The 72,089-nt window shown below is 37.3% G+C and overlaps 3 protein-coding genes across 3 annotated transcripts in view; all 3 read right to left on the bottom strand.

Moving 5' to 3' along the window:
• Nucleotides 1-6,822, bottom strand: part of LOC105443156 (monocarboxylate transporter 12-like) — an 8,864-nt gene extending 2,042 nt beyond the window's left edge. Inside the window, exons 1-2 of the mRNA XM_030992626.1 lie at nt 6,685-6,822; nt 4,335-5,318 (exon numbers count right to left, since the gene is read on the bottom strand). Of these exons, the coding sequence (XP_030848486.1) occupies nt 4,335-5,318; nt 6,685-6,817 (1,117 nt within the window). The 5' untranslated portion in view covers nt 6,818-6,822. The remainder of the gene's footprint in view (nt 1-4,334; nt 5,319-6,684) is intronic.
• A 41,529-nt stretch (nt 6,823-48,351) lies between these two features.
• On the bottom strand, nt 48,352-50,071 carry LOC105439036. The gene has a single exon (XM_030993597.1). The coding sequence runs from the start codon at nt 50,048-50,050 to the stop codon at nt 48,392-48,394; it is 1,659 nt and encodes a 552-aa protein (XP_030849457.1). The 5' UTR covers nt 50,051-50,071; the 3' UTR covers nt 48,352-48,391.
• An 11,407-nt stretch (nt 50,072-61,478) lies between these two features.
• Nucleotides 61,479-63,137, bottom strand: LOC105439053. The gene has a single exon (XM_011667565.1). The coding sequence runs from the start codon at nt 63,135-63,137 to the stop codon at nt 61,479-61,481; it is 1,659 nt and encodes a 552-aa protein (XP_011665867.1).
• Between the last annotated feature and the right edge of the window lie 8,952 nt (nt 63,138-72,089).

The raw sequence follows: 72,089 nt of genomic DNA, 5'->3' as shown, positions 1-72,089 counted from the left end.
TTTCTTATCTCATTTCACATCAAGTATTGTTTTAATAAGTGTTTTTTTTTTTTTACATCTGCTAAATAAAAGCTAAGAATAAGAACGAACTTTTAAGCTTAACGAAAGTTAAACTTAGAGTTTAGACCCTACTTTTGTTTTAGTTTTAGTTTTACTTGTACTTTTAGTATTAGTAGTTTAGCTAAATATACATTTTATTTAGAGTCTATGGGTGGTATTCCGGTAGCGCGTACTTAGTTAGTTCACACTTTTATGGAGTGCCTGTTGCAAACTAATTTACCCTGTACAGATTATTTTAATCCTTCAATGAAAAGTGTCCAAAAAAATTAATTTTGCAATGAAATAGGAAGAAAAAGATAATATGAGTATGAACTGAATTTCAACAAAGTCTTTGGTAGATTATCTTTGTCATGAATATTGAAGGAGGAAGATGAAACCTAGCATTCCATAGAAGTGTGAACTAAAATTCTTGTTTAGTCTGGACTTAGTCCCGGCTTAACTTATGAGAATACCACCCAAGGTGTTTTTAACGGCAGCACTTTAGTATCCTTGGTCACTTACCCTATACAATAATTTGTTTAAACAATTGTTCTTGATACCAGCAAATGTTGCCCAACTCCACTCCGTGTTTTAAGGAATTTTCCAAGCAAGCACTATACCAGATGGTGTACATGTCACAAAATTGCACAGTAGAATATACAGGAATAACCTACACTTCATGCAGTGGTAATGATTATGATGATGTTTTTGCTTTCACTTAGTTTCAGATGCAGTAGATACATTTTGCGCTTTTATGAAGGAAGCACTTGGACTGGTACATCTACTTTTCAACAATGTTGTAGGCCAGATACAAATCTAGGTGAGAATAGTTGTTATGGTCTGTGCAATAAAATCACACATTAGCAGCATATAGAGAGTTATGATTAATCATGACCGGTCTGTATAATGCCATCCATTGGTTTACGCTCATTACCGAACTTGCGATCGATAAAAATCAGTGAAATTCACTGCTATTATATATGATTGCTACTTAAGCAATTAAATATTAACAGGGAAATATAGATATGGAGTATGTAATGCACTTAGCAGACATAGTACAAAGCTGGACAGAAACGTGTTTCTAATTTTGGCGAAGGCTATATATGTACATGAACATGACCATTGGTATATAATATTTTCAGCTAAAGCCTAAGTCTTGATCATGTTGTATGACAAGTACCAAGCACACTCACTGCGTATGTGAATTGGGGGTGGTAGTTGTTTGGTAGGGGCAATTGAAAACGTCTGTTTGGGGTCAGTTATGCCTAGTAATTAATTTGATGTACAAAATATAATACTAGATTTATTTCTTTTCCTCTGCTTGCAAAAAAAGAAGGAACATAACTTGTACTGTCATTATTTATTTTATTCTACAAAATTGGTGACCTCAAAGTGGGTGCGGTATGGAATTGTTGAAGCAATTCACTAAATACAGTCAGAGCTGCAGATGTGACTTGGCATGGTGACATCAAAGTAGTTCATATGGCTTCGATGGCGTTTCTGATGATGAGCTACTGTCTATGCTTGGGAAGAAGTCAAAAGGTATCTTCTTCCCTTCTTGATCGTTTCCCAATAGTTGACATTTTAGATATTCCTAATTAATTGTTGTTAATGTTTAGGTCTCTTAGTTTAAAGTTAATACAAAGTTTTGGTATGGGGTCATGGATTTGGTTCTAATGCACATATTGGAAGCGTATGCTATCTTACAATATTCAGTGATCGTTGTCGCGGTTGAAATCGAGTCTAAAATTATGAAATTGTAAATAATAAACTCTTTATGTTGTATAGCTCCCTCTCAAGGTCAAGATATTAGTTAAGCTATAAAACAAAGTTTCTTGACTAAAATCGACCGATTAGCTATTCGCGTTTTGGAAATTATATATCACAACTACTTATTCTGAGATTTTCATGGTCGCAGCTACCATTGTACGGCTGTAGGCGCTATTTAAGGTTTATCAAAATTTACCGGGAGCACCGGTAAATCTTTATATTCAATTTTTCTCGAAAGCAGAAGTGTTTTAGGGCCTGAATTTTCTAGTGCTTATAATACATCAACAGGGGCATTCAAATATATAACAATTGTTAAGAATCACTATCCACCCAATTTTCAAAATTTTCCGAAGCTTTGTAATACCTTTAAGGGAATGAGTGGTCGTATCGAGATCACCATATAATTTTTTTTTTTAATCCTTAACAAAAATTGCTAATACTAAGATTATACCAATTAAAGTATCTAATTTAAGGCCCTCTCTAAAATTTGGTACCAAAACTACACAAAATAATTTCACCTTATCATAAATATAATGCACTGTAAAGTTTTCCCTTTCATAATTGACATTCTGATAATAATAAATTAAATTAATAATAAATTGATTTTGACTTTTTTATTATGATTTTCCAATCTCTTATTTTCTTGTGCTTTCAAGCAGTCTAGATCAAGAATCTTCACTGCTTCAACCATTATCGCTTGGATGACATACGTGTGAAGAAACTTGAAGAACTTTTGTTGAAGAGCATGCTTAAGAAACTAGAAGCAATCATATTGATCGTTGAGGCAATGCTCCAATGTTTCAATACCTAAATCTCTCTTTTATACTGTAAAAGAGTAAACATTTTGAATATCATAAATATAGAAAACTACACTCATAATTGTAATTGTGTGTAGAATTCAGTAATCGCAATGAAATGGATTGATTTAAAGTGAACTGGTAACTGTGTTCATGATTTCTGAAACAATGAACTGAATGGTCGAACCTGTGTCAGTTTTCTGTTACAGTATAGAGGGCGCTGTTATGCTGACGCCTACACTTATATTTTTACTCAGACTTTTTGATTTTTTTTTCACCTAGAATTTACTTTTTCGTCAAATGTGTTACGACTTTGCATAGCTATTTGGGCAGAAACCAACGTTAAGAAAACCCCATAAACATACCTTACCCATCTGGCTACGCATTTTCCAACCAAAACATTTAATTCTTTTGAATATAAAAAATGTATTTCTATTCATATATTGTATAAGTCTAATATATAATTTTATTGCAAATATGGTAATACAATTCGAATTTCTGTACATGTACCAAGCAATTTGCCAAGGTCGTTGAAGCACAATTATATATCATATGTACAAAAGAATTCCAATTTTACTACCATAATGCTACCATGCATAATGTTTTACGTGTAATTTTACTTTGTCACTGATATATACTTTGTAAAAGAAACTGCAATTCGGCTCTCGGGCCTCGAATGTTTTTTAATGAAATAAACCATTTTAAATTAAATAAAAAAAAAAAAAAATATTGTAATGAACTCCAGCAAACATAAATCTTTGATATTCAAATGTTTAGCTCAGAACAGCTATTTATCAGGTAGGCCTACCTCATTTTTAGAAATCATTAATGCATATTAGAGCTTTTAATTTCAGTTCTATCATTTCCATGAGTTCTCATATCGTATCTTTGTATTGAAGAATTTTTTATTTCTTTTAAATGTTTATATTTATATTTCCACAATTTGTTTTTTCTGTCAAAGCACAATGTTACTAGTTCACATTTAATGGTTTTATTTTTACTTCTCTAGTTATTCTCATCGTAATTGTATTTAGTACTTCAAACTATCATATAATCATAAAATATAATGTTGCCTTTTTAAATGTATCTGTATGGTGAGAAGTAAAATTATTTAGTCAAAATGATATTTCCATGTTTATCATGCATTGTTCAGCTGATAATTGTTTAGTCAAAGATTACGTGTTTGCCTGGGTGAAGATAACCTTTTAGCATTGGTAAACTTTTGCAGATGCTCCCAGGCCTTGTCCCACCCCCGCTTGATCGATCCGCTCCCTCCCCCGCTAAAGCCTCGCTCTGTCGCTCCATCGTTTTGCATAAATTTCACCCCATGCCATTTTGTGCCCCCCCCGTAAGAAATTCCTGGATCCGTCACTGATGCCCATACCCTTTGAGCTTTAGGGGGTCCGCCCCTTGACCCCGCCGGGGCTTTGCCCCTAGACCCCACTTTGAAAAACGTTCAGCGGGGTCTGCATGTAAGAGTGGGGATGATGCGGATTTTTTGTGTCAGCCCCAAAAGGTTTTTGCTCATTACGCCACTGGGCATACATACATGGAAGTTTGGTCAAATCTTTTCTCCTTTTTCTCGTCATAATTCGAATTTTCGGGTATTTAAAGAGCAATTGTTAGCGGACATTTTCTCCCATGCTATTCTTCTTCCAAACTGACTTAAATGTATTTAGAAAGAGTAAGCTCACACATTAACTTTCACCGAATTTTCAACCTTAATACCTGCTATGTATCCTGAAAGGACGTAGCCCAACCCTAGCATTAACTTATAGACGCTAGAGCCATCGGGGAAATTCTCAGGTCGAACTACCAAGGCCAGGAGGGGCTCCATGGTCATGTTCCCGGTAAAGAGCCCCACTCCGATCATAAACGAAGTCATCAACAGGTAAATGTAGGTTGCTTGGAAAGTTTGCAGGAAGCAAAACAGGCTGGCTGTGACGAGACCGGTGAGGTGGGCCTGCGGGCACCAGTCAGGGTGGTATCTGAGTACGATGGACACGAGGATTGAGGCTACAAGCCCACCGGTACCACCGGCGGTGGCGAGGAAAGTTGATTGAGCCAGGCTGAGGCCTTGGGATAGACCATATGAAACGTTAAAGACAGCCCATCCGCCCGTTGCAAGGAACAGTGTCAACTCGATTTGGAGGTATAGGAACGTAAACAAGGGTTCTTCCACTAAGATGTATACATGCAGACTTGTCAAAACTGACTGAAAGGTACTTAGTCCGCCATTGTTTGCTTGTTCGTCAATCAGTGCTAAGGTTTCTTGGTCACAGTCGGACTCTGGTAGATTCTGATCTTCTGGATCATGATCCGACATGGCACGGTTCTGCAGCAATGGAGGATCGCGCTCATACAACCTTTCAGAAGTGGCGTTTGGATCCTCCGTACTAGCAGTACCTTCATCCGAAGATGTAAGCGTTACGTTTTCAGAAAGGCTGTTCGATGCCATCTGATGACGGGTTCTGGGTTCCTTGAAGGTCAGACATACAGGAAATAGGTTGAGGACAAGCCCTCCTAAAACGAGCAAAGTGCCTGAGTATCCATACGCCTCTACCAGCTTCTCAGCGATCGGTGGCATTATCATGGATCCAAAGGGAATACCTAAAACAGTCACGCAACTGAAGAAGGCAAATTGGTCTGTACCTCCGTAGTACTGAAAGATGAGGATGGTGGCGTGAAGATTGATTAACGAGCAGGAAAATCCTGGAAAAAAGAATGGGATAGAATGAGGTATAGACTGTGTATAGGTAAACCTTGAGTACCTTAGTAAGAAAATGGGGGGGGGGGGGGCGGGGGGATTATCTCTTATTTTCGCAGCATTTTTATTCAAGTGCGACGAGCACGAGAATGTTCTCAATATAAATAATTTGAACACGATTTTCTATATTAAAAAAATGACATCAATATCCGAGTTTTTTTCTATGGATGGACTATGGCTCCCACGAGAAGATTTCGTACTTGGTACTAGGTTGGGTAAACCCTTTGGCAGCTCACTCAGGAAGCTATACTGGGATGACAGGTGGGCGAGTAACTGCAAGGAGTGTCATGAAATGCTGGAATGGTGTGTGGACATACATAGGCTTACATACAAAAAGGGGTTGTAGAAGTTGGAACTATTTTAATCCCGCGAGCGATTGGCCCTTGGTAACATTTGGCTTGGGTACTTAGTTGCCCATGCGTTCAGCTGCCCGCATAGTTATGAGGTTACAGTTGCCCGAATATTGTAATATCGAATTAACCGGGGCTGGGTTGCAGTTCCGCATGTCGTATCTTATACGCCTATATTCATAAGACACGAATTCTATAATAATATGTCTTTGTTATCAGGTCTGTTGATCACACCTGATAATCGTTTTAACATGGATATGATTTCGAACTCAATAACAGATAAATCAATGCAAGGCCGACACAAGAGGGGATATCAGAAGGTAGAGACACTCCTTTCCATTTGTGTCTCAAACGGTTTAAAGTATATGCATGCATAATCCCCACACTCCCCTTCCCTTTGTCGTTACAAAATGCTTAATTGATTTGAACATCAGTCAGAATGTTCATAATGCTAAATATGCATGTTGTACTATCACGACGTTGAATATAGAATTAAGGTTTCTTATTTTGAATTCAGCGTGATCCTCCTTGCATACGTCTTCTATATTTCATGCGCTCAATTTGTAATTTTTAAATTGTTTTGTCATTATTTAAATGGTCCTTTATGACTTTATGGTGCAAATTGTAAGGCACTCTATAACTTGCAAGGAAAAGGCGCTGCATCAAGTACTATTTGTGAACTAGTTGTACCGCACCCCTGAATTCCTTCTAACGATATCCCTTGACATTCTAGTAGACCGACAGCCCACGAGACCGGCAAAGTCTTGTGAACTTGTGAGACCGACACGTTGGTCCCACCCTGGGCCTTCGGTCATGCCGGTTTCGTGGTTCAAGAGATAACTTTTCAGACAGCTCTTGAAACCGAAATTGGCGGTCTTGTAGGTTGTCGGTCTTTTCAATTTGCGGGCTCATGGGGTCCTCAAATTATTGCTGACGCCCCTGTATCCACCCATACTCGTACCTGACAGGAAAAACAGAAAGGAGAGCGATATGACATTCCTTGAAAAGAAAGACAACACCAGTGCAAGGCCGGCACACAATCCACCGCAAGATGTCAGGAACCTCTGGTTTCCTCCAGACTTTAGAATCAGCATTGCAATGGGCGCTTGGGCAAAAGAAGAAAAAAATAACCACAAATAGTAATTTAACACCTTCCCCTAAATCCAATGGGGAAAAGTGAAAGGATGGGTAAGGGATTAAAGCGAAAAAACCTACGGGCCATCTGTTGCATTCATCGGCAAAGCTACGGGGTAACAGGGGTACTTGTAAGTTAACATGCCCTTGCTTAGGTCTACATCTTAGGCTGTACTCATCATACATGATGGGGCCTTTAGGGAGAGATCCAAGGTTCATGAGGTTTGGTTATAATTCCTCTGCACCCGGCCAAAGGCATGAATGGTAAAGCCGTACGATTGTCAATTACTGACGGATTTATCAGGTGGGGGCACACCAGCTCGTAAACCCCCAAATACGAAACGCGGTGGACCTTAGGTACATAACAAACGAAATTAACAAAAGACTTAACTCCGTTTCGTTGACAATCAGCCGTAGACGAAAGACTTCATTCATGGCGGATTGTCAACGAAACGGATTTAAATCTATTGTCAATTCTGCTTTTTGCTACGGCAGGCAGCCAGTGAAAACGAATTTGTTTGCTAAAATTATGAAAATGTAAGGGCTACTTTAAACAAACAGAACTTTGTCATTCCTTGCTCACTTTTCCTGATTGAAGTGTCATAATGAAAGGGCAGAAACCTAACTTTTTAGAAATGTGATTTTCTCTTTGAAATTCAGATGCCGCCCTCCAAACGACTTTTCAGTTTCCTCTCTTCAAATCGATTTTAATCACTCATGCGTGAAATATGCATCATAATGAGTTACATCAAATGAAAGAGGAGGATCTAAGCTTTCCAAATATGTGTCATTTATCAATTATAATTGTGATGAAGTTATGATAAAACATAGATAATTCTCGGTTTCGTTTTATCTAGGACTCACTGTATACCATGCTCTTTATCGTGGCCTGTTCCGTTATGTTATTCGTTGTTTTCCTTCTATCATTTTCTCTTTCTGTCTTTCCTTATGTTATTCTTTGTTTCTTCCTTCTATCACCTTCTCTTATGTTATTCTTTGTTTTAATCATTCTATCATTTTCTCTTTCTGTCTTTCCTTTTGTTATTCTTCGTTTTTTCCTTTTATCACCTTCTTTCATGTTATTCTTTGTTTTTATAATTCTATCACTTTCTCCTATGTTATTCTTTGTTTTAATCATACTATCATTTTCTCTTTCTGTCTTTCCTTTTGTTATTCTTTGTTTCTTCCTTCTATACTTATGTTATTCTTTTTTTCCTTCTATCACCTTTTCTTATTAAATTCTTTGTTTAAATCATTCTATCACTTTCTCTACCTGTCTTTCCTTATTTTATTCTTTGTTTCTTCCTTCTATCGACTTCTCTTATGTTATTCTTTGTTTTAATCATTCTTAAATTTTCTCTTTCTGTCTTTCATTATGTTATTCTTTGTTTCTTCCTTCTATTCTTATGTTATTCTTTGTTTTTTCCTTCCATAACCTTTTCTTATGTATTTTTTTGTTTAAATCATTCTATCATTTTCTCTGTCTGTCTTTCTTTATGTTATTCTTTGTTTATTCTTTCTATCACTTTCTCTTATGTTATTCTTTGTTTTGTTTTTTTCTATCACATTTTCTTATGTTATTATTTGTTTTTATCATTCTGTCACTTTCTCTTTCTATCTTTCCTTACGCTATTCTTTGATTCTTCCTTCTATCACCTTCTATTATGTTATTCTTTGTTTTTTCCTTCTATCACCTTCTCTCATGTTATTCTTTGTTTTTATAATTCTATCACTTTCTCCTATGTTATTCTTTGTTTTAATCATACTATCATTTTCTCTTTCTGTCTTTCCTTTTGTTATTCTTTGTTTCTTCCTTCTATACTTATGTTATTCTTTTTTTCCTTCTATCACCTTTTCTTGTTAAATTCTTTGTTTAAATCATTCTATTACTTTCTCTACCTGTCTTTCCTTATTTAATTCCCCCTTCTCTTTTAATGTTATTCTTTGTTTTAATCATTATATCGACTTTCTCTTTCTGTCTTTCCTTGTGTTATTCCTTGTTTCTTCCTCCTATTACTTTCTCTGTTGTTATTCATTGTTTTTATCATTCTATCACTTTCTCGTTCTGTCTTTCCTTCTGTTATTCTTTGTTTCTTCCTTCTATTCTTATGTTATTCTTTGTTTTTTCCTTCTATCACCTTTTCTTATGTTATTCTTTGTTTTAATCATTCTATCACTTTCTCTTTCTGACGTTCCTTCTGTTATTATTTGTTTCTTCCTTTTATCACCTTTTCTTATATTAGTCTTTGTTTTTATAATTCTATCAATTTCTCTTATGTCATTTTTGGTTTTAATCATTATATCACTTTCTCTTTCTACTTTTCCTTCGGATGTTATTCTTTGATTCGTCCTTCTATCACCTTCTATTAGGTTATTCTTTGTTGTAATCATTCTATCGCTTTCTCTTTCTGTCTTTCCTTATGTTGTTCCCTGATTCTTCCTTCTATCACCTTCTCTTATGTTATTCTATGCTTTCATCGTTATATCACTTTCTCTTATGTTATTCTTTGTTTTAATCATTCTATCACTTTCTCTTTCTATCTTTCCTTATGCTATTCTTTGATTCTTCCTTCTATTACCTTCTATTATGTTATTCTTTGTTTTAATCATTCTATCACTTTCTCTTTCCTTTTTTCCTTATGTTATTCTTTGTTTCTTCCTTCAATCACCTTCCATTATGTTATTCTTTGTTTTCATCTTTCTACCACGATCTCTTTCTGTCCTTCCTTATGTTATTCTTTGTTTCTTCCTTATATCACATTATCGTTTTGCCTTTCATTATGTTATTATTCTTTATTTTACCTTATATCCCCTTCTCTTTTCATGTTATTCTTTGTTTTAATCATTATATCGACTTTCTCTTTCTGTCTTTCCTTGTGTTATTCCTTGTTTCTTCCTCCTATTACTTTCTCTTTTATTATTCTTTGTTTTAATCATTCAATCACTTTCTCGTTCTGTCTTTCCTTCTGTTATTCTTTGTTTCTTCCTTCTATTCTTACGTTATTCTTTGTTTGTTCCTTTTATCACCTTTTCTTATGTTATTCTTTGTTTTAATCATTCTATCACTTTCTCTTTCTGACTCTCCTTTTATTATTATTTTTTTCTTCCTTTTATCACCTTTTCTTATGTGAGTCTTTGTTTTTATAATTCTATCAATTTCTCTTATGTAATTTTTTGTTTTAATCATTATATCACTTTCTCTTTCTACTTTTCCTTCGGATGTTATTCTTTGATTCGTCCTTCTATCACCTTCTATCATGATATTCTTTGTTTTCATCGTTATATCACTTTCTCTTATGTTATTCTTTGTTTTAATCATTATATCATTTTCTCTTTCTATCTTTCCTTATGCTATTCTTTGTTTATTCCTTCTATCACTTTTTCTTTTGTTATTCTTTGTTTTTTCCTCCTATCACTTTTTCTTATGTTATTCTTTGTTTTAATCATTCTATCATTTTCTCTTTCTGTCTTTCCTTATGTAATTCTTTGTTTATTCCTTCTATCACCTTCTGTTATGTTTTTCTTGATTTTAATCATTCTATCACTTTCTCTTTCCTTATGTTATTCTTTGTTCCTTCCTTGTATCACATTCACTTTCTTGTATGTTATTCTTTGTTTTAATCATTCTACCGACTTTCTCTTTCTGTCTTTCCTTATGTTATTCTTTGTTTCTTCCTTCTATCACCTTCTCATTCTTTTTTTTATTATTGCGATCTATCCTCAAAACAGCAATCGACAGTCGGCCGTAAACAATTCCAGAAAGCGCGCGCCGAAGTTGACCTATACTTCCTGGATCAAACTGCGCAGTGTGATGCTCAGTGGCTGGGCTCGAAATGAGCTAGAATCAGCGTTAACGGAAATCGCTTTAAGAACGCTTTCCCGCAGTGACCTTGTTTTTCAACGGCGTTTTGATTTGTGATTCATGTTTGTGATTCTAGCTTCGAAAAATCGCTTGAGGGCTCTCCCTCTGTCAGCCCATCAACCCCATTTTTGTGTTTATTCGTTTGGCGTGCTTAATTGTCAACAAATACATGTAGTTCGGAAACTGTACACCCTCTTTTACAGAATGCTAGATCCGCCTCTGTTATTAACAGCAGTAATTTACGTAAAGGTAGGCAGGAGAGACATAACCAATTTTTGTTTGTAGCATGCTTGTCAAACGTTTTGTTGGGTTCATCCCGTTTTACTACGACCTATAGGTTTCTCATTGCACCGTGACTGCCGTGTCAAATTTGTTGACAGTTTACAAATCTGCGTTGTCTCACTTTCATCCCGTTTCGTCGACGGTGGCCTGAAACGTGGTTGAATAGAAATTTAAATTGGGTGTTTGATGATTATTGCAGATATTTAGGTACAGACTTTTGTACGGATTCGCCCAAATTGGTAATTCACAATTGTAATGAACAATTTAAAGAAATCAAAAGTCAAATTACATCGTGGTTATAAAGCGGTATGGTATGTAATCCCGTATAATTTTTGTGCCAAAGTTGATTTTTTTGGCTGTTTTGGCTTTGCAATTTGCAATCTTTCTTGCCTAAAGAAAACTGCAAGATTTAAAATTATATATGGAAAACAATTATTTTCGGGAACTGGCAGGTAAAACAAAGAACCTTTTTAAAAAAGAAATGTCCATGGCCTATGGTACGCTCTTGTCCATGCATTAAAGGGATCCGGTAACTTTGTCTCAGATTCTGAAACAAAATCTGGGATTTAGCTCATGCTGCAATGATAATGATAAACCTTAAAGTCAGTCAGGAACTCCATGACTTTTACAAGCCGATCGCCTGTCTGATTATCAAGATATTTATGATTGAAATTACAAATTTTGAAAACCGTTCGCCGAACGGTTTTCATAACACTACAGTCTATTGTGGAAAACGAGTATGGTAAAACCGGTCACTCAAAAGATTTTTACTTTGTTGAGGCACTTCTTGATCATTTTGAAGCGCGATTTTTAGGGCTTCAATATTACACCATATCACAGACACTGATAATACGTAGGGCCGTGTATCTCAGATTTAACATTGTTAAACAATCCCTTTAAGATTACATTTGATTTATTTTTTTTCTGCATTTTTGTCCAAATATAACATAACTGAATAAAAAGAACATATAAATGTAAGATATAATACAACATAAACAAACAATAATTTCTTCAAGTCAATTTTTTTTACATAATATATGTACATATAATAACTAAACTTAATATTTACATAACATATCATTAATCTAAAGTATTATCCGAACTATTCTGTTGGAAAGGTGCAGGAGACCGCAATCATAAACAAAGCTTGGCAAGGATGGCGGCCTAAAAAAAACCCAAAAAAAACCTTAAGGTAAAACTTAAAATGAAAAGTGTTTAAACAATCTTTGTGTATGAGTTGGTGAGCGTGTTGTGCAAGTTTGTGTGTGTGTATATATATATATATATGTGTGTGTGTGTGTGTGTGTGTGTGTGTGCATGTGCACGCGAGCATGCGTGTTTGTATGTGTTTGTAACGAATAGTGGAAGTGCACGTAGCTCTGTGTGGTATAGTGGAGTGAAAACAAATAATAAAGGAAACCAAGAATACGAAAAAGAAAAGAAAAATTGTAAAACTGAGTTGCAATGTGACCAAAATTTGACAATTGCCTACTGCATGTTAAAATCAGTTATGTAGATATTTCGATATAAGAGGTTTTTTGAGAGAGATGCTTTAAAAAATAGAGAGATGAACAATGCCTTATCGAATTTGGTAAGGAGTTCTAAACATCTGGTCCATGATGTCTTACTGATTTTTGTGCTAAAAGTATTTTAGGATTTTCTAAGTGATAATTTGTTGAACAACGGGTGAGGTATGTGTGAATGTTTGAGTTTAAACTGTACATATTGTGAAATAGGGATGGTAGTTGATTACGAGAATATTTATACATGAAAATTGCATGTCTGAAAAATGAGAATATCTTGTATTTGTAATGTTTTAAACCCTGAAAGAAAGGTTCCGTGTGTAATTTCTTATATCATGTACGTTGGTCTGTTTAAAATAAATGAAATTTGTTTTATTAAGATTTAATGACAATTTATTAGATTTAAACCACCTAGAAATTTTCACTAACTCACAGTTTAACCGCGTTATGAGCTTATCAAAGTTTTTATGGGAATAAGAAATACTCGTATCATCAACAAAGATGATAAAGTTTAAAAGTGAAGAGGTTTCAATAATATCATTTATATAACTAATAAATAGCAATGGACCCAACATAGATCCTTGCGGTACTCCACATTTAATTGTTAATTTTGTTGATTCATGATTTTGGACAGATACGTATTGTTGTCTGTCTTGTAAATAATTAGTAAACCATGAAAGAGCTTGACCTCTTACGCCATACTATTGTAATTTATGAATTCATATTTAATGATCAATCGTATCAAAAGCTTTTGACAAGTCCATAAATACTCCAACAATATGTTCACTGTTCGCAAAAGCCTCAACTATTTTATTATACATATGCAAACTTGCGTAATCGGTAGAATGGCCAATTCTAAATCCGAACTGGTTAGGAATCAATGAATTATTTTTTTGTAAGAAAGTGTTAAGTCTTTTATATATTATTTTTTCGAGAATTTTAGAGATACTTGGTAATAATGAAATTGGCCTATAATTACTTATTACTGAGGAATCGTCCTTTTTATAAATAGGAATCAATTTACCGATTTTAAGCAAATGTGGGCATACACCCGTTGAAATTGATAAATTAAATATATATGTCTGGGGGGTTACGATATTAAATATTATTTGTTTCAATTAAAGTGAACACTTATGCTATCATGGCCACTAGATTTCTTATGATTCTTATGATAATAGTATAATACAATTTTCTAGAAATTTTTCATATGCTACATTTACGTCAGATACACATAATACCTCGACCCATTCTTCTTTGGCTAAATCAAACTTTAATGATTCAATATTATGTTTTGTTTGTTTTCTATGCACTTTACGATTATTTTTATTAATTTTTAACAAAGTAAACTTTAGAAATTATAAATATCGGTAAATGGTCAGAAATATCGTAATACAACAGACCATTTGTAAAATTGTTATGAGCTACATTCGAAAAAGTATTGTCAATGAGAGTTTGAGAAATACATAAAATTATTGTTGGTTTATCAATATGTGAGTTAAATGCGTAAGATTGCAGTTTACTACTAAATTTCACAATGTGGTTATCATCAGCATTTAAAAGATTATTGTTAAAATCGCCCATTATATAAACTTCTTTATTTTCTCGGGAAACAGTATCAAGACATTTATCAAAATTGTCCAAGAAAATTTCTACACTATGATTAGGGGGTCTAAACATTATGCCAACTATTATGTTTTCGGTTTTATCATTTAATATTTCAATTTATAAATCTTCAGCACCTTCACTGTGTAAGTCAGACCTAACTTTAGTTTTAAAATGATGATGTATGTATAGCGCTACTCCGCCACCTCGACCGTGCTCACGATCAGAACGAAACATGTGATAGTTTGGTATATTAAATGGAGGTGGGGAATTTTTATGGAGCCAAGTTTCAGATAAGCCTATTATGGAAAACTGGAAGTTATTTAATTGTAAAAAATGTTCTTGTACGGACTCAAAATTCGTATTCATACTTTTACTATTAACGTGACTATAGGCTGAAGTGAGGATTGGCTTGAAGATTCATGAAGTTTGAGTCATCGTACATTTGATCGTTATTATTGGATAAATTAAAACTAAAATTAAATTCCTCTACTGTATAATACTTACTTCGAACATTTCTAAAACCTTGGTCAAAATTTGCGTCAGGACAAATCATTCAGAATTCTGGAATATCTCAAATATACAATAGTGGGGGCTGTTAGGGATATTTTGGTGCAGATTCTTCTAAAAGCACCAAATTTGCTCCAGAGGTAGATTATACCATACTATTACGATTTCTGCCGGACGCCAAGAAGGGCGCTCTCTGGGACTGCCATATTAGGCAAATCCAAAATGGCCGCCATCTGAGTTAAAGGTCAAGCGTAGTTCCAAAAGGAAAAGCGTTTGTATGATTATAGTTTATATATTTATAGGGATTTGGGGGTCAGAGAATCTGATTTTGATGTTCTTTCATTGATTTGAGGTCTCCTTGGGGCTGCCTTACTGGTCATATTGGTCAAATCCAAAATGGCCGCCATCTGAGTTACAGGTCAAGTATAGTTATGAAAGGAAATGGGCTATTATAAAAGTTGATGAATTCATTGGGTTTCCGGGGTCGGATAATCTGATTATGATGTTCTTTTATCCATAAGCGAGTTCGTAATTGCACACTCCGCATGCGCCAAAATCGGGAACGAACTTTTACAAAGGTCACATGAACATAAAGAGAGCTGAGAGAGGAACTGTAATTTTTTGTGTGTGAATGATCACATCTGACACATCAGTCACCGAAAATCATTTCTGAATGTCGGAATAGGTTCTTTATAGTAAACTTGAAATCTGGTCATCGGTAAAGTATTATCGGCATTATCGTGATCCAAGTCCCAAGGGACTCGACCTTTATGTCTAGACGTTGCATAATGCAATTCGTGTTGGTATTTTATTCCATTTCAGAGTGATTATAGACGTTATTTTTTAAGGATAATAAAGATAAAGCTGTCTGGGTTTTTAAAGATAATGCTTCAAAACAAATCGAACAAGCTGTTTATTTCTTTATTCATGGTTTATTTCTACTGTTTATCTATTTTCATTGCCAACCATCGCAAACGAATTTATTATGCATTTCACAGAGGAAGTTTGCATAGGAGAACTATGCTTTCTAATGGATCCGTACGATATGGCACAGCTTTAGGGGCATGGGAGAGCCCTCACCGGGGGTTCCGGGGCGGAGCCCCAGGATGCTCTCGAGTTTATTTGACTTTCAAGAGAAAGTGTCTCTAAGATATAAAGAGAGATTATTTCTTCAATGAAGAGAAAGGACTCTTAAAAATAAAATAGCCCTTTCATTTCATTTTAGAAATAAACTCTAATCCATCCCTTGATATTTAAATTGCACTGCTCCTACTTCGTGCTTTGTTCACACTCTCCCTGATCTATAAAGAGTGCTTTCTCTATTTGATCATCAACAGAAGCAAAATGCTAGGCCACGAACTTTTCGGAGCGTGACCAGATTCAAAGTATGCTTAAATGGGGGCATTGATGTATGTAGGAAAAAAGGATTAAAATCCCATGTAACGCTTCGAAATGTCAAGAAGAATGAGAAAACCAATGTTGAGATTCGACCTTTATGTCTAGACGTTGCTTAATGCATTTCGTATTGGTATTATCTCCCGTCTGACAGTGATTATAGACGTTATTTATATGGATAATAAAGATAAAGCTGTCCGGGTCTTTGAATATAATGCTTCAAAACAAATTGAACAAGCTGTTTATTTCTTTATTCATGGTCTGTTTCTACTGTTTATCTATTTTCCTTGCCAATCCTCAAAAACGAATTTATTATGCATTTCACAGAGGAAAGTTTGCATATTGATGAAACATATGGGCACAGGCCAAGATTTAAACCCACTCAATTGTGAATTTGGCGCATCTCCCCCTCATCTTCTTCAACCAGGAAATGGACTTCATTGTAGCCTTAGGACAGGATGGTGAAATAAAATTGATAAAAGAACATCATAATCAGATTATCCGAGCCCGGAAACCCCATGAATTCATCAACTTTTATCATACTGGTCCTTTTCCTTTTGAAACTACGCTTGACCTTTAACTCGGATGGCGGCCATTTTTTTATTTGGCCAATATGGCCAGTATGACAGCCCTGAGGAGACCTGCAATTGATACAAGCAACATCATAATCAGATTCTCTGACCCAGAAAACCCCCTTACTATATAATTGTTTTAAAAATCATTTTAGCTCTTTCCCTTTTGGAACTACTATTGATCAGTAACTATCAGATGGCGGCCATTTTGGATTTGACCAATATTACCAGTATGACCCGAGGAGATCTCAAATCGATGAAAGAATATTATAATCAGATTCTCTGACCCCGAAAACCCCATAAATATATAAACTTTTATCATACTAGCCCATTTTCTTTCGTAACTACACTTGACCTGTAACTATCAGATGGCGGCCATTTTGGATTTGACCAATATGACCAGTATGGCAGCCCCAAGGAGATCTCAAATTGATGAAAGAATATCATAATCAGATTCTCTGACCCCCAAAACCCCATAGATATATAAACTTTTATCATACTAGCCCATTTCCTTTCGTAACTACACTTGATGTGTAACTATCAGATGGCGGCCATTTTGTATTTGACCAATATGACCAGTATGGCAGACCCTAGGAGACCTCAAATCGATGAAAGAACATCAAAATCAGATTCTCTGACCCCCCAAACCCCATAAATATATAAACTATTATCAGGCGCGCCGGAAGCAGTTTGGGATTGGGGGGGGGGGGCAAACATTCCAGGGGGCTCACATTCCAGGGACAGTGACGTAATGAGAAAAAAGTTCGAAAGGGGGGGGGGGCAGACGAAAAATCTGCATCACCACCAGTCTTACACATTACATGCAGGTCCCGCGGAAGGTTTTCAAAAGTGGAGTATTATCGATCAGGTAGAGCGTAAATTGGCGTGGGGTCCAGGGCATAAGCCTCGGTAGGGGATCAAGGGGCTGAGCCCCCGAAAGCTCAGGGGTTTTAGCTATTTAATTACGGTTAGATGAGCATCCAGGGGCCTTGCAAGGCAATTGACGTGTTCCAAGGGGGAAGAGCCCCCGGAAGTTCAGGGGTTTTAGGTATTTAATGACGGTCAGATGAGCATCCAGGGGCCCGCCTTAGGGCCCTTGGTTGTGGTCCAGGGGGCACAGCTCCGGAAGCTCAGGGATTTTAGGTATTTAATTACGGTCAGATGAGCATCCAGGGGCCGCCTTAGGGCCCTTGTCGGGATACAGGGGACAGAGCCCCCGGAAGCTCAGGGGTGTTAGGTATTTAATTAAGGTCAGATGGGCATCCAGGGGGCCGCCTAAGGGCCCTTCGTGGGGTCCAGGGGCCAGAGCCCCCGGAAGCTCAGGGGTTTTAGGTATTTAATTACGGTCAGATGAGCATCCAGGGGCCCGCCTTAGAGCCCTTGGTGGGGTCCAGTAATAATTGCAATGAAGAGTATCGTCATTGCCTTGTTTTCGTTCACATTCTGCTCCATTAATATTCTTTTTCTCTTTAGTGTTTTCGTCAGGAAATCCCATTCGTTTTGAACTAGTTATGCCCTTTTCTCATGTCCGTTTCCTTTCAAATTTCATAGGCATGGTCTCTAGCATCTAATCAAGGTCACCACATTCTTCGATTTTCGAAATCAATCATGCATAACCGTCCAAGCGCCATTTTGTCGATTTTTATCAGTTTTAAGGCCATTTTTTCTTCCTTCCTCTCTCCACTATGATCCTAGATCCTACAGAGCTCTAACATTTTCCTCTTGATAGTCCTGAGACGCAGGCGCGGATCTAGGGGTGCCAAGCGGGCCTCCTCCCTCCCCCCCCCCCCCGCAAAAAAAAAATGAGAGAGAGAGAGAAAGAGAAAAAGAGAGGAAAAGAAGGGAAAAGGAAAGAGGAGAGAAAATGAAATTAAGAAGAGAAAGAAGAAAAGAAAAAAGGGGGAAAAGAAGGAGATCGGGGGTAGGGCCTAAAGGGTCTTTCCTCCCAGCTGTCCCCCCCCCCCAAAAAAAAAAAATACCCCAAAAATAAGAGATAAGGTAGGAAAGGGAAAGAAAACAGGAAAAGAGGAGATAAAGATGAGAAAAAAAAAGAGGAAGAAAAAAAGAAAAAAGGGGGTTTCAGTTGCAATTTTCCCGCCTACAAATTGTAGTTCGGGGGGGGGGGGGGGAGGCCCTTGCCGCCCCAATCCCCGCCCCCCAAAAGGGGAGAAGGAAGGGAAAATGAAAGAGGAGAGCTAAAAGGGAACGAAAAGAGTAAGAAGAAAAGAAAGGGTGTTATCAATGTTATCTCCACTGTTTTAGGTACGCTATATTTCATAATGTACCACTCATTACTATGTTTTCGTTATATTAATGTAAATGTTCTTCACAAACTGATTTGTATGTACTCTTATATGAAGCAATACACTTCTAATTGTTTTTTTTCTTCTAAACAATGGTACAAAAGAAATCTTACATGCAAGGTATGTGGTTGCGGGTGTAAATGTCGTCACAAATCCTATTGTAGCATTTGAGACTTGGAACTGCTCTACCATCTCGGGGATCATTACGCCGAATGATTTGGTGATTCCGAGGTCCAGACAGAACGAGAAGAATCGTGCCACCACGATCACAAGACCCCACGAGTATACCTCCTGATCCATGCTTCCCTGATTGTATTCGTGCCACCTTTGAAATAATTATAATATTAGATTAATCATACTTTGTATTACTCTGATTTACATTTTTCCCCTTGTTATAGTGTTCACTATAATAAATTAATGTTTAACTTGTCTGATTTCCATATCTTGTGTTTTTAATTCCAGACCCAAGATGGAAGATACTTACAATACTGATATTGTGTATCCTGTATAAATACATGTATATTTGAGTTTAGAAATTGAATAAATTGAATAAAAAGGTGATGTAAATGGGTACCTGGCAGGAATTAATTCATTGAAATGCTAGAGCGCCGTAGTGGCTGCATTGCTAAAGCTAGGGTAATAATCGGGGTAGCACCAGAAGCTTCACAACGTGACGGACATGTGCGCTATATAATAAGCCACTATTATTATTATTATTATTGTGGAGCCCCACAGAATACCCCCCCCCCTATTTTTTGTATATCTTTGACTATGTATGTATGACACAAGTATATTTCTAGCCCCCATATAGTCCCTCCTCTTAATTAATTAGGTACCCCCTCCTGCGAGAGTGGCCTCACCCACAACTAACCTAAACACACCAGCTGGGATACCAGGAGTGGCTTCTCACTTTGTTTTGCCATGCATCCTAGTCAACACCTTTCTTATTTTGTCTTCCTTTAATAGGTAAGAAAGAATCTTATATTATTCAATTGTGTTATATTCTTGTTCTTCATAATATGTGTATTTCTAAACTATTATAACTTCACTATTCATATATCTTGTATTACTGTATAAAAAGAGATATTAATGGTCTTTGGCTATGAGATGTTGGATTATATGACATGTGGACTATGGGTGGAAATATAAGAGATGCCATGTGGGAAGAGATAATGTCATTGATGTACATAGTAATTACTTGTAGTAATGATAGGAAACTATTACTGTGTGTATGTGAGATTGATGATTATGTTGTTTGATTTAGACAACATTTTAAGTAAGTTTTGAGAAGAGAATATACTTTATTACTGTCAGTATATTTGTCTTTTGCTCGATATTCATGTGTATATATATATTCTTAGCCAAGGACATGTGCCATTTACTATGCATTATGCCAAAGCACATTGTTATATATTCTAGTTCGAGTTAGATACAGTTTGAATAGCGAAATGAGTTGTTCAAGTCCAGATTATCTTTAACTTACAGTATTATGGTATGAGTGAGTGTGGACGCACCATGTGTACAATATTAGTGTGTTATTAGGATATAGCAGTGCGTTCAATGTGAACACAACTTCTTATCAAAGTTCTTAATCCCCTCCCCCCAAGCTTTGTTTGCTTTTTGACCCATGCTGGAAAATGGTATCTTAGGCGGGAATGAAAGTTTGGTAGAGTCAGCATGATTACAAAATGAGAAGACAAAGGATTTGAGTTGGATATGCACTTGTTGAGAAACACATGGTCACACAGTCTAGTAGTTAGCTATAGAGCAAGGAGGCTAGAGTTGAATTGGCTGATGGAATATTGTAGTTGAAGACTTGCATAATCACAGTGTGAAATTCATTGTCTTATATTGTTAGGAATGATTATTCAGGTTAAATGTTATTGGGAATTTCTCTCTCTCTTTCTCTCTCTCTCTCTCTCTCTCTCTGTATGGTTCACCCTTTCTCTTTCACTCTCACTTTGCTTTGTATATAACCATGAAATGAATATACATGTATTTAGTAAAACTATTGGTTGTTGTTTAGAATTAGAATATGAACTGTATGTGAAGATGAGATTATACAGTAAGAGGAATTCGTAATATTGGTTGTAAGTTTGTTAGAGCTATTAGTACAGACTGCAGACTAAGACTATTTGCCAGTGCTGTGAATATTGTAAGGAGTTTAGGATATAAGTTGTTGAAGATGTATCTTTTCAAGTTCAGTAATCTCGCTGAAAAAGATAGTATTAGATCAAAGTGATCCAGATGCCTATTGGAAAATACATGAGCTAGTTAAGGAAGAGTTATGAGTTTATTCAGTATTAATGTGAAGTCCTGAGACAAGAAGTAACTTGTGAATTTAGGGATTAGTGAAGGCTGAGAGTAGAATTACATTCTAAGGGTCTATGTGCACAAGGGATCCTCAGTCTTGGAGCGTAAAGAGTAGAAAGCTTATTAGGCGATAGTATAGGGATGATTATGCCAACATTCTTGTATTAGGTCTATATATGTGATTTCTTGAAAGAGACGCTAAGTGAAGAGTTATATGATTAGAAGCTAAAGTAGATTGACTGATACCGCAATGTTATAGACATTTGATAAGGGTTAAGTTATTTATTAGTAGCCAAGTTATGATTATGAGATCGATGAAGAGTTGCGCTTTTAAATAAAGCATTAAAGTAAGGATAGTTTCTTTTAGAGATAGTAATGTAATGAAACTTTCCCAGATGATGTTCTTAGTGATATAGAAAGAGAACACCGAGAGCTAATGATTCAATGTATGCGAACAGGTAGATTTATTTGTGTTTAATACTTGAAGAGTATTGTTAATGTTATGCCATTTGATCGTATATATGTTATTGTAAGAAAAGACTGTTATTGTAGAAGATTAAGTAATAAAGACTTTGTTTTGCCATGCATCCTAGTCAACACCTTTCTTATTTTGTCTTCCTTTAATAGGTATGCCCCCTCCCTCGGGGTGTGGGCGCTACAAATTTGGCGACCTTGCCAGGACGGCCATCAACAAAGAGACATGAGTGCGATGTGCTGTCCTATATAACCACGAACAGACTGGAAAGCTGAAAGCAGTGCAGTGATGAAAAGATAGAAGACCTGAATTAAGAGTGCCAGTGAGATCCATCCCTAATTGACAATGGAGTTAGCCCAGGTTAGCGAGGAAGTTTTTGGGAGCCTCCCACACCTAGGGGAGAGCCAATTACGTAACCTAGTGACCCTGAGTGGAATTGACGAGAAGAAAGTGAAGAAGGCAGAGCAGAAAGGTGTTTGGGGTCTAAGATGCCTCCTAATGTCGTACCTGTCAGGAGATGAAGTCGAGGGATTGGAAGATGGTGGATTAGAACTGTTCAAGAAGGTGCAGGCTAGATTGGTTGTGGTTTCAGTTGAAAAGAGAGAGGCAGCTGCTGGAACAGGTTCAGCAGAAACCAAAGAAGAATCAGCTACGGTCACGCCAGCCTGGACTGCCGACAAAGCAGGTCCAATCCCCACAGAGAAGGAAGCACCTCGGTTCGATTCCCTTCTTCGTAAGGAGTTCCGCATCAAAGGCCAGATTGGAGAGGTTGGGCAAAAGGACAAGCTGTCCTTTTCTAGCCTGGTCCACCAGATTGACAGGGGAGTGGCACGAGGGTACGCTGAGGAGGAGGTGGTAGACGCAATCATCAACGCCATGGTTCCGGGCCTCACCCTCAGAGCTTATCTAGAATGTAAGCCTGAACTGGACTTGCCGGTACTCCGCCGGTTACTCCGAAGTCACTATCAAGAGAAGGAAGCAACGGAGTTATACCATGATTTGACGGGGGCAGTCCAGAGTCCAAGAGAAAGCCCTCAGGAGTTCCTTTTACGAATGCTGGCCTTACGCCAGAAGATCTTGTTTGCGTCAAAAGAAGCCGATGCCACGTTCAGATATGACGCTACGTTGGTGCAAGGAATGTTTCTGCATTCCTTATTGACAGGTGTGACAAGTGAAAACATTAAGAGTGACCTCAAGCCCCTGCTTCAAAACGTTAATACCAGTGACGAGGTCCTACTTGAGCGTATAAACATTGCTGCAAATAACGAAAGTGAAAGGAACCTGAAGCAAGGGACAGCAAAGAGAACCAAGATAAACGAGGTCAGCACTACAAAGGTCAAAGAGAGTCACCCCAACAACCAAGCCTCAAATGCAAATTTGGACATGAAGATGATTCATGAAAGCATAAGGACGATTGTCAGATCAGAACTTGCAGCAGTTGCTCCCGCACCACAAGCTACCCTCACGCCACCAACAGTTGAGCAGAGGTATAGGAGGGCTCGTCGACCAGACTGGGGTTGTCGAGAATGCCGCCTCCAAGGAAATGGGGAAAGTTGCAACCACTGCTTCCGGTGTGGAAGTAGTGAACACTTCGCACGTGGGTGCAATAACCGACCAACTCAAGCGGGAAACGCCGGAGGGGCATCCGAGAGGGGCGAAGGTTTCCCCGGCAACACCCACAGTCCCGGACAACAGCAGCAAAGATAAGTTCCCTACAACTGAACAACCCAAGTACCAAAGCCAGAAAGATTGCAAAACTTATAGGAGGTAAATGTATAATAAAATGCCTTCTTAACGGAGCATGGACTGAAGCTCTGTATGACACAGGAGCTCAAGTGACAATCATCTCAGAATGTTGGAGACGGAGAAATGTGCCAGATTTGGCTATGTTACCGATTAGCGACTTGCTGGAAGGGGAGTTAAGTCTGAATACGGCCAACGGCATCGACATCCCATACCTTGGATGGGTTTGTATCCACTTCAGCCTCACTGGGGATGAAACCATAGACGTCCCTACTCTCGTGACACCAGATACCTTGGATATGCCGATAATAGGAACCAATGTAATCACAGAAGTGGTGAAAGCAAGTCCAGGAGAGATAGGAGATGAAAAGCTGAGGCAGGCCATGGTAAATTCTTTGGGGGTTCAGACGCATGTGGTTTCTGACCTGATACACCTCCTTCGCCAAGAAGAAGTAGACGAGATCTGTGTAGTTCGAAGTGGGCGGGCAACCATCACGATCCCCAGCAAGAAGACCGTAGGAGTGGTTTGCACGGTACACACAGGACCCCTTTCATGTAAGACCGATGCTCTCTTTGAACCCGAGAGTACTCACCAAATAGAAGGACTCGAGATTGACCCAAGTCTTGTGAAGCTCCGAAGAGGAACAACCAGTAGGGTAACTATCCCCGTTGCCAATAACACTGGACATGATATCGTCATTCTTGGTTGCAAGGTACTGGGTGCACTACATCATTTCCAGTCAATAGTGCAAGAAAATCAACAAGACCAAGACGAACTGTCGGTACACAAGGAGAATGAGAGAGTTACCTCAAGTGAGAATAATGACGGAGATGACATTACCTCAACCATGGACCTCTCTGAGCTAACGAAGCATCAACAAGCCATAGTCAGGAGGATGCTAAGAGAAGAAAGCGATGCATTTGCCAGAGATGATAAAGACGTCGGGTGCATAGAAGATTTGCAGATGAAGATTCGTTTGAATGACGACACCCCTGTTAGTCGGACATACATGTCCATTCCAAGACCACTGTATGCTGAAGTAAAGGAGTATGTGGCTGATCTGATTGGTAGAGGCTGGGTAACCAAATCCACTTCCCCATATTCATCACCCATCGTATGTGTACGAAAGAAGGATGGCAGTCTGAGGCTATGCATTGATTACAGAGAACTAAACAGGAAAACCATTGATGATCGACAGCCGATACCCAGGATACAAGATGTAGTAGATGGACTTGGGGGCAGCTGTTGGTTTACAACGCTTGACCAAGGAAAGGCTTACCACCAGGGGTATATGCACCAGGACAGTCAAGAACTTACTGCCTTCGTCACTCCTTGGGGCTTGTATCAATGGAAACGTATCCCGTTTGGACTCAAGAATGCCCCCGCCGTTTACCAAAGACACATGGAAGGATGTCTTGAGGGACTTGCCTATGATTTCTGTGTGGTCTATTTGGATGACATACTTGTGTATAGTAGGACATTTGAGGAGCATATCAGCCACATCCAGCAAGTACTGCAGAGAATGCAAAGACATGGCATTAAGTTGAAGCCCAGCAAATGCAAGCTATTCCAACGGCAAGCCAAGTATTTGGGGAAGATAGTGTCTGCAGAGGGACATGCTCCAGATCCAAAAGACACCAAGGCCCTCCAAGCTCTGAGGGAAAAGCAACCAAAGACAGTGGGTGACGTCCGCCAACTGCTAGGAATGATCGGATACTTCCGCAAGTACATTCCAAGCTTCTCCCAACGTGCCAAGCCCTTATATGAGCTACTCAAGAGTCCTGCCCCAACTGCTGACAAGCCCAAGACTTCAACTCGATCCAAGAAGAAGAATTCAGTCCCTTCCAGCACTCCAATCAAGTGGCAAGAACACCATCAGGACATACTAGACGGGCTAATAGACACACTTGCATCCCCTCAAGTGATGGCATACCCCGATTTCCAAGCGCCATTTTGTTTGTACACTGATGCTTCCCAAGAAGGCCTGGGTGCAGTCCTCACCCAGATGAAAGAAGGAGAAAACAAGGTCATCGGGTACGGATCACGAACACTAACTCCAGCGGAGCACAACTACAATCTGCACTCTGGAAAGTTAGAGTTCCTTGCATTGAAATGGGCGATTACAGAACACTTTCGTGACTACCTTGCCTATGCCAAGCACTTCACTGTGTACACGGACAACAACCCGTTGACGTACATCCTCACAACAGCGAAGTTGAACGCAACTGGACAACGATGGGTCGGTGAATTGGCTGATTTCCGATTTGATATACGGTACCTACCAGGAAGTACCAATCGAGTGGCTGACACCCTATCAAGAATTCCTGCTGATTTGGAGCAGTACCAGCAGGACTGTACACAAGAAGTTGACCCACAAGCTGTCAAGGCCACACAAGCGGCAATCCTGCATTGTAACCCGCAACTTGACATATTGATCGCATCCGCATCAGTAGATGTTGCAACAGCAGCTGAGGAACACGAGATGGTATTAACACCCCTCCACCAATGGTCCAAAGCAGAAATAAGAAGGGCCCAAGAAGATGACCCAACTATTGGCCCGGTGCGGGACAAGAGAACACAGGGGATAATTCCTCCCCGAAGGGACCGCCAAGAGCTCAGTCAAAACTCCAAGTGCTTGCTACATGAATGGAACCTGTTAAAGGTAGATGAGAATGGTATTTTATACCGATGCACCAAGAATCGCTCCCAGCTTGTTCTGCCAGCCAAGTTCCAGGAGTTAATTCTCAAGCAACTGCATGATGAGATGGGACACCAAGGAGCAGAGAGAGTGACTAGCCTTGTCAGAGATAGGTTCTATTGGCCTCACATGCAGAAGGACATCGAGAAATATACAACCTCAGCATGTCACTGTCTCAAACAAAGAAAACCAGCCAAAAAGACCAAAGCGCCATTGAACCCAATTCTCACCACTCAACCATTTGAACTGGTATCGTTAGATTTCCTGCATCTGGAGCAGAGTGTAGGTGGTTATGAATATATACTTGTCATCATGGACCACTATACGAGGTTTGCCCAGGCATATGCAACAACCAACAAATCTTCCAAGACAGCAGCAGACCGCCTGTTCAACGACTTCATCCCCCGCTTCGGATTCCCAAGAAGAATTCATCATGACCAAGGCCGAGAATTTGAGAACAGATTGTTTGAACGCTTATGCCAGCATAGTAAGATTACAAGATCGCACACCACACCATACCATCCTGAAGGGAATGGACAAGTAGAGCGATTCAACAGGACGTTGCTGGGTATGCTAAGAACACTCACCACCACGGAGCGTACACGTTGGAAGGATCATTTGCAGAAGGTAGTCCATGCCTACAACTGCACCAGGCACACTTCAACAGGATTCTCTCCTTTCTTCCTCCTCTTCGGCCGGTCGCCCCGTCTCCCAGTTGACATTGCATTTGGGTTGAAGACTACAGAAGACAATGCAGCTGCAGTAGACCCCAAGGAATATGCAGAGAAGTGGCGTAGTAAGATGCAACAGGCTTACACATTAGCATCACAGAGAATGGGACAAGCTGCAGAGAAGAGAAAAGGTTATTACGACCGTACAGTACGCAGCACTGTGCTACAGAAAGGAGATAGAGTTCTGGTACGAAGTCTGGCCCCTCCAGGTGGCCCAGGGAAGCTTCACCCTTACTGGGAGGAAATAGTGTACAAGGTGGTGAAACAAAAGGATGAGTCGCTTCCAGTATATGTGGTAGCACCGGAAAAGGGGGTAGGTCGCACTAAGACGCTACATAGGAACCACCTCCTACCATGCGACTCCCTACCCATAGACGATCCCCCAGAAGAGTTCATCGAAAAAAAGACACTAAGAAAGAGACGCCCAACGAAGATGCGGGAGAGGCAACCACCTATCCGTGAGGACGACGAGACATCTTCAGGCGAGGATGGGTACTTCCGGGCCGCATACCATAGATCAGGTATGAGGCCTCGTACTCCATACACTGACAGAGTAGAAATGGTGAGCGAGGTTGACCACCTAACACAGGCCAGCAACACCCAAACTAGCGGCTCATCTGACGACCATCCTATACCCCCAACAACCCCAGAACCAAGTGATGAAGCAGTGAGTGGAGGTAATAGTCCAGATAGCGATCCCCAGTCCAATATAGAGGATGCTCCAAGGAGAGGGAATCGACGACGCAGAGCTCCCACCACATTCAGTTATGAATCCCTGGGTGAGCCTAGCATACTTACCCCGAATATTTCCATGGTTCAAAGCCGCAACAACCCCACCGATGCACCAAATCCCAGTCAAGAAGCATCTGTCCAGTGGTTCTCCAAGCCGCCACCTTCAACAGCCCAGCCACCTGCACCTTACCCCTATACTTATCACCCACCTATGCCACCCCTCCAATACCAACACCTACCACCATTCTACCCTCATCAAATGCCTCTACAGATGCAGACGCCGATAGCCCACCAGCAGCGAACCCACTACCAACGTCAGATGACGGATGACCAGCTTCAATTTTCACAGCGAGCGAGTCAATCATTCGACCCGCGAGGAATGCCCTACCAGTTGCGATGCTGAACAGATAATGACGAAGGAGAACACTAGCAATACACCATTTTTGTTATGCGTGTAAACGGATTTCCCTTTTTACCACATTGGATGCATCGATATGGAATGTGTGCTGTTTAGTAAAAACCTAATATATGAGTGACGCGAAGAATTAGGATGAAACCAGTTGTGAATCATTTCAGGAATTGTGGTGTAATATAAACAAAAAACGAGCGATGACACGCGATTGTGATCTGTTGATCTAAGTGATAAAGTCTTTGGAATGACTCGCGACGTTCCCAAGAAACCCTCACCGTATGTCAGATGTGTCCATGGAATGGATTTTGCTTGTGATGTTTATGTTTCGCAAAGTTGATTTGTATGGAAAGGAAAATCCACATAGTTATGATATGATTTTAGGATAGGTAATGCTGAGACTTCGAGAGCCTATTAGGTCGCTAAACCGATTCGCAACACGTGGATGAAATCGATGTGCAACATGTATTTCACAGAGGAATTAGAGCACGATGATTTGTGAGCGTAGCATTGACATGGACTATAAACAATCATGGACTTCGTTGATACATTACATCTGTACTTCATGATGACATTGAACGAGAACTATATGAACGTTAAAAATGTTATACTATAATCATGAATTTTTGATGTAAATGTTTGAAAGTTGAAATGTCCAGGAGACATTTATTTTTGGAGGGGAAGGTGTGGAGCCCCACAGAATACCCCCCCCCCTATTTTTTGTATATCTTTGACTATGTATGTATGACACAAGTATATTTCTAGCCCCCATATAGTCCCTCCTCTTAATTAATTAGGTACCCCCTCCTGCGAGAGTGGCCTCACCCACAACTAACCTAAACACACCAGCTGGGATACCAGGAGTGGCTTCTCACTTTGTTTTGCCATGCATCCTAGTCAACACCTTTCTTATTTTGTCTTCCTTTAATAGGTAAGAAAGAATCTTATATTATTCAATTGTGTTATATTCTTGTTCTTCATAATATGTGTATTTCTAAACTATTATAACTTCACTATTCATATATCTTGTATTACTGTATAAAAAGAGATATTAATGGTCTTTGGCTATGAGATGTTGGATTATATGACATGTGGACTATGGGTGGAAATATAAGAGATGCCATGTGGGAAGAGATAATGTCATTGATGTACATAGTAATTACTTGTAGTAATGATAGGAAACTATTACTGTGTGTATGTGAGATTGATGATTATGTTGTTTGATTTAGACAACATTTTAAGTAAGTTTTGAGAAGAGAATATACTTTATTACTGTCAGTATATTTGTCTTTTGCTCGATATTCATGTGTATATATATATTCTTAGCCAAGGACATGTGCCATTTACTATGCATTATGCCAAAGCACATTGTTATATATTCTAGTTCGAGTTAGATACAGTTTGAATAGCGAAATGAGTTGTTCAAGTCCAGATTATCTTTAACTTACAGTATTATGGTATGAGTGAGTGTGGACGCACCATGTGTACAATATTAGTGTGTTATTAGGATATAGCAGTGCGTTCAATGTGAACACAACTTCTTATCAAAGTTCTTAATCCCCTCCCCCCAAGCTTTGTTTGCTTTTTGACCCATGCTGGAAAATGGTATCTTAGGCGGGAATGAAAGTTTGGTAGAGTCAGCATGATTACAAAATGAGAAGACAAAGGATTTGAGTTGGATATGCACTTGTTGAGAAACACATGGTCACACAGTCTAGTAGTTAGCTATAGAGCAAGGAGGCTAGAGTTGAATTGGCTGATGGAATATTGTAGTTGAAGACTTGCATAATCACAGTGTGAAATTCATTGTCTTATATTGTTAGGAATGATTATTCAGGTTAAATGTTATTGGGAATTTCTCTCTCTCTTTCTCTCTCTCTCTCTCTCTCTCTCTGTATGGTTCACCCTTTCTCTTTCACTCTCACTTTGCTTTGTATATAACCATGAAATGAATATACATGTATTTAGTAAAACTATTGGTTGTTGTTTAGAATTAGAATATGAACTGTATGTGAAGATGAGATTATACAGTAAGAGGAATTCGTAATATTGGTTGTAAGTTTGTTAGAGCTATTAGTACAGACTGCAGACTAAGACTATTTGCCAGTGCTGTGAATATTGTAAGGAGTTTAGGATATAAGTTGTTGAAGATGTATCTTTTCAAGTTCAGTAATCTCGCTGAAAAAGATAGTATTAGATCAAAGTGATCCAGATGCCTATTGGAAAATACATGAGCTAGTTAAGGAAGAGTTATGAGTTTATTCAGTATTAATGTGAAGTCCTGAGACAAGAAGTAACTTGTGAATTTAGGGATTAGTGAAGGCTGAGAGTAGAATTACATTCTAAGGGTCTATGTGCACAAGGGATCCTCAGTCTTGGAGCGTAAAGAGTAGAAAGCTTATTAGGCGATAGTATAGGGATGATTATGCCAACATTCTTGTATTAGGTCTATATATGTGATTTCTTGAAAGAGACGCTAAGTGAAGAGTTATATGATTAGAAGCTAAAGTAGATTGACTGATACCGCAATGTTATAGACATTTGATAAGGGTTAAGTTATTTATTAGTAGCCAAGTTATGATTATGAGATCGATGAAGAGTTGCGCTTTTAAATAAAGCATTAAAGTAAGGATAGTTTCTTTTAGAGATAGTAATGTAATGAAACTTTCCCAGATGATGTTCTTAGTGATATAGAAAGAGAACACCGAGAGCTAATGATTCAATGTATGCGAACAGGTAGATTTATTTGTGTTTAATACTTGAAGAGTATTGTTAATGTTATGCCATTTGATCGTATATATGTTATTGTAAGAAAAGACTGTTATTGTAGAAGATTAAGTAATAAAGACTTTGTTTTGCCATGCATCCTAGTCAACACCTTTCTTATTTTGTCTTCCTTTAATAGGTATGCCCCCTCCCTCGGGGTGTGGGCGCTACATTATTATTAAAATAGACTGAAAACAAATCAGGGTTAAACGCGAAGGTACCATTGCAAAACGCTTCGTAATATAATAAAGGTCTGTAAGAAAAGGAAGAAAGGTTTAGGTGCGTGTATCCCAGCAGATACGTATATAAAACCAATAAATCATGTTTTAAAGCCTTTTACAAAATATTTACAGGTGTTTTTATTACAACAAAAATGTCACCATCCATCTTCAGAACTTCTAGTCTCGTCTCAAGACTAACATAATATACACACACCTCCCAGTCTTCAAAAAGGTTTACATTCTTTTTCCACAAAATTACATAACCCATTATTGTTTACACTTTCTTTCGAACACACCACTGGATATTAATATTGGTTTCAATACATTTCCAAATCTTTGAAACTATCATCTCTCTTGCTCTGTTTCACTTCCCCTCTCTTGTTCTGCCCCCTCTCCTTCTCTAGCTCCGTCTATTTCTCTCTCTCTCTCTCTCTCTTCTATTTCAACCTCTCAATTTCTCTGTCTGTCTGTCTCTCTCTCTTTCTCTCTCTCTTGCTCTGCCTCCCTCTTCTACTCTTGATCTGTCTCCCCTTGTCTCTGCCTCTCTCTTTCTCAACTCTCTCACCCTCTCCCTTTTCCGCCTCTGGCTTTCGTTCTCCCTCTATTCTGATTCATCTTTTATTTTCCTGTTCGGCTCGTTTTTTTAGTTATATTAAACTATACCTCGTCTCCCTCTCTCTCCTTCTCTATACTGCTATATAATATATATATATATCTCTCTCTCTCTCTCCTTTCTCTTGCTCTTTCACCCTCTCCCTCCCTTGCTCTGCCTCCATCTTCTTCTCTTAATCTGTCTCCCTCTGTATCCGATCTCACAAAAAAGTGTAGTAGGAAATTATTTATGTTTCGTAACCTTAAAGGTACTTTGTCCCATTTGTAGCCAACATCAAATTCTGTAAAACTTTGCAGGAATTATGAACATGTCGCGTATGTGCAATCTGTGAAATGTAAACGTTAGCAGTGTCCTAGTATTCAAATTATGCAAGGAAACCCATTTACTTTCTAGACTTCACTGACGTAATTTGCTCCGATCATTGCAAAGTTTGTTCGGATGACTGACCGGGATCTCATCCTATCCACTTTTGAGAACCAGAAGCGACCTAGGGAACCCCAGAAGCAGCCGTAGGTAACCCGCTTCCTACTCCCCGGATGACTGTGGTGTGAACCTCCCTCCCACCTTGAAAGCCCGGCGTGGCCACCTTGCTGAGGTGGCTTACAAGTTACGCAAGGAAAACAAAAAAATTCTACCATAATTAAACTACAAGGAGTCAAGATCGTCCTCGAGTGAAAGGAAAGGGGAAAACAACATGAAAACCTCACCAAGAATGAACCAGTCCATCATTATTTCAGGTGACACAAACAATAATTATTCATCTTTTTAATTTGAGGTCCGCAAAACGAAAAGTGATATAAATAAGTAAAGTAAAAGAGAATTGACGAAATCATACTTATAATAATTATATTGAAAGAAAGGCCAAATGATTCACTCTCAGACGTTTTGCAGTTGATGTTTGGTTATTTTATTTTGAAGGCAACAAAACAGCCCCTGTAGAAACACAAGTGTAAAAACAAATGTAAATTAAAAACATCATAATATTCAAATAACCAATTACATAGTTATATACTTCATGATCTGTAAATAAGAAGTAAATAAGAAGTAAATAAGTTCATTATAGACCAGCTTCAAACATTGTATCAACTAAATAATCATCACTATTATTTTCATGACTTCAATGAACAGGTTAAATTAAATAATATATCATGTCTAATATAACGGCTGAAGAACAGTTAACTTTTCATTTCACAATATAATGCCTTACATCACTTAAGCAAAACCTAAATTACAATTGAAGTGTAAAAAGTAACAACAGATTCATTCAATACATAATGCAAACAATATCTTTTTTAATACAAATTGAAAAACAATAAGACTCACCGCCCACACTATATAAAAAAAGCTTGACTTCAACGTACGCCCTTGTACAATACAGTCTTTGTGGTCCTATGAGGGATAAAACGTAATATATTACAATTAACATACAGCAAAATTCAAAGGTATGAATACATACAATTCAGTTATAATAGACCATTAATCTGTATAAAATCGTAAAACATCGTACCACCAATAAAATTAACAAGTGAGAGTTTAGGATTTCACTTTGTGGACATGTACATACGCCACTCAAATACTATAAAAAAGGATCGCATTGTAAAACCCCATCACACACTCAAATTCTGCCAATATCCATAGGAACATCACTAATTGTTCAACAAACATATAAGTAGGGTACATGTACATACATAACAAAAAATAAATGTAACATTTATAAGGATAATCGAATGATTAACTCACATGTAACTCAATTGCCCACTATGCACGTGCACCACTTGTGACTTCTCTGCAGTAATGTCTTCTCCAGTAATAGGGACTTTTAGATTGAGTGGACGAGAACATGACGAACGCCGACTGTTCATGCGTGTCAACGCACTCAACTGCCCATGCTGACTACAATTAGAAATCTTTTAGATTGCACTTGACGATATACATGCATGCAGTAAGTAACACTAGGAACATGACGGACAACGAAAGAGGACAAAATATACAGTTCCTCATTCTACCCTCAACAATAGGCCATTTTCGTAATGTAACCAAATGTAATGCATAAGTCTTTATGAAGTGCCTCAATACAGATTATTTCATTCACCTAATAAGATTAATAGTATTTCAATAGACAGAATCCAAACTGCATACATTAATTGTTGCCAGGTTGGACAACATGATGGCTTGACTTACCTAGCAACACTTAATATATGCAGTTGCATTTGTATTGAGGCACTTCACAAAGACTTATGCATTAAATGTGGTTACATCACGAAAATGGCCTATTGCTGTGGTAGAACATCCCTTCACTGCTATTATGTAAAAATGAGTAGAACAGGTGAATATGCATGTGACAGGGATGTTCCTTTGTCTACCAGAGGAACTGTATATTCTATGCGCACGCGGCATATACTAGTACTGTACTAGATTTAGGAAAATCAAGGTTGACGCATTCTCGGTCGCCGACTGAGACGACGTGACGCATGCGCAATGCCTTAAAATGAAGTCACACGTTGCAGTCAAAGCTGTCGATGTGCAAATCTAAAAGTCCCTAATGTGAAAGCTGTCACCTCCTGCAACCGAACCCAAGCCCAGTTCACTGTCCAGCGTGCACTCAAGCCATTGCAAGAGAGGCCTGAGTGCACACTGAACTTTAGCCTGTACCAAACCCAGGTCCAGCCACAGAAGGCAACAAATCTCACATTACTACAATATAATATAATTGGTATGTAATGAGCATTGTTGTGTCTGTCTTTTTTTTTGTTGGGGGGGGGGGGGAGGGGCGGTAATAAAAGAATAGAATAAAGACAAGATATGTTGAGATAAAGGGAATAGGGACTGGGCGGCCGGCGTCATGAGTTTAACAGATAGGGAATCAAAGCGAATGTTCATATTTTTTCCGTGCAAAATTTGAAGTAACTTGCGAATTCGAAAACGAGTTATAGTTTGCCTTATCAACGCGAATCCTTATAAAGACTTTACATTTCTTATCTGTCATAGTACATTCCCGCACAGGGTATCAAACCTAACCACTGCCGATACACCATGTCTTTCTTACTACCCAATACCACAAACATTCCCTAACCACTATACGTCTACCTTCAGAACTTACCCAGGTATTACAACATCCTGACAGAGTGTCAAATGAGGTCATGCATTATGATATGGAGGTCAAAAGTGTTGATATTCTTTTCATCTATCCAATATGACGATCGATTCAGTCCATTCGTTTCCATTGTTTGGTTTCAGCGTAGGCGTGCAATGGAATGTCAAATTTAGGGATTCCAAACCTTCACGTTCAAGGGATGTATGCCTCTCACACAGGCGCGTACGGGTCGACCCCCCCCCCTCAATTTTTTGGTGTGTGTGTTTTGGAGGGAACCCCCCCCCCCTCATTTCGTTTTAATAACAAAACAAAACAAAAAAACAATTAAAGGTACTATGTCCCTTTTGCAGCCAACCTCAAATTCTGTAGAACTCCCTTCCCCAAAAATCCTGCGTACGCGACTGCTCTCACATATTAAGACAATATGAGTGCACACATATAGAAAGAAAGACAAGTGTAGGCGATTTGTGAAGATTAGTGCGATGTATATTATATATCTGCACTCTTAAAGGTTAGACAAAGTTTTGGTATATGGTCATGAATTTGGTTCAAACAAACATATTGGAAGCATATGCGATCCTACAATACCCAGTGATCGTTGTCGCGGTTGAAATCGAGTCTTAAGTTATAAAACTATAAATAATAAACTTTTCATGTTGTATAGCCTTTGTTTGTTTGTTTTATTTCGGTATAAAGAGACATCATGCAATCAGTAAAACAATAACAAATAGAATAATGAATTTACAAGATAAAATAAACGGCTGGATAACCCATATTCAGCGGTATCGGTATGGTCAAGATATTAATTAAGCTATATAAAACAATGTTTCTTGACTTAAATCGACCGGTTAGCTATTTCCGTTTGGAATTTATATATCAGAACTCCCTAATCTGAGATTTCCATGGTCGCAGCTACCATTGTACTGCCGTAGACGCTATTTGAAATTTAACAAAATCTACCGGGAGCACCGGTAAATGTTTATATTCAATTTTTCTCTAAAGCAGAAGTGTTTTAGGGACTAAAATTGCTTAGTACACATCCACAGGGGCATCCAAATATACCAACATTGTTAAGAATCACTATCCAGCCAAATTGTCAATATTTTCCAAAACTGTGTAGTATCTTTAATATCTGTTTTACTTACATTATACTAACAAATCATTGTTTGAATAAATATATATATTTATGTTTAGTAGTTAATTTAGTGTTTAAAGAGAGAGAGAGAGAGAGAGAAAGAGAAGGAGAGAAAGAGGGGAGAAGGAAGAGATGAGAGGAAAAGAATGGAGGAAGAGAAAGAGAGAGAGAGAGAGAGAAAGAGAAGGAGAGAAAGAGGGGGAGAAGGAAGAGATGAGAGGAAAAGAATGGAGGAAGAGAAAGAGAGAGAGAGAGAGAGTGTATGTACGTGTGTGTGTGTGTGTGTGTGAGAGAGAGATAGTGTGTATGTGTTTATTTGTGTTCTGTGTGTTTAAGTGTGTGATGGGGGCTTCCCGTTACTCTCCCACCGTCACATATTTCTGTTCTCTATAAATCTTCTTGCTATCTGTCCTATTTTCTTATTTATCGAAGCATTTTTTATCCAAAAATAGCTACTTCTTCATCTTTTCCTCATTCATCCATTTTCCACTCCATACTTTTTCACTCATTCCTTTCATCGATTCATCCTTTTGTTTTCTTCTCTATATTTAACTTCATTTCTACCACCTAACTCTGTCTCCTATATGTCTTTATCCATCTTCTCATCCTTTTTTCATTCTTACGTTTCTAAACATTTCTCATAATATTTGGTTAATAAGCCTTTGTTGCGTCCTTTGTAACATCACAAAACTCATCCGCGAATGGAGCAGAGATTATTTGTCGACCTTCAAGATCATACTTGAAGTATTTGGACTTGTCACGAGCCTTCGTACTGTATGCATTAACTCATTAAATTGGGATCGATAACGCACATGAACGAGTTTTGTTAATTTGATATTATAATGACATAGCAAATGACTATTTTAAATTAGTGAGTTTTTTTTACCTAATGTTGTGAGTAAATCGTTCCTTTCAACTAATTAGAGAGTAATGCTTCAATTAATCAGTCAGTCAGTTTATTAGGCTCATCACATGTGATTATATGGCAAATGAGTAAAATTGGTGAGTTTTTTAACCAAATGTTGTGAGTAAATAGGTGCTCTCCATTATATACACACAACAAATGACACATCTGCACATACATGTACAGGATGTTCTATGCGAGCTGGGGATCTTACTAAGTAGTTAAGATGAGAGAGAGAGAGCCCCGTATAGCCTTGCTTATGGGCCTCGCGATTGCAGGACTTCACCTTGCACTCCATACACTTCGGTCGTGCACAAGAAGAGCTTCAAAATGTCAGCACTATATCTAGATTCTATATCTAATCGGTAGCCTTAACTTGTTTTAGAAAATATCTTAATAAAATTCAAGCGATCCTCTTCAGTAATATTACTACTAACTGATTCAAAATTAAGAAAAATCAAACCTACTTACACTTATTCTGTGGCTCGTCGGCCGCTAAAAACTTGACGATCGGGTACGTACGTACGTACGATCATGAACGCGTACGAATATTCATCAGCGAAATATTTACGCGCATGCAAAGAGTAAGATAGCTCCTAAGACGAGTACAGCTTCGAAGAGACTGAGGTTGTTGGGTGTTTTACTCATCCAACGAATACAGAGTATGTGGCATATTAGGAAGCAAAAAGCCACTGTACACACTAGTGAATATTTTTACTCATTCGGTCACTAAAGTTGGAGAATACTCATCCAATTTTAACTTACATGTACTTTAATGAGTAAAAAGATTCATCGAGAAAATAATCGGATCAAATACTCGTTTTAAATATCATGTGTGTACACTTTCAGTAAGAGAAAGGTGGTGTATTCACCAAATGTGTAAAATAATGCATTTATTGGATATATTCTCTCGACTGAATGAGTGAGCTACCATTTTTACTCACCGTACTTAGTTCCGTTTTTGTGTGTGTTCCCCTTAAAATTATCTAATATATAACACAAAGCACATTTGAATATTTTAATTCTGTATAACTCAACCGTAAAATATTTATGTCAAATAACTGGACACCCCTAGCCTGTATTTTGCTACCAAGACGGAGTCCATCATTCTTATTTGTTCCACTTTATAATTGTCCAATACGAAGACATGTTTGATTTGTTTGTTGTTGCTTTGATTGCTTGGCTCTTTATAATTTTCTATAAATAACATATGAAATAATTTGTAATTTATTCATTAATTTAAAAAATTGAGTTTGCTCTTTTATCATTGCCATATTGAGTGCTGCTATACTCTTGTTAGTTGTTACAATGTATTTATGTAGTGATCTCCCGTGAGTACTGCAAGTCGCAATTGGGGACCTTCACGGTTTCGGTGATTTAGTTTGCCTGCCCAATTCCAGGCAACTTGTAAATGCTCATGGGAATCACGATAATGTTTGTTTCCTAAAAGATTTTCATTCTTTGTTTTGTATGATTTGTTCTTCTATGTAATCCTCTGTATACATTTTGTTTTGCCGAATAAATAATAATAATACCTTTATATCTTACCCGAGTATTACAGTATAGAGTGTGGATTCATGTCATGCGTAATGATATAATGATCTACTCAATCGGATAATCTATTCAGACTAGAATTTGCCATTTTCGCTTTCAGTTAGGCACGCAATGGAATGTCACATATGAACGGGTTTCCCACATCCACATTAAAGGGACGTATGCCTACCACATATTTAGACATTCCATTTAGACATTACATTCAATGGGCAAGTGGGGCAGCAGCAAATAAAAACTTTCAATCGTGACAAAAGTACTGTACAAAAGTACTATCACAGTGTGATTGTACGTTTGCACACCCTTAGCTCACGGCCATGAAGTGATGGTAAATCTATCTTTGATCACGTGACTACGTTTAGACCAATCAGATTGCAAGATTCTTAGTATGTGAGATATAATACCACATATCCCGTAACATCTCATTACGTTATACCTTTATAGCTTTCCAAAGTATTAAACCATGTTGACAGAGTGTGAAATTATGTCATGCGTCATGAAGAAGTCCAGAAGGGATTATATCTTTTTACGTCTACTCGATTTGAAAATCAGTTCAGTCCATAATTTGGTTTATTCGCTATGGATGCACAAATAGAACGGAAGACAAATACGAATCTGATATGCTATAATGACTACTACATAATAACATTTGTGTATGTGCCTCTCAAACTGTTGACAGAAAATTATAGGCAATTTGCCAATGTGAAGATTGTTGTGACTAGATCTATGCGCTCTTTAATATATGTGTACATTATACCAAAACAAACTTTCTGATAAATAAAAGGAATGCGTGTATTCTTAACAAACCCTGTGTGTACTTAATAGACACTGCTAGCTAATGCCTAAAGTTGACTTTATGTTTGAAGAGGGGGAGGGAGAGAAACAAAGAGAGTGTGTGTGCGTGAGGGTGTGTGAGTATGTGTGTGTAACCTCCATTTAAAAAAAAAAAAATTGCATGTATAATATTTGTTGTTGCTATTATAAGTGTATAATATCTACGATTGACTCATAAATCGTGTTTATGTACTATATTAAAGTATACTTTCAATGTTTGCTCAGTTATATATATACTGCATATAAGTTTAATTAAGTTTATGTATAAGCAGTCAATATTGAAAAAGTTTATTTATTTTATTCAATTGTATGTTTGTAATACACTTTTGGAGGAATAAAACAAAATTATTAAATTGAAACAAAAATGTGGTTGCGTGTGCGTGTTATAGTCAGGTAGAGAGATATTGGGAAAAAAGAAGGAAAGCTTAAGCTTGGGCAGGGCGGGTTGGATACCCCAAAACAATAAATCAATTAAATTCACACAAATAAATTTAATGGCTGGTATTTTTTTTAATACGTTCTGTCGTATTAGTATTCTAACAAATATCTGTATTTAATGTTTAAAGTGTTGATCAACCTCACCTTATACCAAGGGAACGGCCGTTCCTTATTAAAATTCTCTTTGTACTCTATCAATACTCTACTTCATAAGTAAAAAGATAATTTTCAACTTCCCCTTTCCCAACATCTTTTAGCTCTTTTTCATTTCTCTCTCTTTCCATCTCTTTCCGCCTCCTCCATCACTGTCGCTTAAAGGGACATAATAACATTGTTCAGATAAGAGAAAATGGTGCTAGGGTAGTGACTTCAATGATAGATGTACAATTAAAGATAATCTGTACGTTTTAGTGAAAACGGATCATTATTGACGATATCAAATGTGAAAAACTGATCTGATCAATTCATTAATGCTCCCTACTATACTATTAAAATTTAATTACATTTGAGGTGAATGTCAATCGTCACAAAGCAGAGAATTGGCTGTATATACCATTCCAGACATTTAAGTGTCGACAGACTTTTGTATAGCCTGTTTTATGACTTATTTGCAAGGAAAAACGGTTGGGAAAATTCAAAAGGTTAGGGAGAATTTACTGTTAATCACTGTTAAAAGGTGGCGCATAGTGACACCTTCATAGAAAACCATAAATATCTATGTGGTTTGAGGATTTTCTCAGGATTTTTTGCCTGTTAGAGGGTGAGTACAGTACAAGGAATATAATAAGTAACATTTCGTACACAAATTATACAATTTTTTTCATTAACCTTCAAAAATGTTTAATACCGAGTCACTTTAAGTTATCTAGATCCACTTCCTATGTTATATCTCTACCTTATAGAGGGGTTATAGCAAATATATAAGTACTAACGCTCCCCCTCTTTATTTTTCTCTCTCTCTCTTTCACTCTGTTCCCCATTCCCCTCTCTCCTCTCTCAATCCATTTCTCTCTCACTCTTTCTCTCAAAGTCTCTTTCTGTCTCTGTCACATACCCAGTCTCTCGGTATGTCGGTTATGCCATACACCTTTCTTCCTCTCATTTAAAATATTAACACTTCTAAAAAGGCAAATATTGAAGAAAGCATGAACTAACTTACAGAATAACATACCGAAGAAAAAGCAAATCTGTTATCAATACAAAGCTTGGCCCATATATGTACTTCATTTCTACAAGATTTGCTTTAAATAAATAAATATTAACCCTTGAACATTGAGTTCATCAACGGCAATAATTAGAGAAAAGATCATTATTTCGATAATTGCCATTTATAACTGATTTGTTTAAAATATTTCTTCTGCTATTCCGATTATTCGTCAGTTCATTGACATTACAACCTATATAGAAACGGTTAAATAAAATTAAATAAATGCCAGGCACAAAAAAGACACGCTGATCTTTGCTGTCAAACTATGGCGCGTCTATGTAGTCGTCACAACTATATACTTAAAACAAAGACAGCCATTACTTATCTAACTTCTTAATCGTGTGCCATATTAATCACAAGTATCATAATTCATGTAAGATCCGTACTTACGAGTATTTATCAAGATTATCCCGTTGTGATAACGACTTCTCTACTATCAGCTAACGATGTAGTATAACGGGTTTCACTTTGATTATATGCAATTGACAAGATAGGTGCAGTGCGTATTGTGAAATATCGGGTATTTTCCAGCTCTGCAATACAATGGATCGGTGCACAAATTGAACAAAGTTTCAAATCTGGTTCAAGGTTTACAGCATTGTGTTTAATTTTTCTTTTTTTACGATGGTTAGTACGTAGAACCTAGCTTCGAGTCCACCGTAAAACATGACATTTATGATCATGATGTAAGCCGAACTACTCTCATATACATATTATCACATCCATCATCTTTATATAGCATTATCAAAATAATGAAATACAGGTTTTTCCTCATAAACAATGTTACATCGTCAATATTAATACTCATCTATGTTTATTAACGAAAACATGTATTTATATTCAGGAGCAGAAGGGATGCAATGTAGTTTGTACAAAATAGATACTTATACAAATAGCTTGCGGGCAAGAGATTAAAACGTTTTAATGAAAGAAGCTTGTATTTTAAATCCAATGGAATGACACAACATACAGAGAAAATGAGGCATATTGCTGTAATGAGCATGAAATCTGTGTGTGTGAAATTAATAAATATCACGTTTTTAAATATTAAAGTAAAGGGGACAGAGCGGAGAGTGTAGAGAGTCTAATAGATGGAGAATTAGAGAGACAGTGTTTTTTTCTTCTCTCTTTCTTTCTTTTTCCTTTCCGTGAAAAATTAAAAGTAGCATGCGAAGAGTGCAGTGTAAATACACATCATTGTAAAATCTTCAAACTTTAAAATTCTCATCCGTCACAACGCGTTCCAGTATAGAGTGTCAACACGAACCTATGCTCATATAAACCATGCCTTTCTATCTACCCAGTACAGCCACATATTCCCTAACCACTACGTCATACCTTCGTAGCTTACCCGAGTATAACAACATACTGATAGAGTGTAAAATCAAGTCATGCATTATGATTTGGAGATCAAAGTTGATGATATTCTTTTCATGTACTCAATCTGATAATCTATTCAGACCACAATTTGCCATTGTTCGGTTTTAGTCTAGGCACGCAATACCTCTTTCTCTCTCTCTCTCTGTCTCTCTCTCTCTCTTTATCCGTCTTTCGTTCTCTTTATCCCAACCTCTCTCTCTCTCTCTCTCATTTGAAATTATAGTTCATTAATTTTGAACATGAAATTTGTGAGTGACATATGAGAGAAACATTGCATTTCTTTACCGTCCGATCGAGCCGGGAAAGGGGCTGTAGGGGATACTTATAATTGGTTCGGACTACGGGCGATCGCGCAGCTAAAATATCCGAACCTTTTTTGTGTATTAACCAGGGACTCTTTGCATCAATGTTCATGTTTGTTGTGTTTTTAGGGATGTAACTCAGCTGTGGAGGGTAATGTACTTTGCAGTGTATTTAGATTTGTGCTTGTTAACGGATATGGGGGCGTGTGTGTGGGTGTCGGTATGTGTGTCTATTGAGAGAGTATTACAATGAAAGAATGGAGGAGAGGGAAACAATAGAGGGATGGGGAGAGAGAATGGAGGACAGACAGAAATAGAGAGAGGAGAAGGAGAAAGAATGAAAGACAGAGAGAGAGAGAGAAAGGAAGATAGAGAGAGAGAGAGAGAGAGAGAGAGAGAGAGAGCTGGATAGAGAAAATTAGGGAGAGGAAGAGAGGAAGAAAGAAAGAGGAATGAGAATGACAATTTTAGTGGAAAAAAGTGGAAGAACGATTGATGCATTAAAGCCATTATTGCCTGTTAGAGGGTTAGTACAGTACAAGGAATATAATAAGTAACATTTCGTACACAAATTATACAATTTTTTTCATTAACCTTCAAAAATGTTTAATACCGAGTCACTTTAAGTTATCTAGATCCACTTCCTATGTTATATCTCTACCTTATAGAGGGGTTATAGCAAACATATAATTACTAACGCTCCCCCTCTTTTTTTTTTCTCTCTCTCTCTTTCACTCTTTTTCCCCATTCCCTTCTCTCCTCTCTCAATCCATTTCTCTCTCACTCTTTCTCTCAAAGCCTCTTTCTGTCTCTGTCACATACCCAGTCTCTCGATATGTCGGTTATGCCATACACCTTTCTAGTGTCAACACGTGTCAACACGAACCTATGCTCATATAAACCATGCCTTTCTATCTACCCAGTACAGCCACATATTCCCTAACCACTACGTCATACCTTCGTAGCTTACCCGAGTATAACAACATACTGATAGAGTGTACAATCAAGTCATGCATTATGATTTGGAGATCAAAGTTGATGATATTCTTTTCATGTACTCAATCTGATAATCTATTCAGACCACAATTTGCCATTGTTCGGTTTTAGTCTAGGCACGCAATCCCTTCTTTCTCTCTCTCTCTCTTTCTCTCTCTCTCTCTCTGTTCCTTTTTCCTTCGGCCTCTCCCATCACTGTCGTCTGATCTAGATCCACTTCTCTTCTATAACTATACTCGATAGTCAATTATAGCTCAACAGATAATAACTATTTGTATACTTTTATCTAGATCTATTAGGATTAAATCATTGTCAAAATATTTCCATAAATTGGGGTAAAAAAAGTAATATTTTAACTAAATGAGCGACAGTGTATAATCCTACTTCAGTTATAATAATCAGCTATATTACATATTTCAGTCTTGAGCCTTGGCATACCTCCATAAGTATGTCTGTTAAATGAGTTCAATATCATTTATTATTCAGTAGTCTTACGAAACATTGTTTATGAACTTTGACGCCACCTGTCAGTTCTACATTTTATTCCCTTGCATCTATAAGCTGTCCTGTAGACGGTGTTGTCCGCATTGTTGTAGGGGTGTACGTTGTGAATATCTTGTATGAGTAGAGGTATCTATGAATTTACTTTACTTGTGTAATATCAGTAAGTAAAATATAACCACGGTTGTGTGGTAAAGGGTTTTTATCAAAATCCTTATTTGCCCAACTACAGAGCATATCGACTGATCATCAATTTCAAATTAAACCTGAACGACGTATTGTGATTACGTTACAAGTATTTTGTGATCGTCTGCTAGCTAGTCATTTATTATTATGTCCGAGCGTTCAAGAGTGAAGCAGGGATATGTGAGTTTAGCGCACCATCTCAAACTCATTCATACATTAGTCAATCTATCTATTCGACAACATAGCAGAGCGTCATCTCTTGGCGAGACTTTTAGACAGCTATATCATGATTGGTATGGGTCGAGGGGGAGTCCCCATTTTCGGGACCTATTCCTATGCACGCTGTTCTTATCTCAGTTCGTCCTGTGTACATTGTCTTACCTGTATAGATCAATTGCATTAATAACCATTTCGTCTTCAGCATGGGGGCGCAATGTGTTGTTATTATATAAGGAGTACACTAACGTAACATATTAGGCATTACAGAAGAATAGAATCAAAGCTTATCATTGCCCATGTTCCTTTATGATTTTCCCACATGAATAGTGAATAATTATGCATATTATAGCTAGTCTTATTTGCCTCCTAAAAAGCTTTTGACTCGTCAGTTTTTAATTCAGGTTTACTCAAGTTTTGTACCTCGTAAACGAAAAGGCCTGTTGTTTTGATCACTACCTGAGCTACTAATAACAATCAACAGGGTTATTATGAATAATCAAGATAATCATGTCTCATTGATGCATTATCTCATGAACAATATTCTTGAACCAACCGTTGTGTTTTGTATAGCTAGCGTCTTTTCAGGTCCAGTTCTCGTTTTTGTTCCTCTTTCTTATAATTACTGGTGTCACCCCACTCATTACACGCCCTTCTCTCTCTCTCTCTCTCTCTCTATTTCTTTCTCTCTCTCTCTCTCTCTCTCATGCTCTTTACATTTCCTCTTCCTCACTTTAAACCTATTTCAACTACGCTTAATGATTGTACATTTTTCTATTTGTAACAAATATTTGTATTTTAAAGTTCTTTGATTTAAAAATTCATACTTAAAGAATGACAAAAACTGTAGTTGATTTCATTTATTTTAATTTTTTGAGCTGATTAAATGAAAAGCCGATTTGACATTGTTTACTTTGCATATGTTCCAGGTAATGAAATAATAACATATACCAGAATGAAAATGAAGAAAATATACATTACCACCAGTACTTGTCAAATACCGGAATGAAAATGAACAAAATAAAAATGACTTCCAAACTACTCTTCAGATACAAGAACGAAAATGAAAATAATAAACTCTTCAGATACAAGAACGAAATTGAAAATATTAAGCACGAATACCAAACTACTCTTTAAATACAAGAACAAACATGAACGGAAAAAATGACTAACAAATAGCTTGTCATATATGATAATTAAAATTAAAAAATGAAAATTATTAAACAACAAAACTTTCTCTTGAGATTCCAGTATGAAAATGAACAAAATAAACATGACTACCAAAGTACTTTTCATGGTAAGGAGTGTTTCGTCAATGCTTAGGAACTTCACTTTACAGTTTGACAAGTGATATTGTTTAACTAAATAAAATCAATCATTGAATGAAATTTAGCAGTTCATTTGCTGACAAATCATTACAATCGAGATAAATGTAAAGGCATACGTATTTCTATAACTGGTTTCCTCTTTATCAACTGCAGTTACGAGCCGAATTAATTGTTTCCATTCTAAATCCAGTGTAACCGCATTTGTTACACTTTCAAATGTCTAGGACTGAAAGCTAGAACAAACTGAAGTTACTATAGGCCTACAGTGTAATGTAAGATAATCATTGTTCCGTATACCACGATATCTTATGGCCCGGTCCCACTGGCCGATGGACACAAAACGTATGCATAAAGGACACAGCGGACGAGCAAAATTTCGCGGGTGGCTCCATCCGTTTTCATCCGCTCTAGAAATGGACAAAATTTGCGAAAATTTGCGAAAACAGAACGGAAAATAACGGACGTGGGTAGTATGTAGCGGGGATGTTAAACGGATGTTCATCGGAAGCCTAGCGGAGGAAAGCGGATGGAAGTGGATGACAGCTTTGAATACTTTATATACGAGATGCATACGCTTACATCCTTTCTATTTCCGTGCTACTAACGATGTATAGACGTTCCATGTACCTTATCTTTCCTCCCTCTTTCCGTTTTCAGCTGCAGCGGATGTGAGTTGCAAGGATGCCCAGAGGATGCAGAGAGGATATAGCGGACGTTTAACCGATGATAACGGACATAGAACGTTTGTTGCTCGTATTTGTCGCGGATTTACATCGTACACGGCGGAAGTTCATCCGTTCTAAAAGTTTTGTGCAGCTCAAAACTTTTTGCGCGGATGAAATCCCAGTGGACGGATGCTCGAAGGATAGAGCGTATGAAACACGTATGCAATGAGTACACAGCGGATGCATAGCGTTTTCCAACGGATGGCAAGATTTGTTTACGTTTTACATCCTCTTTGCATCCGTAAGTGCAGTGGGACCGGGCCTTAAGATCGTTCAATGTTTTTTTTTATGAATAAAATCATGGATTTTAACATACATGCAATGTTGAATTGTGCATAAATTTACAATCATGACGTTGATATAACGTTAAAAAGCATACCATACGTAGAAATAAAAAGTAATACATTCAGTTCTAAAACAAATAGTCCTTACATTAATTATAATATGATTTTGGTTGAAATATTCTTCAACAGGAACAGTTCCAACATTATGGGTAATGTTAATTTAACAAAATATATTACTCAAATGAACAACTTATTGAGGTTTAAATGTAAAAGAGAAAAGTACGAGCCGATATAAATTTGATACCGGTATGCAAACTAATAACATAACAAATTCATACTAAAGTGCGATTCGATATAGATGCAAGAGATCATACGGTTTACTGAATCGCCTGTTCATTTATTTGTTTTTAGTACATACAACAATGTAACATGAATTCACATTGAATTATAATAATATCGCAATAAAAGGAATGAATTAATAACTGTATAAATCAATAATACATTAATATTGTGAAAACAATATCTCGGTTCATGAAATTGTCCACACAATTTCAACATATTGCGTCATAACCCTCCATGTTCCAGCTATCTGTACACATCATTGACAGTATATTGATACAACCTGCTTAAACCTAAAACGATTGGGGGAAAAAATATGCCCCTCTAAAATCCTTCTTGAAAACTCACGAAGGCTTTGGAAATGGAAAACAAATCTTATAGCGACGAATTTCTTATCAATGTCAAGCTATTCTGTATTTTTAAACATAAAATGATATCAAAATTTTATAGTGGCTAAGCCTGGTGAGACTTCCTATCGATCTTGTTTCCTTTTCTTCATTTTTCAATCCATGCTTCATATAAATAAAATTTCATTAAAATCCAAATTAATCGTATATAAAGATTATAAACAGTCATATGATATTAAACATTCACATTGTTTACTTCAAACGCTCATTTAATTATATACATTATCATATGAAAGCTTATGCAAAGTTTTGGGAAACTTAGACAATTGGAGGATAGTGATAATTTAACATTTTGGGAAAGATGTAATTTGGGAAATGTAATTATCAGGAATTTACCAGTGCTCCCGTCAAATTTCAAATATTTCAAATAGCGCCTAGGGCCATTTCATGGAAGCTGAGATCATGAAAATCTCAGAATATGCAGTTCTGATATATTATTTCCAAACTGGAATAGCAAATTGGTCGATTTGAGTCAAGAAACGTCTCGTTAAAGCTGAAGTCATATCAGTTTTTAGAGGGAGCTATACAACCTAGAGATTTTATTATTCACGATTTCATAACTTCAGACTCGATTTCAACCGCGACATCGATCATTAAATACTATAAAATCGCATATGCTTCCAATATGTAAAATATGTTCATTTGAACCTAATTCATGACCCCATACCAAAACTTGTTATATCCTTTAAGCGATACAATATGTAATTATTGAAAGTTAAACAAAATATTTTATCACGGGTATGGTGTTAACAAATTTTTAAAAGTCACCGGGATTTCGAAGTAATATAAAATAAAATTCATATTGTTTGGTAGTCAATATGTTTTCCTTCGTCAAAAATACAGATGATTTAATTCAACTTTAACTGAGTTGTATGAACAATAAAATAATCCGATATCCCGTTGAGGCTTTAATTAAATTTGCAGTATGAGGAATAACAACGATTTCTTCAGATGACTTATACAATAAATATCTTCTTGTACACAAAAATCTTGTCTCCGTTACAAGCTTCAAGGTTACCAGAAAGAGTTATGAGGCATGGCTTACCGATGGAGTATCGGACTGATTTCTTGTAGTCCACGATCCCCTTTGCCTGGATGATACCATCACATGACACCTGATCAACTGCGTAGATAGAACGCTCACCATCCCAGTATGTGATGTAGAGTGTGTCTGTTAGTTTGTCAACTCGACACTGTGGCGCGCACCACTCAGCACTGTGTATGACAGCCTTCTCATCCCCAGATCGTGAGATGACAGTGTATCCGTTATTAGATGTCTTCACAACGATATCACCTGATGACAAGGCTTGTATCTCACCCCACACCTCCTTGCCCTGCATCGTAATGGTGTTTACTATCTTACCATCAGCAGGGTTGATGACGTAGATATTAGACTGATCGCTCTGAGCAGCGAGGATCATCCCACCCCTGTCAACATCAACATACACCCATGCAGTATCGCGGTTATTCTTCGGTATGCCGATGTCTGTAGTCACCTTCCATTGTCTGTCATAGAGAGTGATGCATCCATCCAAGCTGACACCCTTGAAGCCTCGTCTCCACTTACCACATAATATAACGTTGCTGTCTATGGGGGCGAATGATGTAATGTTCATGTTACAATCTCCTTCAATGACTTTCTGTGTGTGTTCAGTGCTGATATTTGTAACATACGTGTTATGGTTCCTTACGTCCCGCACACATATCTCATCATCACTGATCAAACCACGCACCCGTGGGCAATTAACAATCGATGGAATGTGGATTGCCTTGACAAGCTCCCATTTACCGATATAGCCATCAATTCTCCCGTAGTGTTCCCCACCTACTTCACCCTCTACAAACTTCAATCTCTGAACTTCACCCTGAATTCGGTCAAGACAGTCGCTAACATCTTTCAAATTCAAAATTTCATCTAGGGATGCAAGCACTTGAGGATCTTCATTCACCAATGTTTTGTCATGTTGATTGATTCGTTTGATCTTGGCGTCAACATTATTCATAGTGCTGATTGCGTGCTGACTCTCACTTGTGAGATCTTCTATCTTTTTAGCAACCACCTCGCTAATTGCCTTTGTTTCTGATTCGAATTTAGCTTGGCTTTCTCTGATGGGTAGTTGTTGTTGTTCTGCTTCTTCCTGACATGATTTGATCCGTGTTTCCCTCTTTTCGTTAATTATTTGTATTTCTTTATCCACCTCCTCGTCGATCAAACGAATCGATCGTTTCTCTTTTTCTTTCATAATCTTTAATTTGTCGTCGAATGCCATCCTAAGTTCATTGTTGACTGCTTGAAAATGGTTACTTGCAAAGGTTGAAGTAGACTCTAGTTTAGAGGAGAGTGCTTTTAGTTGTTTCTTCATTTCCTCTATCTCTTGCTGCTTGTCATCCAGTTTCCTCCTCCTCTCCAAGATGACATCCTCGATGTCGTCTAGCTTACATGGTTTGTGGCAATGCTCTTTGGTAGCGCATGGATGACATACGGGGATTTTGTGTTCTTTGCAGTAAAATTTAATTGGCTCCCCGTGTTTGTCACATGACCATGTCATGTCATGACCTTTTCTAGGGTGTAGCTTGACCTTTCCATCTCTCTCTCCTGGGAACTTAGACGCCATGATGCGGAGCAAATGGTAGCAAATAACCTGCATCGTGAACAATAATACAAATTAAATTAGCTAAAAACTTTAGGATAAGAAATAGAGAAGCGGATCAGGAAACAAAGAGAGACAAAGACATGTAAAGGGTGAGGAGAATAATCAAATAGGGAAAATAGGGAAAGCAGAAACATAGAACAGAATATCAAGCATATTATATAATCTGTATTTATTATTCTACTTTCTGCTCCAATTGCTCGTCAGTATATTATGAATGATTTATTCATATTGAGTAAGGCAAATATTAATTCCTTTCATTTAATTTCGTTTATTTACATTTCCAACAAAATAAAATAAGATAAATGAAATTGCATCGTACATTGCAAAAAATTGAAACTTAACAATGCAATTGTAATTGTAATTGGTCCACAGTCTACAACAGGCATAAACAGCAGGTTGGTCGTGGAGGGGACTGCTAAAAAGATAGGCTTGTACATTGGTAAAAGAAGATATATGTGCACAAATATTTATCAATAATAAGGGAACGCACTAATACATAAACCGGATAGACATAACATAAAATGCGTGAAAGGGACAGGAAAGAAGGGAGATAAGAAACGAGAGAGGTTAGGGCTGTCGCCTATAAACACTCACAACAAAATACGGATGGCAATACAACATGAAAGGAAATATAATAGAGTATATTATTGAGTGAAAGAAATTGAATGAGGGAGAGCTGATAACTACGTAGAAGAGATTTTTAGATTTAAATTTAAAAGATCCGGGCCTGCATAAGTGAATATGGATTTAGCCATTATAGTTCTAGTAAATGGCAGATGGAATTCGTCAGATTGGCGTGTGGGGGTATTTGTGTATAGTTTTATTGTTGATGAATATTGAATAAAAGATTGGAGGTAGCGTATTATTATTATTTAACTGCTACATGAACTGATCGAGGTTCTAACGATATAAATCTTCCATTTTAAAGATATTATTTTCGATGAACAAAACTTAAGGATGGGATCTCCAGGACGTGATACAGATAACACGCACCGCTTTCTTTTGTAGAATAATACGTGCCATATGGGTACATGAGATGTGTATTGTAGCGCGTCCTTTCTAAACTCAGCACTAAAGTCAACCAATAGAGGAGCCAGGCATGATAACTTGGCTAACGTTCGATGCCTGTTTATATATTTTAGAGGATTTTTTTTCTTAATCGGTGGCTAACACTCGTAAATCTGAGGGGCGTCCTAAAACACGGCCTTTTTGATAAATAATAGTATTTGGTCAAGAAAATTTTTATGGAAATCTTAAACTACCATGAGTTTTGTGTCATATGAAGACCAAAAAATGATACCAGTTTCAATGGAATCGGGATTAATTAACAAAATGATATTTTGAGAATACTCCCCCCCAACAACAACACAAAAAACGTGTTTTTTACTTAAATTTTTGACGTCAAATAATCCCAATTCCGTTTAAATTGATACCAAAATGTAGATAATCTAAATATCCTTCTTAAGTCATCAAACTCAAGGTAGTTTAAGGTTTCCATAAAATTTAATTAACCAAATACTAATACTCGTCAAAGGGGCGTTTAATTTTGGCCCTCTGCTTAATATAATAGAGTACATCATGCTTAGTTTTGTAGTTAGTTGCCGCTACCACACAAGCTAATTAGCACACTTTGTTAATTCGAAAGATTCTTTCATAATACACAATGTTTCAGAGTTGTTTTTCTTTTCATTTTAGCAAACACCTTTAAATCGCAGGGGCCTCCTAAAAATAATATTTAAAACAAGAGGAAAAAGAGGAATAATTGATATGTTATGAGCAAGCAAGGTGTGTGTATATTTTTCATTTAGTTTGGTGTGGAATTGAATGGAATTAATTTGAAATTTAAGAGAAATGGTCAGGGGGTTCAGGGTGCACAATTCTAATTCGACAAACAAGTATAGTTTGCAGTGTAAATGCTAATACAAATAAAGACTTTAAACTTATAACTTCTCATCTGCCCGAATACATTTCCGTATGTCGTATCGAATCTATCAGTACCACAACATGTCCCTAACCACTACGTCATACCTTCATAGCTTACCGAGTATTACAAAATGTTTAACCGTGTGAAAGCATGACATGTCAAAGGTCAAAGGTGATGATATTCTTTTCATCTACTCAATCCGATAATCTGTTCAGACCAGCAAGTATCATTGTTCGCTTTCAGGTAGGCACGCAACGGAATGTCATATGAACGGGTTTCCCACCTTCACAATATGAGTGCACAAGTAGAAAGGAAGACAAATGCCAATCACATTTTATTATCATAACTACTACATGATAACACATTGTATGTGCCTCTAAAACCGTTTACATAGTTATGAACGTGAAATGACGTGCAGGTGATTTGCTAATGTGAAGAGTTATGTGGTGTATAGTAGATCTCTGCGCTCTTTCATATATTTTTGCTTCCATTTTATATACTAAAAAGCATGCTGATGCACAAATAAGAAACATTGTATTTCCAAAAACAAGATGTGTACTTATAGTCACTAGCGGATGTCTATGCAAGGTTGACTTTTAGGTTAACCTCTATCCCTCCTTCTCGATACTGTTTCTTTTGTCTATTAACTCATCAAACGGTTTACCTACCCCCTTTTCCCCAGCGAGAGAGAGAAAGAGAGAGAGAGAGAGATAGAAAGAGAGAGAAAGAGAGAAAGAGAGAGAGAGAGAGAGAGAGAGAAAGAAGGGGTGGAGAGATAGATAGATAAATATATAGAGAAAATGGAGAGCAAAAGAGAGTGAGATTTGGGGTTATAGCCCAACAGATGATAGTTACGCTCTCGTCCCGGTTACTGTCTCCCTGCAGTCCCTGTGTGTGTGTGTGTTTTTCTCTCTCTCTCTCTGTCTTTCTCTTGCTCTCTCATTATTTTTAAAATCTCTTTTATGAAGAGACTACCCCTTCTCTCATCCTCTCTCTCTCTCTCCCTCCCTCTTTTCATCCTGGCCTCTCTCTCTTTCTCTTTCACATACCCAGTGTCTTTGTCTGCTGGTTATGCCATGTGACTTTCTTTCTCTCATTTAAAACATAAACACGCCTCAAAAAAAATTAAAAAAACATCCATTGAACAGAGCATCGAATAACATACTGAATGAAAAATAACTTTCGATAATTGGGGATATAGGAATCAATATATTAATTGCGCAGTACACGATTATGGCAAGTTTTATTTGGAATTTATACAGTTATTGCATAGTCAATGAAAGTTCACAACGTTGAAAAAAAAACTCTATAACAATCCACAGTTTAACACAAATATTATCGATTTGTGCTCTAGTATAAAGCGTTGGTCTGTATGTTGATATACACAAAATAGCATGCAAAGGCAATCCATTCCGTTAATGTTGCAGGACGCCATTTATAACATTACTTGACTTTTATTAATCGAAATGCATTATTAAAATATTAAGTTGACTGCAAAGAACCGCGAGGGTGACAAAGACATGAACGAGGAGTTGAGAAGAATTAGTTAAGACGGCAGGAACACGAATCTAGATAGAATATCAAGCATTGCCTTTAGTGTTTACTTTGTTATTTATTCTGCTTTTTTCGATTGCTTGTCAGTTCATTACTATGTATAGAGTAGCGGTTAAATACAATGAAACAAATGCCAGGTGAATAATAAACGCTAGTCAAAACAGTCAACCTGTATAGCGCGTCTCTGTAGTCGCCATATCGTTTGACTTTGGCGATCATGCTGTTCCGCAACCCTCGGCTCCTAGCCTTCTGTATATTAGTACCTCTCCCAGTTCATTCACTCTTCTCTCTTCCAACAATTTCTGCAGACTTTCCATCCAAATTATCCTCCTTCCTCCCCTACTTCTTCTTCACACAACTTTCCCAGTCAAAGCAAGATTCTCTAGGCCTTCTTTACGTGTGATGTGACCCATGAACTTCAAATGCCTAATCAACATCTCACGTATCATATCTTTTGCACTCCATCTCGTGTAAGAACTTCCTCATTACTAACTTTGTCAGTCCAGGGGATTTTCATCATTCTTCTTAAAAAAACACATTTCGCGACTTTCCAAACGCCTTTTAATATTAAAATTCTTAATTTTGTGTCATAATGATTACAAGAATTATAATTCATGTAAGATCTGTACTTACGAGTAGTTATCAGGATTATCCCGTTGTGATGAGGACCTCTCTCCTATCAGCTCACTATGTATTATCAGTGTGTTCACTTTGATTGTATGCAACTGACATGAGAGGCTGAAATATCGGGTATTTTCCAGCTCCGCAATACCATGGATCGATGCACAGAGCAAACAATTTTTCAAAAGAGAAGGAATTATATGCATAATCACGTCACTGGTTCAAAGTTGAAAGCGTTTTGTTTAATTTGTCTTCGGTACGGTGGTTATTGTGTAGAACCTAGCTTCGAGTCTACACGACGTCATGATCATGATGTAAACCGAACGACTCTCATGTATTAAAATACGCTCACATCCATCTCCTTTATATATTATTATAATCAAAATAGTGAAACACAGGTTTTTCATCATGAACAGTGTTACATCGTCAATATTTATATTTATCTATGTTTATATATAACCCTACATGGTACATTAAGTGGACATCATAAAAATCCTAACCCTAACCCTAACCCTAACCCTAACCCTAAAACCTAACCCTAAACCTAACCCTAACCCTAACCCTAATGTCTACTTAATGACTCATTTTTTCACTCCCAATGTCCTTCCAATGACGCCTTTAGTAAAATTACATATATAGAGAGTGATATATAACAAAATTGGGCCTTCCACAACAAATAAAACGTAAAAAACGTTAAGAGGATACCAAATTGTCCTCCTAATCACAATGTCTACTTAATGACTCATTTTCACTCCAAATGTCCCTCTTATGACGCCTTTAGTAAAACATACATATATATATATATATATATATATATATATATATATATAAATTATGTATCAGAGCAGAAGGGATGCATTGTAGTCAGTATAAAATGTATTCTTATATAAATGGCAAGCGGGCAAGAGAACAAAACGTTTAAAGAAAGAAGCTTGTATTCTAAATCCAATAGAATGACACAACATGAAGAGAAAAATGAGGCATAATTGCTGTAATGAGCATGAAATCTGTGTTTGTAGCAATGAAATGTAAATAATAAATATTACTTTTAACAATAAGTAAAATAGACAGGACGGAGAGTGTAGAGAGTCTAAGAGACAGAAAATGAGAGAGACAGTGTGTTTCTTTCTCTATTTTTTATTTTGCTTTCTCGTACAAAATTTGAAGTAACATGCGAATATAAAAAAAAAAAAGTAAAATGTGTTGTGTGAATGCACTTCTTAGTAAAGACTTCAAACGTTAAACTTCTTATCTGTCACAATGCGTTCTGGAAACGAGTGTCAAACCTAACCTTGCTCATATACAACATGCCTTTCTATAAACCCAGTACCATAACATACCCCCTAACCACTACGTCATGCCTCCATAGCTTACCCGAGTATAACAACTTACTGATAGAGTGTAAAATCTTGTCATGCATTATGATATTGAGGTCAAAGGTGATGATATTCTGTTCATGTACTCAATCTGATGATCTATTCAGACCACAATTTGCCTTTGTTCGGTTTTAGTCCAGGCACGCTATCCCCTCTTTCTCTCTCTCTCTCTCTCTCTCTCTCTCTCTTTCTATGTATATGAATATTGATGGCAATGATATAAATTATAATAATCATATTATTCATGATAGTAACGGTAGTAGTAATAATGTAAATAATGATTTTAAAAAAAAAATACAACGTGATGATGGTACAATATTATTATACCTGTCATGAAATCACAACTGTTAAAACAATTGTAATGCCATGTTTATTTTTTTTTTCTTTTCTTCTTTTTCTTTTTCCTTCTTTTTTCTCCCTTTTTTCCTCCATTTACCTTCTCCTCATTTATCTTTTCGTTTAAAGGGACTATGTCCCTTTTGCAGCCAACCTCAAATTCTGTAGAACTTTGCAGGAATTATGAATATGTCATGTATGTCCTATCTGTGAAATATAAACGTTAGCAGTGTCCTCGTATTCAAATTATGCAAGGAAACCCGTTTACTTGCTAGACTTCACTGTCAGACACTATTGAGTGAATGACTGGCTTTTTTTTTCTTCTTTGGTAATAACATACATGAAAAGAGTTGTAATGGGTACATGAGCATTTGTCTACATCAATAACCCACTTCTTGTGATGGCCAAGATTAAACTGATTAAATCTTTGCGCAGCATAAAACGTATGACCATTCGGTACAATTGTCTGAAAATCAAGACTATTACTTTTGGGCTCTATAGCCCTAAAGTCGATTTGACAACTAAAAGTCGTTATTTTCCCACTTGAAGACATTTTCAAGCGCCAACTTTTTTTAGGGAAGTTCTAAATCGGTATTATCTTTCAAATGCAGTTGGAATTTAACTTTTTCATTTGGTTGGCCTGCAAATGGGACATAGTACCGTTAAAGCTTTATTTTAACCAATATCAGGTGGATCTGTAGTGGGTGTGGGGAGGAAGGTCTGCGGATCACAGTTATTTGGTTAACTTTTTCCATACCCGGGCAGCTCGAACGGATGCACCTGCTTTTAAAATATTTATATATGCTTTCTTTTGATTTTTTAATCTCAATTCATAAAAATGATAATAATAATAATAAATGCCTTTTCTTTCGCCCCCCATCACTGTCGTTTAATCTAGATTCACTTCTCTTCTATAACCCTACTCGATTATAACTCAACATGTAATAACAATTCCCCTCCCCCCCCCTCTCTCTCATTTAGAATTATAGTTCATTAATTTTGAACATGAAATTTGTGAGTGACATATGAGAGAAACAATACCTTTCTTTACCGTCCGATTGAGCCCGGGAAGGGGGGGGGGGGGGGGTAATCAGAATCGGTTCGGACTACGGACGATGGTGCGCAGCTAAAATCACCGAACCTTTATATTTACCAGGGATTCTTGGCATCAATTTTCATGTTTTGTTATGGATCTAGCTCAGTTGGGGAGGGGGGGGGGGGAGAAAAAGTGTTGGTATTGTATTTGTATGTGTGTGTGTGTGTGTGTGTGTGTGTATGTCTATTGAGAGAGTATTATAATGAAAGAATGGAGGAGAGAGAAAAATATAGAGATGGGGAAAGAGAATGAGAAACAATGGAGAGAGAGAGAGAGAGAGGAGGAATGATAAAGAACGAGAGAGAGAGAGAGAGAGAAAGAGAGAGCTGGAGAGAAAAGAAGTAGGGAGAGGAAGAGAAAAAGGGAGGGAAAGGAGAATGAAAGTTAGATTGGGAAAAAACAATAAACAAGCGGTTGTTGGGTTATATCCATTATGATATTACACAATCTCTTCAATTATAATACTATTTCAGTTATACCGTTCAGCTATTTCACATATTTCAAGTAATTAAGCCAAAGGCATAGCTCCAAACGTACACGAGTACAATGTCATGTATTATTTAGTAGTCTTACCAAACATGGTTAAAGGTAATACAAAGTTTTGGGAAATTTTGAAATTGGGTGGATAGTGATTCTTTACCATTTTGATATATTTGGTTGCCCCTGTGGATGTATTATAAGCACTAGAAAAATTAGCCCCTAAAACAATTCTGCTTTTGAGAAATATTGAATATAAAAATTACCGGTGCTCCCGGTAAATTTTGATGAATTGCAAATTGCGCGTATACGGCCGTACAATGTTAGCTGCGACCATGAAAATCTCAGAATATGTAGTTGTGATATATAATTTCCAAACGGGAAGAGCTAATCGGTCGATTATAGTCAAGAAACATTGTTTGATAGCTTAATTAATATCTTGACCTTGAGAGGGAGTTATACAACATAAAGAGTTTATTATTTACAATTTCAAAACTTTAGACTCGTTTTCAACCGCGACAACGATCACTTAATATTGTAGAATCGCATTTGCTTCCATTATGTTCATTTGAACCAAATTCATGACCCCATACCAAAACTTTGTATTACCTTTAATGACCTTTGATGGTACTTTTCATTTCCATGCAGCATGCACTGTTGCATAGACAGCCTGTTGTTCAAATTGTTTCGGTTTTACGTCGTGGGTATCCTGCATGAGTAGATATGCTATAAATTTACTTTACTTGTATAATATCAGTAAGTAAAATTTAACTTCGGTTGGGTGATAAAGGGGCGGATATCACAATCCATATTTGCCCCATTAACGAGCATATAGACTGATTATCAATTTCAATTTATACCTAAACAACTTAGCCCTGCAATTGCGTTACAATTATTGGGATATCGTCCGCAAGTGAGCTACTAAGTACTATGTCCGAGCGTTTAAGAGTGAAGCGCGCCATCTCCAATTCACTGTTACTATGCATACATTAGTCAACCTATCTATTTGATAACATAGCAGAGCGTCATCTCTTGGTGAGACTTTGTTAACCATTACATTGTGGTTGGTAAGGGTTGAGGCCAGAGGGAATTCCCATTTTAGGGACCTATACGCACTGTGCCCTTGTATGCTGTCTTTCCTGTATAGATCGACTGCAATAATGACCATTTAGTATTCAGCATTCGGAAAAGATGTGTTGTTACTATAAAAGGAGTTTGCTAACATACTTGTCATATGCATTACCGTAACAAGAAAAAGGGGTTCAGAAGGTACGGACATGGTTTTGTAAGATTAATCAACATTTTCAGTGGGAAATCGTGATAATAATTTATAATTTACATCGTATTTATTAATTTGCAAATCATGGATAGCGTTCTCTTTCTGTTTTACTCCTTTGATTTACTCCTTTTACATACAACTTTTGCATTAATACTTGCACTGATTTGAACATTTTGAGGTATCGTTATCCAAACTTATTATCACCGATGTCCTCTATGATTCTCATACATGGATAATAAATATTTATGCATATTCTAACAAGGATCCTGTGCCTCATCAGCATGGTATTAACAATAGCCATGGTGATTATACACGAACATGATCGTCATCATCGTCACCACCATCATCATTATTATAATCACTATCAGTTTCATAACAATCAACATGGTTATAGCGATGCAGCCAGGTGTGAATCCCTTGTGACGGTCAAACACTTAGCAGTAGGACGACAGGTCTACCTCCCTCTGGGGGTCAAAATTATGATTTTAAATAATCATGATACTCTTCGATGTATCATTGATGCATGATCTTATATAACTCTATTACAGGGATAACGCTAACGTATCCTAGGTACAATCAAAGGTGTATTTGTTATTGTTTCTTACTGGTGTCTTTCCTTATTCTCTCTCTTTTTGTCTACATTATCCTATTTCTCTCGCTTATATTACTTAGCCCTATTCCAACTACGCAGTATGCTCGTTTGGTTTTTTGAAATTTGTTTGAATACATTAAGTGTAAACGCCACTCTAAAAGAATTACACATATTGATTAGGTATTCTTTATTAAGTTTATGTTTTAATTTATTGGGCGGATGGAATGAAAACACATGTTATAATGTTTTCTTTGAAAATGTCACTGGTAATAAAGTAATAATAGATACCAGAATGAAAATGAACAAAATAAACATGACTTACAATCCACTCTTCATAGTAAGGAGTGTTTCATCAACGCTTAAGAACTACTCTTTGCACTGTTGACAAGTGATATTTTGGACTAAATAAAGATATAAATAAAATGAAACAATTCCTTTAAATTACAAAGCATTACTGTTAAAATATTCTTAAAAGCCTATTGCCATAACAAGTGTCCTCCTTTTCAGCTAGAATGTTTAGCAAAGTTTTACAAACTGCATTTACAAACCCGGTGTTTTTTTTCTTCATTCTAAAGCCCGTCTAACCTCATATGTTACACTACTTATATGACTAGGAATTTAACCAAAAACAAAGCGAAGATACATAAATATAGGCTTACTGTAAAGTATGTAACAGATTTACATCCCACGAAATATAATTACATTTACCTTAAAATGTTATGTATTTCAACAAAATCATGTACTAGTATTTTAGCATACATGTAATGTTGGATCGTGCGTAATTTACAATGATAAGAAAATAACAAGCAACATATTAAAGTTATACATTAACAAGAATAATTCACATAGATAAATATAATTGAATATAACTTTAAATGGCATACCATACGAAGAAATGAAGAAAGAAAAACAAATAAATGTTTTAAACAAATAGTCCTCATATTAATGATAATACGATTTCGTTGAAATACACTTTAATAGGGACAGTGCCAATATTGCGGGTAATAATATAAACAAAGAAAGTTTTACTGTAATGTACAGTTTATTGATAGATTAATGTAGAAGGCAAAAGTAAAAACCAAACAAGAGGTACAGAACTGATTAGATTCATCAAGGGTATATGATATTTTCAGTTTGACGGATTTGAGATAAATGTCAGTTTGGAAAAAATGTTTGACAGCGGTATGAAAAGTAATAACATGACACAGTCATACTTTTCGATTTGATATAGATGCAAGAGATTATAAGGCTTACTTAATCGCTGGTACATTAATTTTGTTAAGTACATAACAGTAATGTATCATGATTTCGCATGCATTTAATATAAATATAATATTACACGTACAAATGAAAAATAAAATATTCAGTTTTTCGAACCATATACAACAACAAAACATACTAGAATATAAAACTCATTGAGGTTTTAATGTAGAATAGAAACGTAAACACCGCAGGAGAGATACGGAATAATAAGTCTACAGAACTGATGAGAATCATGAAAGGCATGTGATGTTTTCAGTTTGACTGATTTGAGATAGACGTGAAGCAGTATGGAACTATGTTTGACAGGGGTATGAAACAAAAACATAAGAAATCCATACTAAAGTGCGATTTGGTATAGATGCTAAAGATTTACTGAGTCACCGGTTCGTTTATCTGTTTTCAGTACAACAGCAATGTATTATGAAGTCGCATGTATTTATAATAATATCGCAATAAAAGGAATGAATTAATAACTGTTATCAATTATAAACATCAGTATTGTGAATTCAGATTATGAACATAAATATAAAAATGTTCACATTGTTTACTTCAAACGCTTTGTACCCCATTTATTAATTACTGTAATTCTAATTTACATTGTTAAAGAAATACAATACTTTATAATTATTGAAAGTTAAAAAATATTTTATTACGGGTATGGTGTTTAACAACTTTTTAAAAGTCACCGGGATTTTAAAGTAATATAAAGTAAAATTATTATTGTGTAGTATTTAATATGTTTTCCTTCGTGAAAAAACAGATGCTTCAATTTCACTTCAACTGAGTTATATGAACAATTGAATAATCCTATATCCCGTTGAGGCTAATTAATCCTGCAGTGTGAGAAATATCATCTATCTCTTCGGATGATTCATACAATAAATCTCTTCTTGTACACTGAAAGCTTGGCTCCGTCACAAGTTACAATATAACCATTAGGAACTACTAGGCATGGTTTAAAGTAATTTTCGCTGATCAGGTCTGAATGCTCGTATTCAACAATTCTCCGTGCCTCGATGGTACCGTCACGTGTCACCTGATCAACTGCGTAGATAGTACGCTCTCTATCCCAGTATGCGATGTAGAGTGTGTCTGTCAGTTTGTCAACGCGACACCATGGTACGAACCACTCATCAGAGTGTATGACGGCCTTCTCTTCTCCTAATCGTGAGATGACAGTGAATTCATTATCATCTGTCTTCAAAACGATTTCACCTGATGACAGTGCTTGTATCTTACCCCACGCCATCTTGCCCTGCATCGTAATAGTGTTTACTATCTTACCATCAGCAGGATTGATGACGTAGATATTAGGCTGCTTGTTCTGAGCAGCGAGGGTCATCCCATCCCTGTCAACATCAACGTGTACTTGATTAGAGAGGTTATTCCTCGGTAAGCTGATGTCTCTAACCACCTTCCATTGTCTGTCATAAAGAGTGATGAATCCATCCAAACTGCCACCCTTGCAGCTTCGTCTCCACTTACCGCATACTACTACGTTGCTGTCTATGGGGGCACATGATGAAATATACATGCTACTATCTCCTTCAATGACTTTCTTTGTGTTTTCAGTTCTGATATTTGTAACATACGTTGCTTTTTTATCTAAGTCCCGCACACATATTTCATCGTCACTGATCAAACCACGCACCCATGGGTTATTAACAATCGATGGAATGTGGATTGACTTGACAAGCTCCCATTTACCGATGTAGCCATCAATTTTCCCGTAGTGTTCCCCACCTACATCACCCTCGACAAACTTCACTCTCTGCACTTCGCTCCTTATTCGTTCAAGGCAGTTGCTAACATCTTGATGAACACTCAAATTCAAATTGTCATTTAGAAATGCAAGTACTTGAGGGGCTTTATTCACTATTGTTTTGTCATCTTGTTTTATTTGTTTGACCTTGGATTCAACATTATCTATGTTGCTGATTGCACGCTGATTCTTACTTGTGAGATCTTTTATCTTGTTAGCAACCACCTCGCTGATTGCCTTTGTTTCTGACAGGAATTTTGCTTGGCTTTCTTTGATGGGTAGTTGCTGCTTTTCTGCTTCTTCGTGACATGATTTGATCCGTCTTTCCCTCTTTTCGTTAATAATTTGTATTTCTTTATCCACCTCCTCGTCGATCGAACAAATCGATTGTTTCTCCTTGTCTTGTACACTCTTCAATTTGTCTTCGAATGCCACCTTGAGTTCATCGTTGATTGATTGAAAATGGTTACTTGCAGAGGTAACAGTGTAATTTAGTTTAGAGGAAAGCGCTTTCAGTTGTTTCTTCATTTCCTCTATCTCCTGCTGCTTGTCATCCAATATCCTCCTCCTCTCCAAGATGACATCCTCGATGTCGTCTAGTTCACACGGCTTATGATCTTTCGTAGCGCATGGGTGACAAACTGGGATTGTGTGTTCTTTGCAGTAAAATTTGATTGGCTCCCCGTGTTTATCACATGACCATGTCATGTCATGACCTTTTCTAGTGCGTAGCTTTTCATCTCTCTCTCCTGAGAACTTAGACGCCATGATGAGAAGCAAATGGTAGCCAGTAACCTGCATCGTTAACAATAATACACATTCATTTAGAGAAAGACTTTAGGAGAAGACACAGAGAAGCGGATCAAGAAACAAAGACATGTACGAGGGGCGGAGAAAGAATGAACAGGAAAGCACAATCATAGACTTGAATATCAATCATATCATCTAATCTTAACTCTATTATTGCACGTCAGTACATTATGACTGACATATTTATATTGAGTAAGGTGAATATGAAATCATTTCATTTCATTTCGTTTATTTCCATTTCCAACAAAATCAAATGAAATATATGGAATTGCATTGTACATAGTTGATAACTAAGAAGACTACAAAGGCAATCAGATGCGAGGATCACCGCACTATCAGCCTGGTATCACATGCTTCTAAAGTATTGCTAAAGGTACTCTACCATCGGATTGATGCGAGGTTCAAAGATTATTATGGAAATGACCAATTTGGCTTTCGTAAAGGGGTCGGTACTCGAGAAGCAATCGCTGTAATGAGAATACTAAGTGAGAGATGTATACAGCATGATCAGGACCTATATATCAGTTTTGTGGACTACGAAAAGGCATTTGATCGTGTCAATTGGACTAGGTTGATGGAAGTGCTGTCAGCCATTGGTGTTGATTGGAAAGACCGTAGACTGCTTGCATCCTTATACATGGCTCAGACTGCTAGCGTTCGCGTTGTAGATGGGGTCTCTAAACCAGCTGTCATGGGACGCGGAACACGTCAGGGATGCCTTCTGTCTCCTCTTCTCTTCAATATCTATGCAGAGGCAATGGTGAGAGAAGCTCTGGTAACGTTAGAAGAAGGAGTGACCGTTGGAGGAGTGTCAATTAAGTCTGTACGGTATGCTGATGATCAGGCCACGCTCGCTGATACTGCCGATGGTCTTCAAAGACAGATGGTACAGTAAAGATGGACCAGGTGGTCAGGAGCTATGGCATGAGAATCAACGAGATGAACACGAAGGTGTTGATGATAATTAAAAGCAAGACAAAGGAAATAACTATCATAAAAAATGGCAACAGACTAGTGCAAGTCAACCACTTCAAGTATCTATGCAGTGTGCTGACTGAGGATGGCAAGTCTGCCAAAGATGTCAACTTGCGCTCAGCTCTGGCAAGAGCTGCCTTCATTCAACGACAAGCTATCCTGATGAGCCACAATATCGACCTTAGTTTGAGAAAGCGTCTTGTGAAGTATCTAGTATGGAGTGTACTTTTGTATGGGGCAGAGACGTGGACACTCACTAAAAAGGACATGCAGCGATTGGAGGCGGTCGAAACGTGGTGCTGGCGCAAATTACTAGGTGTGTCTCGGATGGACAGAGTTTCGAATGAAGAGGTGTTGCATCGAGCTCAAGAAAAGCGGGTGCTGATTCAAACGATTAGAGAGAGACAGAAGAAATGGCTTGGACACATAATGTGGCATGATTAGGGCTTGATGCTCAGAGTCAAAGAAGGTCGTATTCATGGAAAGAAGAAGAGGGGAAGACCTCGTAAAGGCTTTCTAGACGATGTTATCACACAATGTGGAGCAACAGGGTATGAAACGATGAAACGGTTGCCTCAAGACCGAGGAACTTGGAGAGAAACTTGGAGAGACACTTGATATATAATTTTGAATGGGTCACTGAACCTGTCATGAACTGACAGATCACTATGGATGATAGTAAAACAATAAAACTTATCAATGTATTTGTAATTGTAATTGGTCCAAAGTGTACAACAGGCATAAACAGCATGTTAGTCGTGGAGGGGACTGCTACAAGCGATAGGCTTGTAGATCCCTATAACTCCCTATAACTTATATGTGCAAAAATAGGATATCAATAATAAGGGAACGCACGAATACATAAACCGAATAGACAGAACATAACATGAGTGAAGTGGACAGGAAAAGAAGGGAGATAAGGAACAATAGAGGTTAGGGCTTTACCTATAAACACACACAACAAAACACGGACCGACCGGAATACGGATGGCAATACAACATGAATGGAAATATAATAGAGTATATTATTAGGTGAAATAAATTGAATGTGGGTAAGCTGACTTTTAAATTTAAATTTAAACGAATTTAAACGAGGGGCATTCCTGATGCAATCATCAAAAATAGTCCAAAGATCCGGGCCTGCGTAAGTGAATATGGATTTAGCGAGTATAGTTCTAGTAAATGGCAAATGGAATTCTTTAGACTGGCGTGTTGGGTATTTGTGTAAATTTTTATTTTTGATGAATATTCAATTAAAGATTGGGGGTAGCGTATTATTATTTAACTGGTACATAAACATACCGAGGTTTTAACGATATATATGCTTTATTTTAAAGAAATTATTTTTGATGAATAAAACATCGGTATGGGATCTCCAGGACGTGTTACAGATAACACGCATAGCTTTCCTTTGTAGAATAATACGTGCTATATGGGAGCATTATATTGGTATTGTAGCGCGTCCTTCCCAAACTCAACCCTAAACAACCAATAGAGAAGACAACTATAATAACTTGACTTAAGTTCTATGCATATTTATATATTTCAGAGGAATGTTGTTCTTGATGTGTGGCTAACACTCGAAAACTGGAAGGGGCGTCCTAAAAGCGGCCCTTTTGATGAATAATAGTATTATTTTGGTCAATATACTATTTTATGTAAACCTTAAACTACAATGAGTTTTGTGTCATATGGCAGATATTTACAGCTTGTTGATCGTTAGAGAAGCATATGTCCTTGCTATACATGGGGGCAGTCCAGAACTACTTCTGAGGTGAGGAAGAGGTACTGGGTCGTCGATGATACAAAGCTCTTCAGAGACGTTGTGCATATATGCACCATTTGTCGCAGGAGCAAGGGAGACCTCTGGAACAGAAGATGGTTGATCTTCCAGCGTCCCGGGTGACCCCCACTCACCGCTATTCCAGACGACTCTGGTTGATCACCTTGGACCATTCAATAAAAAGGTCAACCGCAATACCACAAGTCAGGGTTACTCTGTAGTGTTCACGTGTGCTGTCATCAGAGCTGTGCATCTTACCTGTGTGCAAGACTTGTCCACACAAGCCTTTCTTCAAGCCCTAGACCGTTTCGTCAGCATTAGAGGTGCCTCTGCTACAATCGTTAGTGACAACGGGACCTGTTTCCGTGGTGTGCACAGCAGGATCGATGAGCTCAATCTACGACTGGACCAAACTGAGCTCAGGGAACACTGTAACCGTTCCAGGGTTACATGGAAGTTTGGACCATCTGGTGTACCTCACCATCAGGGTGCGGTCGAGCGAATGGGTCAAGAGGTCAAGAAGGCCATGAGGCACTTAGTAAAGGTGGATCGATTGTCCTTTCCTGAATGGGAGACTGTTCTGCGCAAGATTTTGGGTCTTACTGCTGTGTTATCCTCGCCGTTGTACCATCCTCCTCTCACTCCAAACCATTTCTTGATCGGAAGGGGAGATCTTCAAAGTCCTGTCGTTCCTTGCGAGCAGTACCATTGTGACTTAAAAAAGCGTAAAGAGCTCTGTAATGTAATTGTCGACGAGTCGATGAGATGGATGGACTGTATTCACAAACTATCTCCTCGACCAAAGAACCAGCACATGGCCGAGAACCTAGAAGTGGGGGATATCGTATTGGTCATCGGTGAAGACTAGAAACGTGGAACTTTGCGAATGGCCGAAATCAGCCAGGTCTTCCCAGGGGAAAGATGAGCTAGTGCGTATATCGTCGAGCTCCAATACGGGGAAAAGACTACTTGCAAAGAGACCCGTTATTAAACTGATTCTTCTAATGAAGAGAACAGAGAGATACGTTTAACAAGACTTTATAGGACAAATGAACCTTGATCTGTCTATGACTGTATAGTTTATCCCTCCTTAGACTCTTAAGTGTTGAATTCGTCACATATGTATGCATATTATGTATTTTGTTCCTTTAGTAATAGCAAAGATCGTTAATAGTGTTTAAAGTCTGACTTTGTGTCCTTTGGTGAATTCTGTCATGTTTAAGGAGTTTGGATGTCATATAATGCCTTTTTGTTTAGTTCAAGACTTGGGTAAGACTAGGGAAAGAAGTCCCGGAATCCGCAATGTTTTCATACATGTACATCAGCAGTTGCTCACGAAGACTAACTATTCCTTTACGGTATGTTTACCTTCATATTATACTATTCCTTAACGGTATCTTTACCTTCATAATTGTCTTTGTCTTTAAGGTGAAAGAGTAAATTAGAAGATTAAGAAGCAAGTAAGCTTTCTGGAAAATAATCTCACTTACGTTTCACAATCGTAACAAAATGTATGAAAGATTGTACATTGTGTGTAGTACTCGGACTTCCTACAGAGATGTATCGATTGAGGCATTTAAACTTAAAGGGAACCAAAACCTTCATACTAAGTTACTTTTATTGTAAAGAGTAAGATATTTGAATAAAATCAGTGATTTTTTTTTTTTAATCGTGCAAGGAATAAGGAAGTTAAAGCTTAATAAATGACTAGTCACTAGAGGGCGATATTTAATTTGATGACATCATTTGTGGACAACTCTCCATGCCTTTTGTACATCATATTTAACAATTCTTTCGTTGTCTTCGTATTTATTTGCCTTCTTGATCCAACTTCATAACATGTGAAGTAGAATACCATTTTGCATTTTATACCTTGCTTTCAGGGGAGTAGTTTATCTCAATCACAAGAAAGAAGGAAAAACATGAAGTATGATCTTTAACATATATTCAGGAACATAATTAGTGCATGACAGTCTGTGGAAAATAAATACTTCGTCTTGTTTACGGCCAAAAGAACAGAGAAAATGGCAAGTGGGCTTTGCCTTTCAGAAATTTCCTCTTTTTTGATGATGTTGTTGATGAGTTTAGAATAAACATGATGTTGTTGATGAGTTTAGAATAAATCGGAAGCGAAGTTCAGAACGTAACAATGTTCGATGACTTGAATGGGGGGGGGGGGAGGGGGGGGGGGCAGGGGTTATCGGCCGGCGCGATTGTCAAATTTCCCAGGTCAAAACAGAAGAAAAACAAATTAGTGTCCCCCCCCCCCCCCTCCGTCCCCAACTAGGCGAAATATCGGCTGGCACGATTTTCAATTAATTTCAAATTGGGGCCTCCCCCTAAGAAATCCTGGATCCGCGCCTGAATACCACAATATATCCCCTAACCCCTACGTCACAACTTACAAGCTTACCGAGTATAACAACATGTTTACTGACAGAGTGTGAATAAAGCATGTCATGCTTTATGATATGGAGGTCAAAGGTGATGACATTCTTTTCATCTACTCAATCTGATAATCTATTCATACCTGAATTTGTAATTGTTCGCTTTCAGCGTGGACGGGCAATGGAATGTCACATATAAACGGGATTCCCCCCTCCACCTTCACGTGATGTTATTTTCTTAAATAGTACGAGTGCATACATAAAAATGAAGACATACAGAAATACGATATGTTATCATGACTACTACATGAGAACACCATTTCTGTGCCTCTGAAATTGTTTAAAAAACAATAAACACGAAACCAAGTGCAGGTGATTTAGTTAAGTGATTTACACTAGATCTCAGCGCTGTATAGTATAGTATAGTATAGTATTTATTTTCCGTTTTAAAAACAAACACTATTGAGCATTCCAGATTACTAGATATTTTGAAGATATGCTGCGGTATCGACGGTGTTGCTCTCGGCTGGATCGAGTCATACTTGTCTGATCGACATCAAAAAGTTAAAATTGATGGCATTGTCTCTGACTCTTTCCAGGTGCCCTTTGGTGTGCCACAGGGCTCTCGGCTCGGCCCTTTGCTTTTTATGTTATACACGAGTAATCTAATCAAGAGCACTCAGGATAATTTTCCTGAAGTCTCCTGTCACTGTTATGCAGACGACACACAATTATTTTTATCCTTTAGACCATCCACTACTACTCAAGATGCAAGTGTTTCAATGTTGGAAAAATGTGTTAATTTTATTCATAGATGGATGCTTAACAATAATCTTAAGCTAAACGATAGTAAGAGTGAATTTTTGGTTATAGGAACTCCACAACAGATCTCAAAAATAAGCATTGACGGTGTAAGAGTTGGATCCTCCAATGTGATACCCTCTGTTACAGCAAGGAATTTAGGAGTATACTTTGATACTAATTTAACCATGGAAACACATGTTAAAAATATATGCAAATCAACATACTATCTTCTGTACAATCTCAGACGTATCCGCAAATATTTTGATCAAGAAAGTATGAAATTGGTTGTACACGCTCTTATCACAAGTAAGCTTGATTATTGTAACGGGTTGCTGTTTGGAATGCCTGATTCTCTGATAGCTAAGTTACAAAGAGTACAAAATGCATGTGCAAGACTTGTCTATCGTCGGTCGAAATTCACTTCAACCGCACCTCTTCTGAGAGAACTCCACTGGTTGCCAGTCCGTCAAAGAATCTCATTCAAAATATTGTTAATCGTCTATAAATCATTGAGCGGTCAAGCCCCTAATTACATCAAAGAATTACTTCAACTCAAAGTCCAATCACACAGTCGTAGCCTGCGCAGTTCCACAGATAAATTACTGCTTCAGATTCCCCATGGCAAAACTAAAGTAACTCTTGGGGACCGTGCTTTTGCTATTGCCGCCCCCAAATTATGGAATAGCTTGCCAATAGAAATAAGAAGCACTCCATCTCTCAATGTTTTTAAATCCAATTTAAAAACTTATTTGTTCAACTGAGTGATCTTATTTTGTAGAATTTAGTAAAAAGGAGCTCTTAACCAGCGCAGCTGAATATATTTTGTATGAAAGCTGCGCTATATAAATCTATTATTATTATTATTATTATTATATAATACAAGTATATACATAGTGTAAATAAAACGGCTGGATAGCCCATATTCAGCTGTGCCAGGCACGACACTGCTGGTCTTCCATGGGGTCCAGGAATCATATACATAAATATAAAATATGACGTACAATTATTTACTAAATTAAAGGGTATAAGAAAAGGTACAATACACATTTATAAATGCTTAAACTCTACAAAATGGTAGTTGTGTGAAAGGACTACGAAAGTCCACCCCCCCCCCCCTCCCGAGTCTGGAATAGGTCAATTTATTATCAAGGTCTGGGTGATTGGGCATGTGAGTAGAACAACGTTAATTCGCGCTTAAAACTATTCAGAGTTGAGGCATTTCTAACAAGTACAGGGAGATTATCATAAGCAATAGCTCCTCTATACTTAAAAGTTCTTTTCAAAAATCCAGTATTAGGTTTAGGCGTATATAGTCTCCCGCCAAAGCGTAAGTGGTATTCGTGCACAGAGATACTAAAAAGGTCTGAAATGTAAACAGGGGTCATCTCATTAAGTGATTTAAACATATAAGTTAGCAAATGCTGATTTCTCCTGTCGTGTAACGATTCCCAGTTAAGGGCATTGTGAATTTCTAAATCGGGTATATGAGAGTCACGATTGATATGTAAAATCAAACGCCCAGCACGATTTTGGAGCTTTTGTAATATTTCAGTTAAATATTTGCAGGCCGAACCATATACAACATCTCCATAGTAGAAGTGGGGAAGAACAACTGCATTATATATTAGTTTTAATATAGATTCATTCAAGGTGCTTCTTAATCTACCAAGAAAGCTTACCATTTGTCCTATTTTTTTCACCATCTTATCAGTGTGAATATTCCATTTAATTTGGAATATAATATATGTATAAATAACACTATTTTTTTTCCTTCTGTTTTGACCTGGGAAATTTGACAATCGCGCAGGCCGATAACCCCTGCCCCCCCCATATATTATACTAATTATTATACTAGATCTCAGCACTGTATAATATATGTTTACTTACATTACACTGAAAAGGGCATTCTAATGCATTTACCGAACACATGTACTCCAAACAAACATGATGCATACTTTATAGACACTGTCTGTTGTCTATGCAAGGTTGACTTTTGGGTTTACCTTTATCCCTCCTTATCACCACTGTTTCTTTCCTCTAATACTCATCCAACGGTTTGCCAAATTAACTTTTCCTAGAGAGAAAGAGGGAGAGAGAGATAGAAAGAGAGACAGAAAAAAGAGAGCGAGATAGATAGATAAGTAGACAGTAAGATGTAGGTATGGGTCGGTGAGAGAGAGAGGTAGAGAAATAAAGCTTGAGCTAGGATAGGGCTATATGGATTCCCAAAACAATATTCCAATTTGATTGGAATATTGTTTGGGGAAATCCAAATTGAATTATATATTTTTGGAAATATGTTTTTTTAGTATCACAATTTTGTTTCTTTTCTTTTGTATAGCGTTGATCAACCTCAACCTTACATCAAGAGAAGAGCCAGATATTTATTGGCGTATACTTTTTATTCAAATCACCTTTGTATGCTATTACTCTACTCATAGATAAGAAGATAATTAATCTAGACCCACTTATTATTTTTATAATTATACTTTATAGAGGGGTTATAGCTCACCAAATAATTGATAATGCTCCCCTTCCCACAGAATCCAACACAACTTACACTGAATGTTCAACATTACATACAAATGACATGTGCCAACAAAATTGGTATAAAATGTATAGGGGCTGAGTGATGAGCATAGAAAGATAAGGAAATCAAGGTAAGTAGGCCCGACACCATGTGCGTAACACAGGTCACTTTGTGCAAATTAGAGATTCGGTATTTATTGCAGATGATTTCCAGCAAGTTTTTGTCAGGTTATTTTTTTTTCACTGGTTCAAACAATCAACCTATTGCATGTTAAATAATCCAGAATGAATGATAGACATTTTCTCTCGACATGCGATTCTCATACCAGAGCTCAAGATTAGCTTTAATCCTTGAACATTGATTTCGTAAATGGCAAACATTAGAGAAAACGTCATTATTTTGATAATTGGCATTTGTAACTGAATAAAAAG

The sequence above is a fragment of the Strongylocentrotus purpuratus genome, unplaced genomic scaffold (assembly GCF_000002235.5).
Source record: "Strongylocentrotus purpuratus isolate Spur 01 unplaced genomic scaffold, Spur_5.0 spur5_scaffold_20, whole genome shotgun sequence".
Taxonomy (NCBI): Eukaryota; Metazoa; Echinodermata; class Echinoidea; order Camarodonta; family Strongylocentrotidae; genus Strongylocentrotus; species Strongylocentrotus purpuratus.
This window is presented reverse-complemented; position numbering and strand designations above follow the sequence as displayed.

Bases quoted from the DNA above. Each gene is read 5' to 3' on its own strand.
- LOC105439036 (XM_030993597.1), bottom strand. From the start codon at position 50,050: ATGGCGTCTAAGTTCCCAGGAGAGAGAGATGGAAAGGTCAAGCTACAC.
- LOC105439053 (XM_011667565.1), bottom strand. From the start codon at position 63,137: ATGGCGTCTAAGTTCTCAGGAGAGAGAGATGAAAAGCTACGCACTAGA.